A 72,089-nucleotide genomic window follows, 5' to 3' on the forward strand; every position below is an offset into this window, starting at 1 on the left:
TGATCTCAGTCCATTATTGAGTTGCTACACAATTGGGAATACCACATTCTGTATATAGTATTATGTTACCCAGCATAAGAACAATCTCTTCTGTGAGTAGTGGTATTTTATATGGGAATCATATCAGCTACAAATGGTGCATGTAGCAAACAGTGTTAACATTAAAGGAACACTTCAGTATACATTCCAGGAGGCAGGAGTTTGCCTCAATGGGACTAGCTACAGGAGGTCCAGAAAGATGTCTGCTTCTATGATCCTTACTGTATCTAACACATTTCTAGGTCTGGGAACTTACACATATATGATATAGTTGCAGCTATCACATATCACTTATTTTAGCTGCTCCTTTAAAGGGGTTGTCAAGTATTAGAAAAACACAGCTTTTTTTTTGCAAAAATAGCACCGCTCCTGTCCACAGGTTGTGTGTAGTACTGCAATTCAGTCTCATTCGCTTCAATGGTGCTGAACTGCAATACCAGATGCAACCTGCGGACAAGAGTGATGCTGTTTTTGCAAAAAAAGAAGCAGCGTTTTTCTAATACTGAACAAACCCTTTAGGACAATTTTTTTAAAAATAGAACATATCAGTTGTTTTGTGTTTTTTTTTAAGCTAAACATCTTAATCAGTTTTGATATTAAGCAATTTTAAAAGGGAAATCCAAAATGTTAGTTCTTATTGTTTGATAAGGATGGAATTTCCTGCAATGGAAAAACAATAAAAGGTAATTCAACAAACATCACTCAATACCTCTCACCCAGTGACCTGGGAAAAACCTGGACCTTACTATATTAAGATTTTAGTGTCAGCTAGTCATAGTTACTGTATTAATACACCCATTCAAATGACACTTTTAGAGTAGATCAGTGACTGTCAGTTAATAAACTGTTAAAGGAAATTAAGAATGCAAATGTAACTAACTGAAATATTACTATTTTGGTAAATGAAGGCACTCAATTATCGAAAACAGTGTTCAGTGTTCTATATATGCTATGCAGGCATGGAGGGGGGAGAATCGGAATCTTGGGAAATGGAAACTGGATGCGGTTCATGTATTCGGTCATGGATGCCAGGTATGTTCCAGTGGAATTCATTGACTGAGACATACTTACCAATGAATGATATCTCATAACAACTGTTCATAAAAATAAGATGCAATTCTAAATTGCCAACTCATTGGGGAAATGATCATTGGTTTTATCCTTTTTTTGGTGTTAAAAAGTTGCAGATTATTGCGCAAAGAGTGAAAAGCTGCAACATTTTTGTGCAAATCATTTAGACTCTTGCAAGAAAACAACCTGAATGTAATGTGGCATGGCTATAGCTTTTTGCAGTGATCAGTGATTTATCAACTGCGATTTTTTTTAAATTGCCACTAACTTTTAGCAAAACCACTCAAATGTTTCCGCACTTTAATGCCAGCCCAGATCACACTTAGAAACGTGTCTAAAGTAAAGCTACTTTAATATTTGCATATGTGCACCTCTTTGATAAATGTGGGGGAAGTCCGCATGACGCAAGCTCAGGCAAATGGGTAAAAAGAACTTTACAGATAATGAGACATTTCTACACAGCATATTTGTCAGAATCAGCATGTGTTACAAACAGATTTCTTTGGGGAATTGCCACTCTATGGCACACTCTTACCCTCAATATATAGAGTATGCTGTTGATCTAAATTGTACTGTAAGGTATTGTAGATGGTTGTACAGTTCATAGTTTCTGGGTATACAATTTATAGACTTCTTTAGAGACTTGCCACCTCAAAATGTGGCCTTATACATATATAAACATTCTTAAAAAAACATCCAGAAATAATTTGAGCTATTCTTAAAGGGGTACTCCGGCCCTAAGACATCTTATCCCCTATCCAAAGGATAGGGGATAAGATGCCTGACCGTGGGGGGCCCGCCGCTGGGGACCCCCGCAATCTTGCATTTGGCACCCACCTCTTTGAGCTGCACGCCACGCTGCCAGCTCACAAACTGCCGGGTGCCGACCACAGGGCCGGAGTATCGCCACCCCCCAGTCCCGGGTGCCGACCACAGGGCTGTCTACAGGGTCGTCACCCCCGTCCCCGCTATCCAAGTCTATGGGACCTCACACAGACTTGCATAGCGGGGGCGGGGCGTGAAGTCACACAGGGGCGGAGTCGTGACGTCACGATACTCCGACCCTGTGGTTGGCACCCAGCAGTTTGTGAGCTGGCAGCGTGGTGTGCAGCTCAAAGAGGTGGGTGCCGAATGCAAGATTGCAGGGTCCCCAGCGGCGGACCCCCCACGGTCAGGCATCTTATCCCCTATCCTTTGGATAGAGGAAAAGATGTCTTAGGGCCTGGAGTACCCCTTTAATACTTTCTTAATTCAGTGGGTATACGTTCATGTTCCATCAGTGTGAGGCATTAAAACCAAGTGAACCTGATGTATCAGTCTATTATAGTGTAATGGACCACACATCTCTTGCATTCTTTAGTTTGTCTGCACATCTCTTGAGCTCTTCAGCTTCTCCACCATGTGTAGACTAGTGTTTTGGGGCTGTATGTATTTTAGACAGCCAGAATAGCATAGACTGTTGCACTATTATTAAAAGAAAAATGTTATATGTATATATATATATGCTGACTTAATAATTTTTGGTCCATTGTCAAACAGATAAATCATAACTGCTATAGGTCTGGTTATAATAAGCCTTGATACTATACTAAGACAATGCAGGGTTTCAGAATATGTTTCCCTCCTCTATACCCCTAAAGTTTGTCATGAAAGCTGTTGGATGGAATTACTTACCTCCTATAGCCCAAATGATAACATGTTAATTAGAATATATACAAACCATTTTTACCCAATCCCGTGCAGTCCTCCATGCAGGGGCCTACTGGACCACTAATCTGTGATAGGATCTGCTGGGTGCTGCCGCTCCTCATCTGGCTTACCTCTATTTTTCATGTCTCTCTTATGGTCATTCTTGAATTAAAAAATTAGGTCCCACAAGGTGCTTTTGTTGGCCCCACTACTCTACCTAACCCTGACCTCACCCCATCTACCTCACCCCAATGATGGTTAGAATGAACAATCTTTTCTAGTTAAACTTTTATTAAAAAAAACTAAAAACTGCTTTACTATTTTGATTGTTATTGTTTTGGCATGTAATATAAATATGATGTACATACGTGTGTGTGTGTGTATATATATATATATGTGTTTGTGTGTGTGGGTATGTATATATAGCTATGATGGCTATACTGGGTAAATGTGATGCTATGTTGTATACTGATTGTACATATTTGGGTCTGGGGTTGCTGGGATGGGTAGGCGGCAGTCAGACAGGATATGACAGTATGGGCGTAGGCTTAAATAGGAAAGCTTACTACTGATGTGGACCACTGCTGGACATCATTAATAGGAGGGAAAGAGATGATCTAATTAATTATGTGGTACGGACGAGGGAGTGCGGGTGTTCAATAGTTTTTTTTATACCCAAAATAAATCACACTGTACATTTACTATGGAACCTTATGCTATCATTAGCATACATTGGATGTAAATCTTGTGGTCACCCCCCCCCCCCCACACTCAATGTATAAATCTTTGTATACTGCATAACACAGTGTAAACAGAGCCTTATTCACAAACCCCCAAGTAGACAGGGTTTACTAATCTGTTATAACAGCCTATTTAACCCAGACCGTGGACAACGCATGCCTTGCAGCACTGTGCCAATTCCTCTGGCCACTGCCCTATACCCTCTTGGCAATTCTGTTGTTACAGTGAAATATGTTGAGGAGGATATGATCACTGATTTTAGTCGTTATTGAGTTTTGTAGTTTTAGCAGAGAACTGCAGACTCTGCAAGACTGTATGAAAATAGGAGTGTTGTATTCCAATTTACATGGGGTAGACTATTAACAGTATCATATTTTATCACATCATTTTTTTGTGAATTGGGTTTTGTGTTCCTTTTTTTTCTTTTTAGGGTATATTCACACATACAGGATCCTGTGCAGATTAAATGCGCAGGATTTGTAACTGCAGATTAGAAGTTGTGCTCAGTCATTTAGTTTACATTGAAATCTGCAGCAGAAAATCCTGTGCATCAAATCTGCGTACATGTGAATGTACCCTTAATAAGGATACGATAGAAGTCATGTTTTAGGGATGAAATTCAATAGGGCTTTTTTGACTCCAGGCTGGGGCCCAGAAGTTTGTAGTTTCAATACTTCCTCTGGTTGGCCTGTACCCGTGTCCTATCCCCAGCTCTGTATTAAATGTCTACTTTTTATATATTGCTAGGTCTGGGAATGAGACACCAACTGCAGGCATCACTTTACAAGCAGGCGTACACTAACCAATGAACACTTCCCTCATGAGACTAATGGGAGCACTCATTGGTTGTTTCAATACGCAACTCTATCAATGATGGAAGTTCTTATTGGTTGAGGATTCCATCTCTGCCTCACACTGTCTCTGTGCTTTCCACACTGTCATTATGTCATATATCCCACTGCCACATACTGACCACGGCGCTTGCTGGGACCATGTCCCCCACTGCCACACACTATGTCCACCACTGGCACCATGTTCCCACTGCCAATGTGCCCCCACCCACCACCATGTGGCCCACTGCCACAGACAACATTCATGTCCCCCACTGCAACACACTACCCATGTCCCCTGCTAAACTGTTTGTTCGGGTGATAGACAAGGGTTACATAACTGAAGCCAATATACATGTAGAAACCAGTATGTTTATTGAATGTCCTTCTCCTTCCTATATACTCACTGTGAAAAATAGCTCAGTAAGGGGACTGTCGAGAAATTACTGTGGAGAAAAAGGACAGTAAGGCTAGGTTCCAACTAAGTTTTTTTTTCTGGCATTTTTGCCTTTGAGCGGAAATTGCATTTTTGGCCCCTTTGACGCTTATTTTTCTAAATTTGTTGGGTACCAAAAATAAAAAATGGATGCAATAGGGATGGAAAAAATGTATTTAACGAAATTTATATTTTTGATAACAAAATTTTTATCCATTTTTAAACAGGGATCAATTTATGTGGGCGGGCAGGGAACTAAAATTGTAGCCGACAATAATATATATGTAGAAAGGGGCCATTTAAACATAAAAATTATATATTTTTAAAAAATTAATTTTGTTAAACTTTTTATTAGTAATGTATCTTAATAACGTGTTTAATAAAGTGTGTGTGTGTGTTTTTAATTTTTTTCACTTAATTTTTTACATTTTTTAGGCCAAGATTTTCCCGAAAAAACACCAAAGTCTCAACAAGAGATCATTTTGGAAAAACTGCCAAGGAGCCAAAAATAGCTGAAAAACGCCAAATGGATAAAAAAAAACGCCAAACTGAAAAATGCCTAGTGGATATGGCATTTTGCAGTTCCCTATTGACTTGCAGCTAACATCTGGTTACAGCGTTTTTTTCACACAAAAAAAAAACTAGTGGAAACCTAGCCTAAATAAAAAGGACAGACAGTCTACTTACAATCTGTCTCTGTTTTCTTCCTAATTCCCTTACTGACTTTTCCCTCTTTCCCATAGTCCTATTACTAACCACCTCTCTTCTCCACACCCCCCTCACTTACAGCCTCCCTCCTCCACAGTCCGCTTATTTACTGCCTCCCTCCTCCACTGTCCTCTTATTTACTGCCTCCCTCCTCCACTGTCCTCTTATTTACTGCCTTCCTCCTCCACAGTCCTCTTATTTACTGTCTCCCTCCTTCACAGTCCTCTTATTTACTGTCTCCCTCCTCCACAGTCCTCTTATTTACTGCCTCCCTCCTCCACTGTCCTCTTATTTACTGCCTTCCTCCTCCACAGTCCTCTTATTTACTGTCTCCCTCCTTCACAGTCCTCTTATTTACTGCCTCACTCCTCCACTGTCCTCTTATTTACTGTCTCCCTCATCCACAGTCCTCTTATTTACTGCCTCCCTCCTCCACTGTCCTCTTATTTACTGCCTTCCTCCTCCACAGTCCTCTTATTTACTGCCTTCCTCCTCCACAGTCCTCTTATTTACTGCCTCCCTCCTCCACTGTCCTCTTTTTTACTGCCTCCCTCCTCCACTGTCCTCTTATTTACTGCCTTCCTCCTCCACAGTCCTCTTATTTACTGTCTCCCTCCTTCACAGTCCTCTTATTTACTGCCTCCCTCCTCCACAGTCCGCTTATTTACTGCCTCCCTCCTCCACAGTGTTCTTATTTACCGTATCCCTCCTTCACAGTCCTCTTATTTACTGCCTCCCTCCTCCACAGTCCTCTTATTTACTGCCTCCCTCCTTCACAGTGTTCTTATTTACTGCCTCCCTCCTCCACATTCCTCTTATTTACTGCCTCCCACCTCCACAGTCCTCTTATTTACTGTCTCCCTCCTCCACAGTCCTCTTATTTACTGCCTCCCTCCTCCACAGTCCTCTTATATACTGCCTCCCTCCTCCACAGTCCTCTTATTTACTGCCTCCTTCCTCCACAATCCTCTTATTTACTGCCTCCCTCCTCCACAGTCCACTTATTTACTGCCTCCCTCCTCCACAGTCCTCTTATTTACTGCCTCCCTCCTCCACAATCCTCTTATTTACAGCCTCCTTCCTCCACAGTCCTCTTATTTACTGTATCCCTCCTTCACAGTCCTCTTATTTACTGCCTCCCTCCTCCACAGTCCACTTATTTACTGCCTCCCTCCTCCACTGTCCTCTTATTTACTGCCTCCCTCCTCCACAGTGTTCTTATTTACTGCCTCCCTCCTCCACATTCCTCTTATTTACCGGCTCCCTCCTCCACAGTCCTCTTATTTACTGTCTCCCTCCTCCACAGTCCTCTTATTTACTGCCTCCCTCCTCCACAGTCCTCTTATTTACTGCCTCCCTCCTCCACAGTCCTCTTATTTACTGCCTCCCTCCTCCACAATCCTCTTATTTACTGCCTCCCTCCTCCACAGGCCTCTGATTTACTGCCTCCCTCCTCCACAGTCCTCTTATTTACTGCCTCCCTCCTCCACAATCCTCTTATTTACTGCCTCCCTCCTCCACAGGCCTCTGATTTACTGCCTCCCTCCTCCACAGTCCTCTTATTTACTGCCTCCCTCCTCCACAGTCCTCTTATTTACTGCCTCCCTCCTCCACAGTCCTCTTATTTACTGCCTCCCTCCTCCACTGTCCTTACATTCATGCGTGCATATTTTTCTGCTGCTGATTTTCCTACTTTAATGGATAGGAAAATCAGCAGCAGAATATATGCAGCAAAATACACAAATGTGGATGTACCCTTAAGAGTTACTGTTATTTAAAACAACTTTTTACATGTTGCCCAGGCATGATAACCTTAGGACTTATCAGATGGTGGTGTTTGCGGCAGCGTGCTTCACTTCCCAGCTGACCAATCTGACCTTTACTGAATAGACTGTCCTATAGCACATTTTTCCCGGCTGTAACTCTCAATCACAGCAAGTCTCAGGAGTGAGACCCAGTGCGATCGCAACTTTTGACATGTCTTGGCAACATGTCAAAAGTTGTTTTAAAATGACAGTAACACTTTAAATAGAGAGAGTAATTCCCACATGGTATACCAGTGCTGAGTAACGCAGGGGCCTCTTGTGTGAACATTTGCCCGTAGAAAAAAGTTATTTCACATAAGTGTTTTCAGTCATTTTGTATAGCACTATGGGCGACACCTATGATTCCAGGTAATTATCCGAACATGAGACCAGAAGGAAGATAGATAAAGATCTCCATCTCTCAAGGGACAGGAATGTTTTAAGGTCATTCGGTTGGATTAATAAACCATGAAACAGTGTAGATTCTATCAAGGATCTGGCTATTGTTATCAAAGGGAGCACAATGTCCACAATAAAAAGAAAATCTGTGTAAAAAACTTTTGAACTTTGTGGTAGCCCAGTACAGGAGTTGCACCCCTGTACCTTTGCTGCCCTGTTAGGCAGACTCAATGTCATTGACCCCTGGGACCCCACCTGTACACGTGCCCTGAATAGTTAAACAATGTATATATTATTCAATGCAATTTACAATGCAAGTACTGTTGTCATGTGATTGTAACCAGGGAAGGTACCAGTGACCATATGACCTACAGGGTGACCTATGGGACCCCTCCAGAGTCTCCCCCATATAAGCCCTGGGTGGAGCTTCCTCTTTCTCTTTTAGTCTTTGCTGAGCTGCAGTGAGGTCAAGTCTGGAAAGAGTTTCTGGTGTCCTAAGGAGGCCTAAGTCTACCACGCAACCACAAATCCACAAGTCTACTACCCCACAGGTGAAAGTCAAAACCTGGTAAGCTACAAACAGGGTGAAGTCTGTCTAGTCATTCCCAGTCAAGTCAGTCTAAGTCCATCTGTCTCAAGTCAGCGTGGCCCTGCATCAAATTGTCCAAGTCCACTATAAGTCCCAGCAAGCCCTGTGGTCTCTGATGTCACTGATCACCTCTGTCGGCCTAGCCAAGCTGTATAGACTGTTACATCTGTCTATAAAGCAGCTGTTGTTCCATAACTTGGCGTCAGAGTCAATATTTGTCCCCGTGCCTAGCCCAGGATCCAGCGGTAAACCATCAGGTGGTGTAGAGGATAAACCACACCCTGGCATCACAAACACAAGGGGTTAATGCCATCTGCCCCAGGGTAATTCCATCTGCCCTCATCACACCCTTACCATAACTTCCTATCAAATATGTAATCCCAGAGGTGCACAAAGAGCTTTAAGAGATCTAACTTTTTCCAGGATGATGTGGCAATGGGGATTACAGGAGTAGAGTGGTCCCTCAACATACGATGGTAATCCGTTCCAAACGGACCATCGTTTGTTGAAACCATCATATGTTGAGGGATCCGTGCAATGTAAAGTATAGGACAGTGGTCTACAACCTGCGGACCTCCAGATGTTGCAAAACGACAGCACCCAGCATGCCCGGACAGCCAACGGCTGTCCGGGCATGCTGGGAGTTGTAGTTTTGCAACATCTGGAGGTCCGCAGGTTGTAGACCACTGTTAGAGGAAGTTGTACTCACCTGTCCCCGCCGCTCCGGACCGTCACCGCTCGTCACCGCTGCCCTAGATGTCGCCTTCCGTTGCTGTCGCTGTGTCCCCGGGGTGTCCCCGACGCTCCGGCAAGGCCTCTGCTTCCCCGGCATCCTCGCTCTCCGTCGCCGCCATCACGTCACTACGCATGCCGCTCCTATTGGATGACGGGACGGCGTGCGCAGCGATGTGATAACGATGACGGAGAGCGCCGACGATGCAGGGGATCCCGAAGAGGACGCTCCGGAGCCTCGAGGACAGGTAAGTGATCGTCAGCGGACCACACGGGGCACCGTAAACGGCTATCCGGTGGTAGCTGAAGCAGTCTGCGCTGCCGGATAGCCGTTTATGCGATGATCATATGTCGGGGCCATCGCAGGTCGGGGGTCACTGTATATTATTATAACTTTTATATGCACTCTATATTGAAATGCACTCATAGGGGGTCATTTATTAAAGTCCAAATAAGCCCATATTATTGCGAAGTGACTGCTCATAGCATGTGCAGCATTTATGATGGGACTTTCGCCTGCATATATGGTTTTCTGTTTCAGCGAACAAACTTAGTTCAAATTCCGATTCTCTTAAGGATGCCCTCATTTCAGCAATACTGAAAGCTTGTTCTTTTTGTTATGTAAGTTTCCCTAAAGTGTTCGGAATACTAATAAGTTAAGAGCAGATCTGTATTCCCAGAATTAACTGTGGGAGGCAGTAGCTGAATATCGCCTGATATGACGAGAACAGAGCCAGACAGCCATTTGTTCTTCCTCTCTTTTTCCATTGCTGTTGTATCACCTGGGAAAAGCTGTTTTCAGATGACACAGAGGGAGTCTGTTCCTGCTTACTCTGGCATGCAGCACTGTACTGGCACATCAAAGCTGCATGCTACGTGCAATATAACAATGCACCATAAGATTGCTGGAGTGGAAAACACGACAAGACGCTTAGGCCATCATACTTTTGCTGGATCGTAGAGAGCTGCTCAAAGCATGGGAATTTTCAGCCGCTTAAAGATACAGTACGGTTTTTCTGTGTTTGACAGCTAACACAGCTGAGATAATACGAAATACTGTTGTATGATGTTGTATGATGTGCATTTGTATAGTGTGTTATTATCGAGTGCTGTAGCCTTGATGAAGAGTGGACGGACACCACAAGAACTAAAAGAGAAAGTTTGGAACAAAAATATAATCTGTTGTCACGGATCACAGACGCCATGGCTGGTGTTATCAGTTCTTTATCCTTTTAAAGGGGTACTCCACTGGAAAACATTTTTTTATTTCATTCAACTGGTGCCAGAAAGTTAAACAGATTTGTAAATTCCTTCTATTTAAAAATCTTAACACTTCACCGCTGCTGTATGTTCCACAGGAAGTTCTTTTCTTTTTGAATTTCCTTTCTGTCTGACCACAGTGCTCTCTGCTGACACCTCTGTCCATTTTAGGAATTGTCCAGAGTAGGAGCAAATCCCTATATCAAACCTATCCTGCTCCAGACAGTTCCTGACATGGACAGAGGTGTCAACAGAGAGCACTGTGGTCAGACAGAAAGGAAGTTCAAAAAGAAAAGACCTTCTTGTGGAGCATATAGCAGCTGATAAGTACTGGAAGGATTAAGATTTTTAAATAGAAATAAATTACAAATCTGTATAACTTTCTGGCAACAGTAGATGTAAAAAAAAAAAAATATATATATATATATATATATATATATATATATATATATATATATCTATATATATATATATCTATATATATATATCTATATATATATATATATATATATATATATATATATATATATGTATATATATTTTCCAGTGGAGTACCCCTTTAAGAAACAAACATCAGTGACCAGTTATGGAAATCACTCTGATGCCAGTCATTTAACTTCCAAAAATGTACCTGTAAGAAAAACTCTTGATATGTCCTAAGGACATATCAAAGGTTTTTATCAGTTGGGGTCTGAGCGTTCAGACTCCCACTAATCTTTATCCAGCAATATCTAGAGATCAGTGCGGGTCTGAACACTCAGACCTCAACTGATCAAAACTTCTGACATGCCCCTGTGACATGTCAAAAGTTTTATATGATGACAAGGACACTTTGAAAGGTACAGCACCTGCCTGCTTCTGTCAGACTTTAAGGGTATGTTCACATGGATGTTGGTGAATGTCCGTGCAGAATTCCGCATGTATATTCTGCACGGCATTCTGCAGCAGCAGAGTACCATTGATTTCAATGGGATTCTGCTTTAGGGTTCATGCACATCACATTTTTGCTATACAGGTCCCGTATATGGTTTCAAGTTGAAAAACCGTATGGAACTGTATAGAAAACTGTATGCATTGACTTAACATTGTAAACCGTATGTGAAACGCATCATCCGGTTTAGTCCGTTTTGCATTTTATACGGTTTTGTCAGTTTTTTTTTACCCGTACCCAAAACCGTAGTCTACCACTTTTTATGTCCTGGTGAAAAGCTGTATTAAACCGTATATGTTTTTTTTTTTTTTTTATATGGAAGTCAATGGGAATCGTACAGAACTGTATGTGCGTACGGTTCCTTCCGGTTTTCACCATACGATTTTTAACTTTTTTGATTTTCCCAGTTTTTTTTCTTGGAATTCAATCAAACAAGTGAAACTTTATTCAAAATGGAGTGAAAAGTTAAAAACGTATATGTTTTTTTCTTAAAAAACTGATGCAACCGACATAATTTTTCAAACCGTATATGGTATTCAACCGTAAATGGGTTAAAATTTGTACACACGTTTTAATACAGTTTAGTCAGGTTTTGAGGAATCCGTTTTTCATCAAAAACCTGATACGGGAACTGTATTGCAAAAACGTTGTGTTCATGCACCCTTACTGTTCACATAGCAGAATTTTCACGCTAGATGTTTCTGGTGCAGAAATTTGGATACCGGCATCTGCAGAAAGAATAGTCATGTGTTTTCTTTTTGTACCATACACTGAATAATAGAGCAATGCGATAGAAATGGTTCATGTTAGAGCGGGGTCCAGATTTGGTAACAGTAGTTAAAAATCCCCCAGTTATAACATATAAAAGAAATAGGACAATATTACAACAAAAATGTTCCTACAACAAAAAGAAAAAACTAAATTGGTTGTTGGATGTTTCTCCGATAGGTAACTATAAATGCCATAATTGTTCACTGTGCAGTCAAAATTTATCCCCAAAAAACTTTCAATTAGGGGCCCATATCATAAATATCAAACAACTCATTACTTGTGAAAGCTCTTTTGTAGTTTATTGTTTAGTTTATTATTTTGGGAAAACTAAGAGGAAACTCATGAAAGAGCATTTTAGTTCTATATGTACCCAAATAGGAGCCCCTAGGTTTAATAAACATGTAACTGATAACCATAACAGTGTTACTAGAGTTATTACATTTTCCGGCTTGGAAAAAATAGAATACTGACCTAGGGGTGGGGATTGTCACAAGGAATTGTTATGCCGTGAATCAGAGTTGATTCTTTGCTGAATGCCCCGGGCCCTGGGATCGAAACAAACTATGGGGGAGATTTATCAAAACCTTCTCAGAGGAAAAGTTGATGAGTTGCCCATAGTAACCAATCGGATCGCTTCTTTCATTTTTCAGAGGCCTTTTCAAAAATTAAAGAAGCAATCTGATTGGTTGCTATGGGCAACTCAGCAACTTTTCCTCTGGACAGTTTTTGATAAATCTCCCCCTGAATGTTTTCCTCTAAATATAGCCCTGTTTCATGTCATGTTTTTAATATTGAATTATTTCTGGAATATAAGGTGTTAAACAGTTTCTTTCAGGAGCTGTTTTTATGTTAGTAAAGTAACCACTCCCCTCACCTTCACCTTTATATGCACATACCTGTTAGCGCGATTACATCACCAGAGGCCTGATGATGTGCTACTAAGCGTGAAACAGGCACTGGTGTCTGGGTTAGAGTCTCCCGCTATCCCCTGCCCTGCACTGTCCACATCGGGGTGTTGTGATTTTATACCTACCATGTACTTTGTAGACTGAATAAATGAAGATTGATCAGCCGTGGTGAGTGCTCCAGTTGTGTTCCTCTTTCATATGGTCATAGACTATCTTCTGTTATATGTGAAGCACACCACGTTACTTGCACACACCCCCACCATCGATCATAGGTCCTTAGCTGCCTCACTGTAGCATAAGCCAGCCCGGAGCAGCAGATATGGTGCCATGTATGCTCCTGATCTCCTCTATTTCAAGTTTATACTAAAATTTAGGTGGTTTGTTTTTTAAGGATCTATTCACACGTACAGTATTCTGCGCAGATTTGATGCGCAGGATTTTATGCTGCAGATTCTATTGTAAACTAAATGAATGACTACAGCTTCAAATCCTGTGCATCAACTCTGCGCAGAATACTGTAGGTGTGAATAGACCCTAAAAAGAAAATACACAAAGCTTCTGGGAGAATATTCTTTGAACAGATGAGACAAAACTGGAGCTTTTTGGCATCAGCCCTATGTTTGCATTCACAAAAATAAAGCCAACAAAGTAAAGAACACTCTACTACTGTGAGACATGGAGGAGGCTAGGTTCTGTTTTGGGGCTGATCTGGCACAGGGTGTCTTGAATCTGTACAGGGTACAATGAAATCTTAAGACTATCAAGGCATTCTGCAGTGAAATGTGCGGCCCGGCCAGGGCCGGTTTTAGACTTAGCGTGGCCCTGGGCAAAATTAAAAGTGGGGCCCCAAAAGTCGTAATGGTGCACTAACCAGATTTGCACATTTCTGGTCACTTCAAATACCATAAAAAATATCTAAAAAGCAATTAAAAAATCCCATCAAAACAAAAATGGTACGAAAAAAACTACAAATCACAGTGCAAAAAATGACCCTCATACATCCCCATATACAGAAAATAAAAGAGTTATAGGGATCAGAATAGTACAATTTTAAGCATACTTATTTTTGCACAAAAACTACAGTAGTGAAAAAAAAAAAACAATATAAATTGTGTATTGTTGTAACCGTATGCACTTACAAAATAGAGTTAGTGTGTCGTTTTTACCAAAAGGTGCACTGCATAGAAACAGATGTCCCCAACTTTTACAAAATGGCGTTGTAATTTTGAGGTTCTGAACCAGTGCATGGTATGACACGACATGCCTGCTACCCATAACCACTACTAGCAGCCACTGCTTTTTGTGGCCGAGGGCACCACCACCATCGCGCCTGACCCTAAGGGGGTGAGGGTTGTGTGATGGAGTTCCATGCGCCCCAAACAAATTTGCATCCACTCCTCCCCTCAGGTCTCCGGACATTCCAAACCGGCTCTTCGATATACATTGCCTCCGCCTCCCCGCTCTGTATTACTGGCTACTGTGTATGTACTGCTGCAGCCTCTGATCCTCCCACCTGCCTGACTTCCATCATCCTGCCAGTTTTCTCACTCCCACCATCCTCACACTAAGGCCCCTTACACACCGCCATTTCTAGCGATAGAGAACAGCACTTCCCTTCCTCACACTGAAGTTGCTACCCATCGAGAACGGCAGTTAAAGTCTCTTTTTTATTCTTTTTCGGATTAATTTAACGGTTGTTCTTATGACTGGGAGCAACGGGCAACAATGGGTCCCGGCGGCTCCCATTTACTATTATGGGGGCCACCAAGTGCCGTTATTTTTTGATGGGATTAGCGGTAGAAAAAGATGGAACAAGCAGTCATTTTTCTACCGCTATTTCCCCGGGCTCCCCCGGCGGCCGTCACAGTGCAGTGTGAAAGAAACCTAACCGCACTCCCATCAGCCTCCCACTGTCCCCAAACACACAGAGACATCTACACATTTATATCCAATAGTATACCTTTATAGCAATTGCATACTATACTTATACACACACAGATCTTTATTTATTTGGATATACATGAGTATAATCATGTTGATGTAGTAATAATTTAATAAATATTTATATATCATTGTATGCATTTATACAGTGACGCCCCCCCGACCTACGATGGCCCCGACGTACGATCATTTCAACATACGATGGCCTCTCAGAGGCCATCACATGTTGAAGGCAGCATCAACATACGATGCTTTTGTATGTCGGGGCCATCGCATAAACGGCTATCCGGCAGTGCAGACTACTTCAGCTGGCCGTTTACGGTGCCCCGTGTGGTCCGCTGACGATCACTTACCTGTCCTCGGCGCTCCGGACCGTCCTCTTCAGGATCCCCTGCATCGTCGGCGCTCTCCATCGTCGTCATCACGTCGCTGCGCACGCTGTCCCGTCATCCAATAGGAGCGGTGTGCGTAGCAACGTGATGGCGGCGACGGAGAGCGAGGATGCCGAGGAAGCAGAGGCCTTGCCGCTCCGGCACCCCGGGGACACGTCGGGGACACCCCGGGGATGCGGCGACAGCGATGGAAGGCGAAATCCAGGGCAGCGAGCGGTGACGGTCCGGAGCGGCAGGGACACGTGAGTACAACCTCCAATACCAGTGGTCTTCAACCGTGCGGACCTCCAGATGTTGCAAAACTACAACTCCTAGCATGCCAGGACAGCCATTGGCCGTCGGGGCATGCTGGGTGTTGTAGTTTTCCAACATCTGGAGGTCCGCAAGTTGTAGACCACTGTCCTATACTTTACATTGCACGGATCCCTCAACATGCAATGGTTTCAACAAACGATGGTCCACTTGGAATGGATTACCATCGTATGATGAGGGACCACTGTATATGTACACCCATATATATCAGTGTTTCCCAAACATTGTATGAAAAGCTTTTGCAAAACAACAACTCCTTGCATGCCCAGACAGGCTTTTGCTGTCCGACCATGATGGGAGTTGTAGTTTTGCAACAACTAGAGACACTCTCTAAAACACTTGTATGTAACCACTAATGTATGTTTCTGTCTGTCTGTCTGTCTCTCTCTCTCTCTCTCTCTCTCTCTCTCTCTATATATATATATATACCATATCTATCTGTTTCTATCTATCTATCTATCAGTGTTTTCCAAACTGTGTGACGCCTCACGCCAGCTGCTGCAAAACTGTCAGGTCATGCTGGGAGCTGTAGTTTTACAAAAAGCTTGCGACACATTGTTTGATATACACTGAGATATATATCAGTGCAAAATTACAACTCCCAGCATGTCCTGACAGGATATGGATGTCTAGGCATGCTGGAAGTTGTAGTTTTGAAACAGCAGGCAACACACAGTTTGGAAAACACATGAAGAAAAAATACTGTACACCACTACATATCACATACAGAAAAAAAAATATATATACATATACACACACACATGTAGAATCACAAATACACACACACACACACACACATATATATATATATATATATATATATATATATATATATATATATATCATGTGTATATACATGTTGTACACACACAACACACTATAAATGCATGTAAGATAAATAGTTCACATCACACATGTTCACACACTAGATCAGAGTTTCCCAACCAGGGTGCCTCCAGCTGTTGCAAAACTACAACACCCAGCATGCTCAGACAGCCTCTGGCTGTCCGGGCATTTTGGGAGTTGTAGTTTTGCAACAGCTGGAGGCACCCTGGTTGGGAAACACTGCACTAGATATAAATATACCTACTTTTACTGAGAGCTTGCTGGGCAGATACACTGTGGGAATCTACCAGCAGCAGGGGGAGGAGGAGCTGGTGGTGGTGGGGATTTAAAGGAGCCCGGCCTCTCCTTGCCAGCACTACATAAATGGCCTCTGCTTAGAGCTTTTAAGAAGCAGCCAGGCTCACTTCTAAATGGTGCTGGCTGCACTCCCACACTTTCCCCGAACCCCAAACACTGTAGCAGCCCACAGTGGGCCCCCTGGGGGATGGAGGCCCTGGGCAATTGCCTGGTTTACCCTGCCTTAACACCAGCCCTGAGTCCAGCATCAGGAAGATTGGTCTCAGTCGCAGGTCATGAGTCCTCCAACAGGATAATGACCCAAAACACACAGCAAAAAACACCAAAGAATGGCAAAACATTGTACTATTCTGATGTGTCTTCTAGAAGTCCTCATATTAAACATCTATGGAAAGTGCTGAAACCTGCAGTTTGGAGAAGACAGCTTCACACCTGAAACTGCTGGAGTGGGCCAATATACCTGGAGACAACTGGAGACGTCTCATTGAGAGTTACAGAAATCGCTAGACTGCAATAACTGCCTCAAAAGGTTGTAATTAGTGATAGCGAATAGAATCTGATGAATCCAAATTTGTTACGAATTTCAGGAAAAATTCGATTCACAACACATGCGAATATCGCCGCTATTCAATCGCGCAAATCGTTTCATTAAACTCCATTTAGTGTGCTCCAGGCTCCAAGGCATCTAAAATGGTGGATCCATATGTGAGGACATGGGGCAAGGAATTCTGGGAAGGTGGGAACAAGGGTAGGCGGGATGACACTGAATCACATGCAGCATGCAGCCTATCAGCAGCCAGTCACCCCTGTGATGTCACAGCCCTATATAATCGACAGCCATCTTACGGCCAGTCCCTTCAGCCTTTTATTGTAGAGAGATAGAGAGGGACAGAGAGCAGTGTGTGTTGCACAGAAAAGCTTTTTTACAGCAGTGATTCACCTCAAGCCCAAATCCAGCCTAGAAGCACTGATAGGGAAGGGAGTGAGACTGAGAGCGAAAGTGCAATTTTGTGTGTAGTACACAGCGACTGTGTGCTGCAGCACTGGGGTGTACTGCTGGTGTTGTACACAAATGCTGTTTTAAGCGTACTGGAGCGCATTGGCCTCCTCTCATAAGTGCATACCACATACATACATCTAAGGGGTGTACTATTTTGTTCCTGTTAGATACTGTGAAAGTCAAGCCAAAAGTACACACCTGCTGGTGTTGTAGACAAATACTGTTTTAGCGTAGTGGAGTGCATTGTCCTCCCCTCATATACGCACTAAGTATGTCAGGCAGAGAAGTACCAGGACGTGCACAGAGGAGTGGCGGAGGTAAAAATTCATCAGGCAGAGGTCGCAGCAGACTAGGGGCGAGTGGCAGCAGGAGTTGCAGGGAGAGGCCTGAGCTCCCGGTATTAGCTAGCAGTCGTGTCTCGACCCATCTGCCTTCATTGATTGGTTAACACAGTCATCCACTTCATCACAAGTGACATCTGACACCCCCAGTCAACAGTTGGTGGATTCCTCTGACACAACCCTCAGTTGGCATGGCCGGGAGCAGTCCCTGTCCTCCCATTGCCTCTGTCCTATGCTGTTCCCTCCCCCACAGAAGTATCTTATGCTGTGGGGTCAGCTCCACTATTTAGTGAGGACAATCTCCTAGAGGACAGTCAGCAGCTATTGCCCAGCCAATAAGTGGAGGAGACATCCACCGCTTCCTCCACTAGGCGGGCAAGTAGTGATGAGGCTCCTGAAGCAGACACTGTTGAGGAACCTGAGGAGGACATCAGTGACGTGCAGACACTTGTTGATGACGATGAAGCCAATGGCACTTGGGAGTCGGGTGCAGAAGGGGCTTCATCATCATCAGGAGAAGAGGGTTGCAGGTTGCCCGTGAGGCAGCAGCTGAGCCAGCAAGGTGGTAGCATGGCTGCACAGTCAGCATGGTGGCAGAAGTGGAAAGTCTGGAGCCAAACGTGCCCGGGGTAGACCACCTGCTTTGCGGCAGCCTACCTTCCCGGGAGGTGGTGGGACAGGGGTTCCTGTAGTGGGCGGTAGTAGTAGTCAATCAGTGCGGACTGTTGGTGGTTTTTCATCAAACATCTGGAGGATGTTGACCTGGCCACATGCAAGATGTGTCGGCAGAAGGTGAAGCGAGACCAGGGTCCCAATGTTGGCACCACGGCCTTGCATCAACATATGCAGCGTCACCATAAAGCGGCCTGGGAGAACCGTGGCTCCGAAGTGGTGTTCCAGCCTGCTACATCACCCAGTGGCATGCCGCTCCCTGTTTCTCCCAGCCAAGGCTCCACCACCTCAGCTGAAGGGAGCTGTGTGTCATACCCATCTTCTGTCGCTCCAGATGCTCCTGCTCCTCCTAATTCGAGGAATCCATCAGCGAAGCCATGTCCAAAAGATAACAGTATGCACCCACTCCTCCAACGGCACAGAAGCTGAATGTGCTCCTGTCCAAGTTGCTGGTGTTGCAGTCCCTCCCTTTTCAAGCAGTGGAAAGTCCCAAGCCGTCATTTCTTTGCAAAAAAGGCAGTACCAGCTCTGCACGATTTTGTGGAACAGAAGTTGAGCCCCGTCAGTGTGTACCAAAGTGCACGGCAGCAACGATGTGTGGAGCTGTAACTACGGTAAGGGACAATACATGACCTTTACGGCCCACTGGGTGAATGTGGTTCCTGCACAGCCACAACAGCCTCCATGCTCTCAGGCCCTTTGTCCTGTGACAGTGTGTGACTCCGCCTCCTCATCCTCCACTGTGTCCTCAGCCTCCACTGCACAGACAGGTCTTAGTTCCCCTTCAGCAGACAATGTGCAGGGCACGGTGGTGTCACATTGTTCTTCAGTTCTTCACATGGTTGGCCTTGGTTAAACGGAGTCACACAGGGGAGGAACTGATTAAAGTCATTCATCAAGAAATTGAATCATGGCTTACTCCACAAAAACTGGAAATGGGAACCATGGTGACCGACAATGGGAAGAACTTCTTGTCTGCGCTGCGACAAGGAAGCCTGAGACATACGCCCTGCATGGCCCGTGTTCAATCTGGTTGTCAAGCGTTTCCTGTAGTGTTCCCCCATCTGCAAGACATCCTAACAATGAGAAGGGAACTTTGCATACACTTCAGCCACTCGTACACCTCAAAGCACACCTTGAGCTGCAGCGTCAGAACGGCATCCCCCAACATGGCTGATTTGCGACGTTTCCACACGTTGGAATTCCACCCTCCATATGCTGGACCCACTATACGAACAGAGAAAGATCAGAGCACTGGAGACATGGCGCCTACATCTCACAGCCACATGAGCCCTGTGGGGGCTGAACTGGAGGAGGAGGGGGAGGGCCACAGTGGAGCACAGTTTAGGTTTCACAGGATGGGTGTTTTTTCTAGTCATCTGACAGGAGAGGAGGAGCAGAAGCAGCTAGAGGGTTATGAGGAAGGTGAGACAGAGGACCCAGACACACCGTGGCAGTATGCAGTGGAGATGGAGGCAGGGAGTCTCTCAGAGTCACTTGCAAAAATGGCACAATGTATGCTCACTTGCTTGGGTAGTGAGCGCCAAATTGTCACCATTTGGCAACTGGATGACTTCTGGCTCTCCACCTTATTGGACCCTCGCTACCGGCACAAAATGGGGGCCTTTTCTACACCCACTGAGATGGAGGACAAACTCACCTACTACAGAGACATCCTACGTAGTCAGTTGGCCAATGCCTATCTGCGCCATCGTCCATCCTCTCGCAGGTCTGACTCATGGGGCCCTCTGTGCTCACCTTCCACCTCCACGGCTGCTGGGGAGGGTTAGAGTGGCAGGAGCAGTAACAGCTCCATCAGCAGCAGCTTGAGTGTACAGTCACTAATGAGTAGCTTTCTTCGCCCGCACAGTGAAGTAACTCATCAGCAGCAGGTAGACCTGGAACAAGACCTGAACCAGCAGGCAGTGGCATACATTGACATGACCATGCCAACACACCTTAAAGATCTGCTGGACTTCAGGGCAGCCAAACTTGATTTGTGGCCACAACTAGCAGAGTTTGCCCTGGAAAAGCTGTCCTGTCCGGCCGGCCAATAGTGTGCCATCAGAGCGGGTGTTTAGTGTGGCGGGGGCCATAGTAACCCCAAGGAGAACTCATCTGTCCACGAAAAATGTGGAGAGACTGACCTTTGTGAAGATGAATCAGGCATGGATCAGCCTGTGGAATTCCTGTGTGGGCCACCCTTTTTAGAGCGAGTAACACTTGCCAAGAAGGGAATTAATAATGCGAGAGTAGGATCTTACAGGGGAAATTTTTATGCTCACAGGTTACAATGGGCCATACGTTGTTCCCTTCCACCTTTTAGAGGTCTTTGCATCACATCAATATTTGGTGGTGTAGGTGGCACATGGTGTTTTTTGTACACCTTTGCTTTAGTTGATTTGAAATAAAATGTTGGGTCCATATATTGTATTCAAGCATATTATTAAAAGATAAATTTTACGTAATGCATGTCCTCAAGCCTCAGCTACTATTCTGATCCTGCCACCTGCCTGATGCCACACATCTGATGCCAAGTTCTCCTTTTTTCACCCACCTTCTTCACCAGGTACTGGTATTGCCATTCACCGCACCCCTCTGTCACAGGGTCACTTTCAGGACTCCTGATGCTGCTGCTGCCACCTCCAGGCTGTCTGATTCTGCCACCATATGTTCTCCTAGTGCTGATGCCAGCTCCAGGCTGTCTCATTATGCCACCATATGTTCTCCTCATGCTGATGCCAGCTCCAAGCTGTCTCATACTGCCACCTTATGTTCTCCTCATGCTGCTGCCACCTCCAGGCTGTCATTCAGCCACTATATGTTCTCATGCTGCTGCCACGTCCACGCTGTGTCATTCAGCCACTATATTGGCTCCTCATGCTTCCACCACCTCTAGGCTGTGTCATTAAGCCACTATATGCTGCCTCCAACTCCAGGCTGTGTCATTCATCCACTATATGTTCGCCTCATGCTGCTGCAAACTCCAGGCTGTGTCATTCAGCCACTATATGCTGCCGCCAACTCCAGGCTGTGTCATTCAGCCACTAAATGTTCTCCTCATGCTGCCGCAAATTCCGGGCTGTCATTCAGCCACTATATGCTGCCGCCAACTCCATGCTGTGTATTTCAGCCACTATGTGGTCCCCTCATGCTGCTGCAAACTCCAGGCTGTGTCATTCAGCCACTATATGCTACCTCCAATTCAGGCTGTATCATTTAGCCACTATGTGGTCTCCTCATGCTGCCGCCAACTCCAGGCTGTGTCATTCAGCCACTATATGGTCTCCTCATGCATCCGCCACCTGAATGCTGTGTCATTCAGGCACTACATGGTCTCCCTGTACTGATGCCACCTCCAGGCTCTGTCATTGTTCCGCTCAGCGACATTGATTCTAATAGCCATGCCTCTGATCTGCATGTCATACTGAATAAGAGTGTTATTTGACTTACCCAGCACACACCTGATGCCTGTTTCAGCAAGGCAAAGTGTTCTACTCCCCTATTGAGGCTCTCTGTTAACCAGAAATAACCATTTTTAATAGCGATTTGCCTCTAATAAAATTTGGATCAAACCACATTTTTTCGGAAAATTCAGCGAATCGTCCGAATCGAATTTTTCAAAAAAATTTGCTCATCTCTAGTTGTCAGTTTCAAGTTATTTCCGGGAACATTGTTGGTTTTTCTCTTTTTAACGTAAGGCTACCAGCAATTTTATCCATATTTATACATATCTATATTTTAAAAACATGCAGCTACATATCTTACTTACATTGCTGATTTGTTGTGCTCGGTCCCGGTGTTTATTATCAGGTGCTGTTCTAGCTGGTATAATGTTCGCAGAAATATGGACCCGGATGCTTTGCCAAAATTTTCAGTTGACATTCAATGTAAAATCTTTTTAAAGTGGAGTTTTCTTGGTTTAGTGAATTTCCACACTGAGAATACAATTGACACAGATATTAACATAGTACTTCTTTTGTATTTCTTTATTTTTAAATTGTATTAATATTTAAATAAAAAGTTGCCCTTTATTATCGGTGTATAATCATTACATGCTGCAGGATACAACCCAATGATGTGAGGTAAGGTAACAATTGTTGGATAACTGATATAAAATCTAAGGCAGATACATTGGATGCCATATACAACATTGTTTGTCCTGCAGCAGAATAAATCTTTAAACATAAGCTATTTCTTCCTAGAAGAACATGCTTATCTAAACCCATAAGAACACCAAGTACACGATCCACACTTGTTGTTACCTAGGTGGATAGACTTGCTAAGCCAGTCATTGTTTGCTCTTGTACTGGTAGTAAACTCTAGACTAGTATGTCACTCAAGTTTCTACACCTGTAAATAATACTAGTGGTCTATTCCCTGTAACTTCTGCGAGATCAGGATCATTCTGTAACAAAAAACAACCGGTTGCTATCTAAGGACGAGCCGATATCGACCAACCCCCAGCTGATTCCTGTAGCTGAGGTCCGATTTTAAAAATTTGAATCACCCCCTTTTCCCAAATTCCCTATACAAACTTGTAACCATAATAAAAATAAACATATGTGGTATCGCTGTGTGCTTAAATGTCCGAACTATAAAAACATAATGCTAATTAAACTGCAAGTTCAATGACGTACACGTAAAATTATTCCATAGTCCAAAATTTTGATCACTTTGTATACCCTAAAAAAATTGTATAAAAAGTCCCATCAAAACAAACATGGTACCAATAAAAACTTCAGATCACAGTGCAAAAAATGAGCCCCCCATACATCCCTGTATATGGAAAAATAAAAAAGTTATAGGGGTCAGAAGATGACAATTTTACACATACTAATTTTGGTGCACGTAGTTATCATTTTTTTTAATACAGAATCAACAACCAAAAAAATATGCTGACATGGGGGAAATCCATAAAAAATTACTTTTAATAGATATATATTAAAATCCACCAAAATAACATACTAGTGCTCAAAGTAACCAGCACCAAATCATAACAACCAAAATTGCAGTTACCACATCTCAATGTGGATTTACAAAATGTCACACACTATTGCTAATCCATACAAAGAAATCCCAACGTGTTTCTGCCACAATAACGTAGTGTCATCAGGGGAATCAATATGCAATAGATTATGGTGTATTTAGGCTATTATACTCAGCCCTCAAATGACAATAAACTGCATAAATTTAACCCCTTAAGGACTGAGCCCTTTTTCACCTTAAGGACTCGGCCATTTTTTGCAAATCTGACCACTGTCACTTTAAACATTAATAACTCTGGAATGCTTTTAGTTATCAATCTGATTCCGAGATTGTTTTTTCGTGACATATTCTACTTTAACGTAGTGGTAACATTTTTTGGTAACTTGCATCCTTTCTTGGTGAAAAATCCCAAAATTTGATGAAAAATTTGAAAATTTTGCATTTTTCTAACTTTGAAGCTCTCTGCTTGTAAGGAAAATGGATATTCAAAATAATTTTTTTTTTAATTCACATATACAATATGTCTACTTTATATTTGCATCATAAAATTGATGAGTTTTTACTTTTGGAAGACACCAGAGGGCTTCAAAGTTCCACAGCAATTTTCCAATTTTTCACTAAATTTTGAAACTCGCTTTTTTTCAGGGACCAGTTCAGGTTTGAAGTGGATTTGAAGGGTCTTCATATTAGAAATACCCCATAAATGACCCCATTATAAAAACTGCACCCCCGAAAGTATTCAAAATGACATTCAGTAAGCGTTTTAACCCTTTACGGGTTTCACAGGAATAGCAGCAAAGTGAAGGAGAAAATACACAATCTTCATTTTTTACACTCGCATGTTCTTGTAGACCCAATTTTTGAATTTTTGCAAGGGGTAAAAAGGAGAAAATTTTTACTTGTATTTGAAACCCAATTTCTCTCGAGTAAGCACATACCTCATATGTCTATGTTAATTGTTCGGCGGGCGCAGTAGAGGGCTCAGAAGGGAAGGAGCGTCAAATGGTTTTTGGGGGGCATGTCACCTTTAGGAAGCCCCTATGGTGCCAGAACTGCAAAAAACCCCACATGGCATACCATTTTGGAAACTAGGCCCCTCGGGGAACGTAACAAGGGGTAATGTGAACCTTAATACCCCACAGGTGATTCACGACTTTTGCATATGTAAAAAAAAAGAAATTTTTTTTTACCTAAAATGCTTGGTTTCCCTAAAGTTTTACATTTTTAAAAAGGGTAATAGCAGAAAATACCCCCCAAAATTTGAAGCCCAATTTCTCCCGATTCAGAAAACACCCCATATGGGGGTGAAAAGTGCTCTGCTGGCGCACTACAGGTCTCAGAAGAGAAGGAGTCACATTTGGCTTTTTTGAAGGAAATTTTGCTCTGAGGGCATGCCGCATTTAGGAAGCCCCTATGGTGCCAGGACAGCAAAAAAAAAACACATGGCATACCATTTTGGAAACTAGACCCCTCGGGGAACGTAACAAGGGGTAAAGTGAACCTTAATACCCCACAGGGGTTTCACGACTTTTGCATATGTAAAAAAAAATAAAAAAATGTACCTAAAATGCTTGGTTTCCCAAAAAATTTACATTTATACAAAGGGTTAAAGCAGAAAATACCCCCCAAAATTTGAAGCCCAATTTCTCCCGATTCAGAAAACACCCCATATGGGGGTGAAAAGTGCTCTGTTGGCGCACTACAGGTCTCAGAAGAGAAGGAGTCACATTTGGCTTTTTGAAAGCAAATTTTGCTCTGGGGGCATGCCGCATTTAGGAAGCCCCTATGGTGCCAGAACCGCAAAAAAAAAAACACATGGCATACCATTTTGGAAACTAGAGCCCTCGGGGAATGTAACAAGGGGTTAAGTGAACCTTAATACCCCACAGGCGTTTCACGACTATTGCATATGTAAAAAAAATTAAAAAAAATTTACCTAAAATGCTTCTTTTCCCAAAAACTTTACATTTTTAAAAAGGGTAAAAGCAGAAAATACCCCCCAAAATTTGAAGCCCAATTTCTTGCGAGTACGGCGATACCCCATATGTGACCCTTAACTGTTGCCTTGAAATACGACAGGGCTCCAAAGTGAGAGCGCCATGCGCATTTGAGGCCTAAATTAGGGATCGCATAGGGGTGGACATAGGGGTATTCTACGCCAGTGATTCCCAAACAGGGTGCCTCCAGCTGTTGCAAAACTCCCAGCATGCCTGGACAGTCAACGGCTGTCCGACAATACTGGGAGTTGTTGTTTTGCAACAGCTGGAGGCTCCGTTTTGGAAACCGTGGCGTACCAGACGTTTTTCATTTTTATTGGGGAGGGGAGGGGGGCTGTGTAGGGGTATGTGTATATGTAGTGTTTTTTTACTTTTTATTTTATTTTTTGTGGTAGTGTAGTGTAGTGTTTTTAGGGTACAGTCGCACGGGCGGGGGTTCACAGTAGTTTCTCGCTGGCAGTTTGAGCTGTTGCAGAAAATTTGCTGCAGCTCAAACTTGCAGCCCGATACTTACTGTAATCCTCCGCCCATGTGAGTGTACCCTGTACGTTCACATTGGGGGGGACATCCAGCTGTTGCATAACTACAACTCCCAGCATGCGCTGACAGACTGTACATGCTGAGAGTTTTAGTTTTGCAACAGCTGTAGGCACACTGGTTATGTATCACGGAGTTTGTGACCTTACTCAGTGTTTCAAAACCAGTGTGCCTCCAGCTGTTGCAAAACTACAACTCCCAGCATGTACGGTGCATGGTGTAAGGTGACTGCTGGGAGTTGTAGTTTGCATACAAAAAATATGGAGAAAAACTGTTCCAGGTTAAACCCCCCCAAAGGACGAGGGGGCACTCCCTCCGTCTGGAGAAAAAAAAGTTTAGTCTCAAGGGGCGACACGCCTTCTTTACCGTGAGGACTGTGAATTTATGGAACGGTCTACCTCAGGAACTGGTCACAGCAGGAACAATTAACAGCTTTAAAACAGGATTAGATACATTCCTGGAACAAAATAAGATTAATGCTTATGAAGAAATATAAAATCTCATCCCTTCCCCAATATCGCGCCACACCCCTACCCCTTAATTCCCTGGTTGAACTTGATGGACATATGTCTTTTTTCGACCGTACTAACTATGTAACTATGTAACTATGTAACAGCTGGAGGCACACCGGTCGTGAAACACTGAGTTAGGTAAAAAAAAACTCTAAGTTTCACAACCAGTGTGCCTTCACCTGTTGCAAAACTACAACTCTCAGCAGTCACCGACAGCCAACGGGCATGCTGAGAGTTGTAGTTATGCAACCAGCAGATGCACCACTACAACTCCCAGCATGCACTTTAGCTGTTTGTGCAAGCTGGGAGTTGTAGTTATACAACAGCTGAAGGTACACTTTTCCATAGAAAAAATGTGCCTCCAGCTGTTGCAAAACCATAAGTCCCAGCATGCCCATAAGGGAATGCTGGGAGTTGTGGTGGTCTGCCTACTGCTGTTGCATAACTACAGCTCCCAGCATGCCCTTTTTGCATGCTGGGAGCTGTTGCTAAGCAACAGCAGGAGGCTGTAACTCACCTCCTGCTGCTGCTCCATCACAGGCTGTCCCTCGTCGTCTCCGTCGCTCCTGGGGCCCCGATCCCAACAGGGGCGCCGGGGATCGGGGTCCCCAGCACCGGGGGTCGTCTTCCCGCACCCGCTCACGTCCTCCGGAAGAGGGGCGGAGCGGGTGCGGGAGTGACGCCCGCAGCAGGCGCCCTGATTGGTCGGCCGGTAATTCGGCCGACGAATCAGGGCGATCGTGAGGTGGCACCAGTGCCACCTCACCCCTGCAGGCTCTGGCTGTTCGGGGCCGTCAGAGACGGCCCCGAACAGCCAGTAATTCCGGGTCACCGGGTCACTGGAGACCCGATTGACCCGGAATCGCCGCAGATCGCTGGACTGAATTGTCCAGCGATCTGCGGCGATCGCCGACATGGGGGGGCATAATGACCCCCCTGGGCGATATGCCAGGATGCCTGCTGAACGATTTCAGCAGGCATCCGGCTCCGGTCCCCAACCGGCTAGCGGTGGGGGCCGGAATTCCCACGGGCGTATGGATACGCCCTGCGTCCTTAAGGACTCGGGATGCAGGGCGTATCCATACGCCCTGCGTCCTTAAGAGGTTAATAATAAAAACTGGTAAGCGGAGAGCAATGGTTATTTAAAGGAGGGAGACACCCAATACATAGTGTTCAACCCATTAAATAGAAAAAGGCATTTTTGCAGGACATGATGAGTACAGTCCTCAGAGCCACCTGAAAAGCAAACATGGAAAAACCACAAAAAAGAGACAGGTTCAGTATATGCTCCTCCATGTTGGTAAGTACTGATGTGATGCAGCTGTATACAGGCATCTATAATATCACTCACATGCCCCAATCTATTCCAGAGTACCTAGAAGGAAACATATAGTCTAAGTAAGTATGGAGTGATTATCGGTACCTGTGAAGCAAAACGGTGCTAAATGCACAGGCTATGTACGCAGACTCCCGCTGCCTTGCTTCCGGTTTCGGTTCTCCGTGTCTGCGCTCTAACCTGCAGTGGCGGGGAGCCATCTATCTATGAAATTTTTTAAGTAATAAGATAAAATAAAACCTGTATAAATTAGGTATCTGCAGCAGTGCTGATATTGAAATGGCTGATCTGATCACCCGCGGCACGGATGTGGGGATAAGACCAGTTAAGATGGTGGCTGGAGGTCCCCTCACCTGCCTCTGCCACTCTCCTGGGGTCTTCTGCTCTGATCTGCCTTCCAGCAGACCTGAGCAAAAGATCGCTGATAATACTGATCAGTGCTATGCCTTTGCATAGCACTGAACAGTATTAGCAATCTGATTATTGTTATACATAGTCACCTATGGGGACATAACGAGTTAAAAATAAAAGTAAAAGAAGAAGAAAATAAAAATAAAAAAATTAGAAAAATCCCCTCCCCCAATGAAAATTTAAATCACCCTTTTTCCCCATTTTACTCCAAAAAGCGTAAAAAAATTATAAATATTGAACATTTTTGGTATTGGTGCATGCGTAAATGTCCGATCTATCAAAATATAATTGTCACGATGCCGGCTGGCAGGAGGTGGATCCTCTGTGCCAGAGAGGGATTGGCGTGGACCGTGCTAGTGGACCGGTTCTAAGTCACTACTGGTTTTCACCAGAGCCCGCCGCAAAGCGGGATGGACTTGCTGCGGCGGTAGTGACAAGGTCGTATCCACTAGCAACGGCTCAACCTCTCTGGCTGCTGAAGATAGGCGCGGTACAAGGGAGTAGACAGAAGCAAGGTCGGACGTAGCAGAAGGTCGGGGGCAGGCGGCAAGGTTCGTAGTCAGGGTGGATAGCAGAAGTACTGGTACACAGGCTTAGGACACACAAAACGCTTTCACTGGCACAAGGCAACAAGATCCGGCAAGGGAGTGCATGGGAGGAGGTCAGATAAAGGCAGGGAGCAGATGGAAGCCAATTAAGCTAATTGGGCCAGGCACCAATCATTGGTGCACTGGCCCTTTAAGTCTCAGGGAGCTGGCGCGCGTGCGCCCTAGAGAGCGGAGCCGCGCGCGCCAGCACATGACAGCAGGGGACGGGAACGGGTAAGTGACCTGGGATGCGATTCGCGAGCGGGCGCGTCCCGCTGTGCGAATCGCATCCCCGACGGCCATGACAGTGCAGCGCTCCCGGTCAGCGGGACCGACCGGGGCGCTGCGGAGAGAGAGACGCCGTACGCGCTCCGGGGAGGAGCGGGGACCCGGAGCGCTAGGCGTAACAGTACCCCCCCCCTTAGGTCTCCCCTTCTCTTTGTCCGGTAACTGCCTCCCCTGGGATGAGGACACCGGGAAAGGATGGAGGGATTTCTCAACGGCAGGCAGTACCGCAGGAGTGGGAATGGGGAGGGAGGGCAGAGGGCGAGGCCTGGCACGGGGCAGTGTGACACCAGGACGAGGGCCATGAGGAGGCACCGAGGCTTGCCTGACTGGACTGGGAGGGGGGGAGAGGCACTTCTTAAGGCGGGCAGAGTCCATAACGACCTTAGGGAGACCGGATACAGGAGGAACCACAGGGTCACGGCAGGGAGTACTGGTAACCGGTTTAAGGCAGTCCTTGAAGCAAGAGGTACCCCAGCTCTTGATCTCCCCTGTGGACCAATCCAGGGTTGGGGAATGGTGTTGAAGCCAGGGTAGTCCAAGGAGAATTTCAGAAGTGCAATTGGAGAGGACCAAAAACTCAATTTTCTCATGATGAGGTCCGATGCACATTAGGAGGGGCTTCGTGCGGAAACGCACGGTGCAATCCAACCTGGCTCCGTTGACCGCGGAAATGTGGAGTGGCTTGACAAGACGGGTCACCGGGATGCGGAATTTATTCACCAAGGACTCCCGAATAAAATTCCCAGAGGCACCAGAGTCCAGGCAGGCCACGGCTGAGAGGGAAGAGCTGGCTGAAGAAGAAATCCGTACAGGCACCGTGAGACGTGGAGAAGCCGACTTAGCATCAAGAGACGCCACACCCACGAGAGCTGGGTGCGAGCGTGCGTTTCCCAGACGTGGAGGACGGATGGGGCAATCCACCAAAAAATGTTCGGTACTGGCACAGTACAGACAAAGATTCTCTTCCTTACGGCGATTCCTCTCTTCCAGGGTCAGGCGAGACCGATCCACTTGCATGGCCTCCTCGGCGGGAGGCCTAGGCGCAGATTGCAATGGAGACGGTGGGAGAGGTGTCCAGAGATCTAAGTCTTTTTCCTGGCGGAGCTCTTGATGCCTCTCAGAAAAACGCATGTCAATGCGAGTGGCTAGATGAATGAGTTCATGCAGGTTGGTAGGAGTATCTCGTGCGGCCAGAACATCTTTAATGTTGCTGGATAGGCCTTTTTTAAAGGTCGCGCAGAGAGCTTCATTATTCCAGGATAGTTCTGAAGCAAGAGTACGGAATTGTATGGCGTACTCGCCAACGGAAGAATTACCCTGGACCAGGTTCAGCAGGGCAGTCTCAGCAGAAGAGGCTCGGGCAGGTTCCTCAAAGACACTTCGAATTTCCGAGAAGAAGGAGTGTACAGAGGTAGTGACGGGGTCATTGCGGTCCCAGAGCGGTGTGGCCCATGACAGGGCTTTTCCAGACAGAAGGCTGACTATGAAAGCCACCTTAGACCTTTCAGAAGGAAACTGGTCCGACATCATCTCCAAGTGCAGGGAACATTGCGAAAGAAAGCCACGGCAAAACTTAGAGTCCCCATTAAATTTGTCCGGCAAGGACAGGCGGAGGCTAGGAGTGGCCACTCGCTGCGGAAGAGGTGCAGGAGCTGGCGGAGGAGATGGTTGCTGCTGCTGTAGCTGAGACTGAATCTGCTGTAGCTGCGACTGGAGTTGCTGAGTCATGGTGGTCAAGTACGACAGCTGGTGATCTTGTTGGGCAATCTGTCGGGCTTGCTGGGCGACCAGTGTGGGGAGGTCGGCGACAACAGGCAGAGGAACTTCAGCGGGATTCATGGCCGGATCTACTGTCACGATGCCGGCTGGCAGGAGGTGGATCCTCTGTGCCAGAGAGGGATTGGCGTGGACCGTGCTAGTGGACCGGTTCTAAGTCACTACTGGTTTTCACCAGAGCCCGCCGCAAAGCGGGATGGACTTGCTGCGGCGGTAGTGACCAGGTCGTATCCACTAGCAACGGCTCAACCTCTCTGGCTGCTGAAGATAGGCGCGGTACAAGGGAGTAGACAGAAGCAAGGTCGGACGTAGCAGAAGGTCGGGGGCAGGCGGCAAGGTTCGTAGTCAGGGTGGATAGCAGAAGTACTGGTACACAGGCTTAGGACACACAAAACGCTTTCACTGGCACAAGGCAACAAGATCCGGCAAGGGAGTGCATGGGAGGAGGTCAGATAAAGGCAGGGAGCAGATGGAAGCCAATTAAGCTAATTGGGCCAGGCACCAATCATTGGTGCACTGGCCCTTTAAGTCTCAGGGAGCTGGCGCGCGCGCGCCCTAGAGAGCGGAGCCGCGCGCGCCAGCACATGACAGCAGGGGACGGGAACGGGTAAGTGACCTGGGATGCGATTCGCGAGCGGGCGCGTCCCGCTGTGCGAATCGCATCCCCGACGGCCATGACAGTGCAGCGCTCCCGGTCAGCGGGACCGACCGGGGCGCTGCGGAGAGAGAGACGCCGTACGCGCTCCGGGGAGGAGCGGGGACCCGGAGCGCTAGGCGTAACAATAATGTTAATGACCCCATACAGTGAATGGCATAAACTTAAAAAAAAAAAAGTCTAAAATTGCTGCTTTTTGGTAACATAGTAACATAATTCATAAGGTTGAAAAAAGACCAAAGTCCATGAAGTTCAACCCATATCCCTAATGAGTCCCTACTGAGTTGATCCAGAGGAAGGCAAAAAACCCTCATACTAGAGGTAAAAATTCCTTCCCGACTCTAAATATGGCATCAGAATAAATCCCTGGATCAACGTTCTGTCCCTATAAATTTAGTATACGTAACCAGTGATGTTATTACTCTTCAAAAATGCATCCAGACCCCTTTTGAACTCTTTTACAGAGTTCACCATGACCAACTCCTCTGGCAGAGAGTTCCACAGTCTCACTGCTCTTACAGTAAAGAACCCCCTTCTGTGCTGGTGTAGAAACCTTCTTTCCGCCAGACGTAGAGGATGCCCCCTTGTCATGGATACAGTCCTGGGTAAAAATAGATCATGGGAGAGATCTCTGTACTGTCCCCTGATATATTTATACATAGTTATTATGTCTCCCCTAAGCCTTCTTTTTTCTAAACTAAATAACCCCAATTCTGATAATCTTTCTGATTACTGTAGTCCTCCCATTCCCCGTATTACCCTGGTTGCCCGTCTTTGAACCCTCTCCAGCTCCACTATATCTTTCTTGTACACTGGTGCCCAGTACTGTACACAGTATTCTATGTGTGGTCTGACTAGTGATTTGTTCAGCGGTAGAATTTTTTCCTTGTTGTGGGCATCTATGCACCCCATGATTTTATTTGCCTTGGCAGCAGCTGCCCGACACTGGTAACTACAGCTAAATTTACTGTTAACTAAGACTCCTAAGTCCTTTTCCACATCAATCGTCCCAAGTGTTCTCCCATTTAATACATAATCCCAGCACGGATTTTTCCTCCCCATGTGCATTATATTACATTTATCAGTGTCACTTCCCAGCCCAGACCTCCAACCTATCCAGATCCATTTGTAACAGTGCACTGTCCTCTATAGTGTTTACCGCTTTACAGAGATTAGTATCATCTGCAAAGATTTCTACTTTACTATTCAACCCCTCTACAAGGTCATTAATGAATATATTAAATAGAATAGGACCCAAGACAGACCTCTGTGGTACCCCACTAGTAACAGTCACTCAATCAGAATAAGTACTATTAATAACCACCCTTTGTTTCCTATCACTGAGCCAGTAACTTAACCACTTACACACATTCTCCCCAGCCCGATCCTTCTCATTTTATGCACCAATCTTTTGTGTGGAACCGTATCAAATGCTTTGGAAAAATCCAGATATACGACATCCAGCGATTCCCCCTGGTCCTGTCTGGAGCTCACGACCTCATAAAAGCTGATCAGGTTAGTTGGAGAGGACCGATCCCTCATAAAGCCATGCTGATATGGAGTCATACATTTATTTTTATCAAGATTCTCCAAAATAGCATCCTTTATAAAACCCTCAAACAATTTACATACAATGGAGGTTAAACTAACAGGTCTATAATTCCCAGGGTCACCTTTTGACCCCTTTTTAAATATTGGCATTACATTTGTCATGCGCCAGTCCTGGGGAACAGTCCCTGTTACTATAGAGTCCCTGAATATTAAAAATAGGGGTTTGTCTATTACAATACTTAAAGGGGTACTCCGCCCCTAGACATCTTATCCCCAATCCAAAGGATAGGGGATAAGATGTCAGATCACCGGGGTCCCGCTGCTGGGGACACCGGGGATCGCTACTGCAGCACCCCGCTATCCTTACTGCGCAGAGTGAGATTGCTCTGCATGTAATGTCGGGCAATACAGGGGCCGGAGCATTGTTACGTCACGGCCCGCCCCGTCAATACAAGTTTATGGGAGGGGGCGTGGCGGTCATCACGCCCCCTGCCATAGACTTGCATTAAGGGGACGGGCTGTGATGTCATGAGGGGCGGACGTCACGCTGCTCCGGCCCCTGTATCGCCCGTCATTACGCACAGAGCGAACTCGCTCTGTGCAGTAATGATGGCGGGGTGCCGCAGCGGCGATCCCCCGGGTCCCCAGCAGCGGGACCGCGGCGATCTAACATCTTATCCCCTATCCTTTGGATAGGGGATAAGATACCAGGGGCAGAGTACCCCTTTAATTCCTTTAGAACACGGGGGTGAATGCCATCTGGACCTGGCGATTTGTCTATTTAGATTTTTTTGTAGGCAGTACTGTACTTATTCCTGGGTTAGACAGGTGAATGTGATGGTCACATCAAATTTACAAAATTTTTTATTACACATCCCCATATACGGAAAAATAAAAAAGTTATAGGTGGTAAAAATAGGGCGAATTTAAACATACTGATTTTGAAATAAAAGTTTGAGATTTTTTAAAAGCAGTACAATAATAGAAGTATATAATCATGGGTATCCTTTTAATCATATTGACCCACGGAATAAAGTGAACATGTCATTTTTACCGTAAAGATTACAGCATAAAATTTAAACCCTCCAAAATTTGCTAAATCGCGGTTTTCATTTAAATTTCCTCACACAAATAATAATTTTTTGGGTTTGCCGTACATTTTATGGTAAAATGAGAGGTGTAATTACAAAGTAGAATTGGTTGGGCAAAAACCAAGCCCTCATATGGGTCTGTGGATTGCAATATAAAAGAGTTATGGATTTTGGAAGGGGAAGAGGAAAAAACGAAAACGCTAAAATAAAGTTTGCCTGGTTCTTAAGGCCAAAAGGGGCTGTGTCCTTAAGGGGTTAATATTAATCAACAACAAAAAATTGTGTCAATGACGTAGTCCACTGAATCGCTGATGCGATCTGGGGTCTTATGGAGTTTTGGTAAAAAGTACCAGTTAGCAATTCTATGTTAAGAGGGTAAAAGTTTTTCAGCTACTCCTTTTTTTTAGATAGCACTTCTTTTTCAGTATACTTTTTCAACAAGGATTGTAGCTTCTGAGACAATTTATCCATTGGGTTCATCTGATGGCTTGCAATATTTTTTCTTTCAGTGCTAAGCTGCCGATGTGCTTCCTGCATACAAGTCAGTAATCTTTGTTCATTTAAACTATATTGCTCTCTCTTTTTTAAAGGGGTACTCCACTGGAAAACTTTTTTTTTTTTTTAAATCAACTGGTGCCAGAAAGTTAAATAGATTTGTAAATGACTTCTATTTAAAAATCTTAACCGTTCCAGTACTTATCAGCTGCTGTATGTTCCAGAGGAAGTTCTTTTCTTTTTGAATTTCCTTTCTGTCTGACCACAGTGCTCTCTGATGACACCTCTGTCCATTTTTGAAAAGAACTTCCTCTGTAGTATACAGCAGCTGATAAGTACTGGAAGGATTGAGACTTTTTAATAGAAGTAAATTACAAATCTGTTTGAATTTCTGGCACCATTTGATAAAAAAATTAAATAAAAATGTTTTCCAGTGGAGTTCCCCTTTAACCCCTTAACGACGCAGGACGTATATTTACGTCCTGCGCCGGCTCCCGCGATATGAAGCGGGATCGCGCCGCGATCCGGCATCATATCGCGTGGGTCCCGGCGCTAATCAACGGCCGGGACCCGCGGCTAATACCACACATCGCCGATCGCGGCGATGTGCGGTATTAACCCTTTAGAAGCGGCGGTCAAAGCTGACCGCCGCTTCTAAAGTGAAACTGAAAGTATCCCGGCTGCTCAGTCGGGCTGTTCGGGACCGCCGCGGTGAAATCGCGGCGTCCCGAACAGCTGATCGGACAACCGGAGGGCTCTTACCTGCCTCCTCGGTGTCCGATCGACGAATGACTGCTCCGTGCCTGAGATCCAGGCAGGAGCAGTCAAGCGCCGATAATGCTGATCACAGGCGTGTTAATGCACGCCAGTGATCAGCATAGGAGATCAGTGTGTGCAGTGTTATAGGTCCCTATGGGACCTATAACACTGCAAAAAAAAAGTAAAAAAAAAGTGTTAATAAAGGTCATTTAACCCCTTCCCTAATAAAAGTTTGAATCACCCCCCTTTTCCCATAAATAAAATAAAACAGTGTAAAAAAAAATAAAAATAAACATATGTGGTATCGCCGCGTGCGTAAATGTCCGAACTATAAAAATATATCATTAATTAAGCCGTACGGTTAATGGCGTACGCGCAAAAAAATTCCAAAGTCCAAAAAAGAGTATTTTGGTAACTTTTTATAACATTAAAAAATGAATAAAAAGTGATCAAAAAGTCATATCAAAACAAAAATCATACCGTTAAAAACTTCAGATCACGGCGCAAAAAATGAGTCCTCATACCGCCCCGTACGTAGAAAAATAAAAAAGTTATAGGGGTCAGAAGATGACATTTTTAAACGTAAAAATTTTCCTGCATGTAGTTATGATTTTTTCCAGAAGTGCGACAAAATCAAACCTATATAAGTAGGGTATCATTTTAACCGTATGGACCTACAGAATAATGATAAGGTGTAATTTTTACCGAAATATGCACTGCGTAGAAACGGAAGCCCCCAAAAGTTACAAAATGGCGTTTTTTTTTCGATTTTGTCGCACAATGATTTTTTTTTTCCGTTTCGCCGTGCATTTTTGGGTAAAATGACTAATGTCACTGCAAAGTAGAATTGGCGACGCAAAAAATAAGCCATAATATGGATTTTTAGGTGGAAAATTGAAAGGGTTATGATTTTTAAAAGGTAAGGAGGAAAAAACGAAAGTGCAAAAATGGAAAAACCCTGAGTCCTTAAGGGGTTAAACTTTCTAAAACTGATTTTTCTTCTCGGGTAAGATTTGGTAAATCTGTAGAGTGGCAAAAATTTTTAGATACAGTTTGATATTTTACAAGACATCATGAATTATTTATAAGTTGTACACTATTCATATAACTTCCCTCTGGCTAAGGGGCTCAGTTGCAACTGCGGGCTAAGGGGCTCAGTTGCAACTGTGACTCTGCTTTTGGTCCTGTTCAGACATTGTTTATGTCTGAACAGGTTCTGTGTTAATTCTCCCTGTGATGGGAAGAGTTATCCCTTCAGCACTGAGAGGATATATAAGGCCTCTTCAGGTGCTGCTCTCAGCTGGTAATAATATCTTACTCTGGCCATGTCTTGTTTTATGTTGCACCTTAGCTATGTCTGTCTGCTCACATATCCTGAGTTTTAACCATGGTTATCTGTCCTGTTTTAATATACTGTATATATTTTAGCCTGTTTTGTTTTAGTACATTTGTCGGGTTTTAGTATTTTGTATGTTCGTTCTGCATTTTCCTTGATATATCTTAGTCCGTGTTCACACTGTGCATTTGTCAGTCCTGTTTTGACCGCTAATCCGTCTATCTAGGAGTGAGTGAGTCTTGTGCCTGTACCCATGTTTGCTTGTGTTAGCATTTCTGTTTCCTCCTAGGCCAGTATCCTGATCACTCAGTGGAGAGTTCCAGCTGGCTAGGAGTCTATTTGGCTTTGCTCTTGATGTCCCTCCATGTTTGGAGTGGGATGTCTTGTGTGTTCATTGTTCTGTGTCCAGTGCAGACAGTGCCCTTGATTTCCTTACCCGTTTTATGTTAGTATTTATATCCTGCCTGGTTTATCTGTTTGTTGGTTATTGTATTCCCATTATGTTCTTAACTTGTTCCCCCGACTTTGTACAGTGCTGTTTGTTTTGTTGACTTTGTCGCCTATGCACTTTAGCGCAAGGAAGGGACTGGCTCCAAGTTGTCATTCACTGCTAGGGTGTCTAGGCAAGTAGGCAGGATGAGATGTCTTAGGGACAGCTTAGGGCTCACTTCCCCCCCCCCCCCCCCATTTGTGACAACCACAACCTAGTAGCATTGCCGTGTTTCCATTGTTAAAGGGTTTATTTTTTGCCTATATAATGCACATTCACCATCACTAGTCCTACAGCACCATTTATTTCATTCCAGCACAGCTGCATTTATGCATTTTATTTCTATAATTTGGTCACATGATCACCAGTATGACCCACAGAAAATTACATGGCTGAATGTGTGAAAAGGAAGTCAGTTCTGGGTCAGCTGTCTTCCTGTGGTGTCCAGGATCACATCATCTCCTATAAAATTGCTCCTGCTAGCTCACAAACCCTCCCCAGCTATATCTGTATGCAGCTACTCTCTCTATAGGATCAGGTAGTATAGCTGATATACTCCTCTCCTGAGGCTGTGTTCACACATTATTTTGCTTGCTGTTTTTCGGGGAGATTTTTGCCATGATTTTCCCAAAATTGCAACAAAAAAAGTTCTTATTCACTTTAATTGTGCAAATCACAGTAAATATGTATTAGTTTTACAGCGGTTTTGGAACAAATCACAGCAAAAACAGACTTAATGCATTATGAACCTGTAGAAAATGCAGTTAATATTCATTCAATGTGAACACAGCCTAAAAACTTCAAATCTTCATAACATTAACCCACTCGTGAGTAAAATGGGTTCACCTGGCTAAACTCCAGCACCAGCAGCCTGATTAGATGACCAGGTGCAGTGATCAAATGCTGCACCCTCAGCCATAGGATTCATGGGAAATTTAGGCATCATTACAGAACCATTAGAGTGATATATTTACAACCAATATGGAGCCTAACTCGTGTCTGCCACATTAGCCAAAGCAGGTAAGCATGAGCCATAAAAAATAAAAAAATTTAGAGTTCTTCTTTAAGGTGGCTTTATTGGGACAATAAAGAGATAGTCAGCAAATATTTTACCTCATTTGCTTAAGGTTATTCATACAAATACCAGGGCAGTAGCTTTATTTTTATTTTTTTGTACTTATAATTTTTACCATACAAAAAAAAATTATAACTCTTCACCATAACATTAATTCCAGAAAACCTACTACATACCTTAATAGTATTTTACCATTCCTTAATTAGTGTACTTCCTGATTATTTTTTTTACCCCTTCCCCTTTACAATTTTTGCCCGGGAGCTACACCCTCTCCAAAACCTCAATTCACACTGTTTCTTTATTCTTTCTTCTCCTTCCATCTACAATTACACTCACTTAACTCACTTCACTCATTAATTCCATTAAATCATTAGTCATTAGCTAAAGAAGAGGGCAAATGAGGGGCAGGGAAAAATGGGAGACAGAAGAGGAAAGAAAAAAAAAAGAACTTTATTCCACTCCACATATTCATAAACACCTTTTTATATCCTTCATTATTCTTAATATTTTGCTATTACGTCAACCCCACTTGCCAGGCCCAGACTGTGCCTATTAGGGTTCCAGTCTTTGACTAACTACCCCCTGGCCATCTACAGGTGGTATTTAACCCATCCAAGACTGCCAAGGATGCGACGAATTTTGTCCTTCTTCCATTAATTTTATATTTTATTCTTTTATAGCCTTTTGTATCTCTATCCAGTAATCCTTTACCTTATGGTTCATCACTCAACCACTCAATCACACGGACAAATGAACTAACTAACTAACTAAATAAATAAATCAAAACAAAAAAAAAACAAAAAACAATGAAGTAGCTTATGCAGACAAAGAACTACTCACGAACGTGTTCTCTGTAATGTCCTTAAAGGACATCTGTAGTGTAAAATAACATACCCTATCTGAAGCATTCTGCTGGAAGGGGCCGTGTCCATCCCCAGCCTAACACGGTGGCTGAAACCCCCCCAATGTATTCAATGAAGATACATGGAGGGGGCGTTTCAGCCGCCGCTTCATGTGGGGACGAAACGCTCCCTTCTGGCAGAATACCGGGGCCCCATACAGGAGATATCGCCTGGACCCCCCGCAATCTATAACTTATCCCTTTAGGAGATAAGTTATTTTACACTACAGATGTCCTTTAATTTGCGTTTTTATTTTCTTCATTCATCACGTACTTTACATGATTTCTCATAGTTTTCACACAAGATGTTTTCCATACCTCGGGCAGATGGAGAGAGACACGAGAACAAACCTGCCACACTACGTTTCAGGGGCACGCCCTCCTAATCATGCACACTTTATATTGCATATAGCAAACAGTAAATGTACAAACTTTTCTTTTTTTTTTTTTTACTGGTGAAAGAAAGTTAAACAGTTAAACTTCTATTAAAAAATGTTGAATCCTTCCAGTACTTATCAGCTATTGCATACTACAGAGGAAGTTCTTTTCTTTTTGAATTTCTTTTCTGACCACGGTGCTTTCTGCTGACACCTCTGTCCATATCAGGAACTGTCCAGAGCAGGATAGATTTGTTATGAGGATTTGCTCCTACTCTGGACAGTTCCTAAAATGGACAGAGGTGTCCGCATAGAGCACTGTGGTCAGACAGAAAGGAAATTCAAAAAGAAAAGAGCTTAAGTGCTGATAAGTACTGGAAGGATTAAGATTTTTTAATAGAAGTAATTAACAAATCTGTTTAACTTTCTGGCACCAGTTGATCTAAAAAAAATGTTTTTTAGCGGAGTACCCCTTTAAAAGGGTATTTCAGTATTTTATTTATTTATTTTTTCCAATTCAAAGTATCAATACAGAATGTCAACAGAGTAGCATAGGAACAAGACATACAGGGGAAGAGATCAAGTAAAGTCAAGTTCCATATCATCAACAAGAAACAGTAAAGCAGTACAAATTAAAGACAGATATGACTCTAAGATCCTTGCACTGTCGGTCTCTGCGCAGGGGCGCAGTTATACTGCCATGAGGCATATAGTGTTCAAAGGGGGTTAAGTCCCAGAAGGAGTGACATATCACAGTAATTGTACCTTGATAGCTAAGCAAAACACGGTAGACAGTCGTAACAAAGGATGCTCCGGGAGGTGCCCATAAAGAACCTTGTATCTAAGCCGACACATAAGGGCAGCATAAAATCGGGATGAGAAAAGCCTAAAGAGAGGGGGAGGAAGAAAAGGGATAGAGAAAGAAAGTGAAAGAGGGGAAGGAGAAGGAAAAGACAGGAAAAAGAGATGAAAAGAAGAGTAGGAATAGAAAAATATGACGAAGTCAAGTCCGTTGGGTCACATGGATTGAGGCATCTTACCTGTGAGTGGGATCCACTCCCGGCCCCCACGACTCGCAGTAAAGGTTGGGGAATTTAGGAAGGCAGTCCATGGACTCCACGTCACAGTTGGTGTCTAGTATCGGCAGTCAGTTCCTCCATCTTGTGGATATGGGAAACTTCCTGTAGCCACAAGCAAATGGTTGGAGGAGTGGGTTATTTCCACAGTCGTGGGATGACTGTTCTCGCTGCTATTAGCAGGAAAATTAGGAGGCAGGAGGAGTTTGTTTTATTTTTTTATTCGACTATGCTTCAATGGATGGAGCGACCGTTGGGTGGGAGAAAGATAATTTTGCAACAGCTATAGGCACCCTGGTTAGAAAACACTGGTCTTTTGAATGGAATGCAGTTCATTTGGGTTTCAATGGGTGGGGTGGCTGATGTGTGGGAGGGAGGAAAGTGACCTCACACTTACAAACAAGGAACTATGTGTAGTTTGAAAGAAAAAACTCCAACAGGAAATACCTAGTTAACAAAAAGATAGCCATAGCGTTATAGTAATCTCAAAACATAGCCATTTAGCATTTAGCCTAAGCATGTCCATTACTGTCTGTCAGGTACGTACTAAAATCACCTTATGGTGGATAACGCCTTAGACATTACGGTATTTGTAAAATTTCTTGATATGTCATGCAGATGTGTCAATATTTTTTCCCATTAGGGCTGTAAGTGATGAGACACCCACCAATCCCTAGATATAGCTGAGGGAAGCAGTAAAACAAAATATTCTATAACTTCAGTGCTAATATATATCTGTGCTGGTGTAAATTTCACATGTTTGCATTTCATTTGCAGCGCTACATGTGCCTGTGCCTCTATTTTATTCTGTTTGGAGGTGATGACTTTTTTATTTTGTATTATCCCCAGTATTCTTACAACATCTATATGTGCATATGCTTGTCTTTACAAATCTAGGAAAATGGCAATATTGCCAAATCTGACATTTTTCTCTTTGTAAGAATAATGTAAATGTGAACTATACGACCCAAAGGTATTGCAGAAGCGACAACTGAGATATCATTTATGAGTCATAGGGGTTTAAATTTATTTAGGCAGTTACATATGAATATGAGTAACACCTAAAATGGATAAACTTTGTTGAAATGTATTTATGTGTCATGCAAGTATATAGTGCAATGTGAGAGAAATATGGAAGGAAGGTAGCTCAAACCACAAGAAAAAGTTGATATAAATGTGCCAGATGAGTACTAGTGTATAACGTTGCATACTCTATGCAACCTGTAGAGCAAATATACAATAAAAAAAGGGGAAACACTTTCCTCAAATCTGGTCTTTCATAAGCTCACTAATAGGAGCATAAGCAATATTATGATAACGAATGTTCACAGTCAGATATACAAAAATTGAAAGATGCAATTTAGATGAGAAAAAGGTATTATGTATTATAAAAATATAAATATATATGGCATTATCTGCAGGGCCCTTGCAGAAATGTTGATAGAGTGGGGCAAAAAAGTGTTTAGTCAGCCACCAATTGTGCAAGTTCTCCCACTTAAAAAGATGAGAGAGGCCTGTCATTTTCATCATAGGTATACCTCAACTATAAGAGACATAATATTTTTTTTTTCTCCATAAAATCACATTGTCTGATTTTTTAAGAATGTATTTCCAAATGATGGTGTAAAATAAGTATTTCGTCAATAACAAAAGTTCATCTCAATATTTTGTTATATACCCTTTGTTGGCAATGACAGAGGTCAAGCATTTTCTGTAAGTCTTCACAAGGTTTTCACACTGTTATTTTGGCCCATTCCTCCATGCAGATCTCCTCTAGAGCAGTGATGTTTTGGGGCTGTCACTGGGCAACACGGACTTTCAACTCCCTCCAAAGGTTTTCTATGGGGTTGAGATCTGGAGACTGGCTAGGCCACTCCAGGACCTTGAAATGCTTCTTACGAAGCCACTCCTTCTTTGCCCGGGTGGTGTGTTTGGGATCATTGTCTTGTTGAAAGACCCAGCTAAGTTTTATCTTCAATGCCCTTGCTGATGGAAGGAGGTTTTCACTCAAAATCTCACGATACATGGCCCAATTCATTCTTTCCTTTACATGGATCAGTTGTCCTGGTCCCTTAGCAGAAAGAACAGCCCCAAAGCATGATGTTTACAACCCCAGGCTGCACAGTAGGTATGGTGTTCTTTTGATACAACTCAGCATTCTTTCTCCTCCAAACACGACGAGTTGAGTTCTTACCAAAAAGTTCTACTTTGGTTTAATCTCACCATATGACATTTGCCCAATCCTCTTCTGGATCATCCAAATGCTCTCTAGCAAACTTCAGACAGGCCCGGACATGTACTGGCTTAAGCAGGGGACACGTCTGGCACTGCATGATTTATATCCCTGGCGGCGTAGTATGTTACTGATGGTAGTCGTTGTTACTTTGGTCCCAGCTCTCTGCAGGACATTCACTAGGTCCCACCGTGTGGTTCTGGGATTTTTGCTCACCGTGCTTGTGATCATTTTGACACCACGGGGTGAGATCTTGCGTGGAGCCCCAGATCGAGGGAGATTATCAGTGGTTTTGTATATCTTCCATTTTCTGATAATTGCTCCCACAGTTGATTTCTTCATACCAAGCTGCTTGCCTATTGCAGATTCTGTCTTCCCAGCCTGGTACAGGTCCACAATTTTGTTTCTGGTGTCCTTTGACAGCTCTTTGGCCATAGTGGAGTTTGGAGTGTGACTGTTTGAGGTTGAGGACAGGAGTCTTTTATACTGATAACAAGTTCAAACAGGTGCCATTAATACAGGTAACAAGTGGAGGACAGAGGAGACTCTTAACCCCTTAAGGACTGAGCCCTTTTTCACCTTAAGGAAGCAGCCCTTTTTTGCAATTCTGACCACTTTCACTTTATGCATTAATAACTCTGGGATGCTTTTACCGATTATTCTGATTCCGAGACTGTTTTTTCGTGACATATTCTACTTTAACACAGTGGTAAATTTTCGTTGTTACTTGCATCCTTTCTTGGTGAGAAATCCTCAAATTTCATGAGAATTTAGAAATGTAGCATTTTTCTAACTTTCTTTTTCTTACAAACTCTCTTCTTGTAAGGAAAATGGATATTCCAAATAAATTATATTGATTCACATATACAATATGTCTAATTTATATTTGCATCATAAAGTTGACATGTTTTTACTTTTGGAAGACATCAGAGGGCTTCAAAGTTCAGCAGCAATCTTCCAATTTTTCACAAAATGTTCAAAATCGAAATTTTTCAGGGACCAGTTCAGTTTTGAAGTGGATTTGAGGGGTCTTCATATTAGAAATATCCCATAAATGACCCCATTATAAAAACAGCATCCCCCAAAGTATTCAAAATGACATTCCGAAAGTGTGTTAATCTTAAATCTTCATTTTTTACATTCTCATGTTCTTGTAGACCCAGTTTTTGAAATTTTACAAGGGGTAAAAGGAGAAAAAGCCCCCCAAAATGTGTAACCCAATTTCTCTCGAGTAAGGAAATATCTCATAGGTGGATATCAAGTGCTCTGTGGGTGCACTACAAGGCTCAGAAGGGAAGGAGCGACAATGGGATTTTGGAGAGTAAGTTTTTCTGAAATTGTTTTTGGGGGGCATGTCACATTTAGGAAGCCTCTATGGTGCCAGAACAGCAAAAAAAAAAAAAAAAAAAAAAACAACATGGTATGCTATTTTGGAAACTACACCCCTCAAGGAACATAACAAGGGGTCCAGTGAGCCTTAACACCGCACAGGTGTTTGACGACTTTTCGTTAAAGTCGGTTGTGTAAATTAAATTTATTTTTTCACTAAAATGATGGTTTTCCCTCAAATTTTACATTTTTGCAAGGGGTTATTGGAGAAAATGCCACCCAAAATTTGAAACCCCATCTCTTCTGAGTATGGAAATACCCCATGTGTGGTGGAAGTCAAGTGCACTGCTGGAGCACTACAATGCTCAGAAGAGAAGTCACATTTGGCTTTTGGAAAGCAAATTTAGCTGAAATGGTTTTTGGGGGGCATGTCGCATTTAGGAAGCCCCTATGGTGCCAGAACAGGAAAAAAAAAACACATGGCATACTATTTTGGAAACTACATCCCTCAAGAAACGTAACAAGCGGTACAATGAGCCTTAACACCCCACAGGTGTTTGACAAATTTCCGCTGAAGTTGGACAGGAAAATGAAAAATTAGATTTTTTTTCACAAAAATGCTGGTGTTACCCCAAATTTTTCATTTTCACAAGGGGTAATTGGAAAAAAAGCCTCCCAAAATGTGTAACCCCAATTCTTCCGAGTATGGAAATACCCCATATGTGGATGTAAAGTACTCTGCGGGTGAACTACAATGCTCAGAAGAGAAGAAGCGCCATTGAGCGTTTGGTGAGAGAATTTGGTTGGAATAGAAGTCAGGGGCCATGTGCATTTACAAAGCCCCCCGTGGTGCCAAAAGAGTGGCCCTTCCCCACTTGTGAACCTATTTGGGAAACTACACCCCTCACAGAATTTAATAAGTGGTGCAGTGAGTATTTACACCCCACTGGCGTTTGAAAGATCTTTGGAACAGTGGGCTGTGCAAATGAAGACATTTTTTTTTCATTTTCACGGACCACTGTTCCAAAAATCTGTCAGACACCTGTGGGGTGTAAATGCTCACTGTACCCCTAATTACATTACGTGAGCGGTGTCCATTGTTCTGGCACTATGAGGGCTTTGTAAACACACGGCTTTCAATTTTCACTTCCTCTCTCCAAAATAAAATCCCAATGGCACTCCTCTTCTGAGCATTGTAGTTCACCAGCAGAGCAATTTACATCCACATATGGGGTATGTTCTTACTCAGAAGAAATGGGGCCACAAATTTTGGGGGGCTTTTTTCCTATTCTCCCTTGTGAAAATGAAAAATGTAGGGTAACATCAGCATTTTAGTGAAAACATGTTTTTTTTTCATTTTCACATCCAACTTTAACGAAAATTTGTCAAACACCTTAGGGGTGTTAAGGCTCACTATACCCCTTGTTACATTCCGTGAGTGGTGTAGTATCCAAAATGTGGTCACATCTGGGTATTTATTGTTTTGTGTTTGTGTCAGGACCGCTGTAAAATCAGCAACCTCTGTTAAAATCACCAATTTAGACCTTAAATGTACATAGTGCGCTCTCACTCCTGAGCATTGTTGTGCGTCCGCAGAACATTTTATGCCCACATATGGGGTATTTCAGGGTATTCAGGAGAAATTGCGTTACAAATTTTTGGGGTCTTTTTTTTCCTTTTACTGCTTAAGAAAATTAAAAGTATGGGGCAACACCAGCATGTTAGTATAAAAATTTGTTAAAAAACATGCTGGTGTAGACCCCAACTTTACCTTTTCATAAGGGGTAAAAGGAGAAAAATTTGTAACGCCATTTCTCCCGAGTACGGAGATACCCCATATGTGTCCCTAAACTGTTTCCTTGAAATACGACAGGGCTCCAAAGCGAGAGAGCGCCATGAGCATTTGAGGCCTAAATTGTGGATTTTAATCCACCACAAAAAAATCCCACGGCAGTGTTTCCCAAACAGGGTGTCTCCAGCTGTTGCAAAACTCCCAGCATGCCTGGACAGTCAATGGCTGTCCGGCAATACTGGGAGTTGTTGTTTTCCAACAGCTGGAGGCTCTGTTTTGGAAACTGTTTTGGCTGAAAATTTGCCGCATCTCAAACGTTCAGCAGAAAACTTGCTGTAAACCCACCCATGTGAATGGGGGGGCAAACCTCCAGCTGTTGCAAAACTATCAATCACGTGATCGTGAGGCGGGACCCGTGCCACCTCACTCCTGCTGGGTAAGGGTGAATTGGGCTGTCTCGGACAGCCCCATTCACTCTTTTTTCCCAGGTCACCGGTTTACCAGAGACCCGATTGACCCGGAATAGTGGCAAATCGCTGGTCTGAATTGACCGGCGATTTGCCGTGATCACCGACATGGGGGGCGGGGGTCTCAGGACCCCCTGGGCGATATGCCGGGATGGCTGCTGATAGATATCAGCAGTCTTCCTCTTCCAATCACCGCGTCCGGACATGCGGTGATACAGGAAAGCTGCTCCGTAAATGTATGGTGCTGTGCGCTAGGTACTTCTTAGCAGCGCCGTACATTTACGGCGTTCGTCCGTAAGGGGTTAAAGAAGAAGTTACAGGTCTGTGAGAGCCAGAAATCTTGCTTGTTTGTAGGTGACCAAAAACTTATTTTCCACCATAATTTGAAAATAATTTCTTTAAAAATCAGACAATGTGATTTTATAGATTTTGTTTCCTCATTATGTCTCTCATAGTTGAGGTATACCTATGATGAAAATTACAGGCCTCTCTCGTCTTTTTAAGTGGGAGAACTTGCATATTTGGTAGCTGACTAAATACTTTATTCCCCACTGTATGTAAGGATAAAATACAATAAAATCTTTATGTAAAAGTACGTATTATGCAATCTATATTGTTCAACCTCTATAGAGAAATAGAGTGCAGGCAATGTGCACACATTGCATGCGATAAGCAATGTAAAGTGTCCGTAGCATACAAGTCTAGTTGGTCTATAACAGTGGAGAGCTTATTGTCCGTGTAGTAGCTACTATGTAACTATAGAAATACTTGTAGTCCATGCAGTCGCTAGATAACTAGTTGTATTAGTTCAGGACAGTTTGTCTCACCCATCCTGGTGTGGTCCCGTGGAGCTCTCTCTACTTACCTGCTGTGGCTTCCAGCCTGGATGCCTAGTCGCTTCCTGGGTTTAGCGAGTCGTCAGCACCGGCGAGCCAGGGAGGGAAAGGTCTGCTGGCCAGCATGTCGATAAAATTCTTTGTGCGCTGTGCGCACCAGGAGTCGAGAAAGTTGAAGCGCGCCTAGCCCTCTCTCATCTTATACAGCATTCTATAACAGCCGCATACTGAAGTAAAGATACAGCTACAATCAACTTTATCCACTCCTGGTGCTCACAGCATACAAAGCAATTTACCGACACGCCAGCCAGCAGACCTTTCCCTCCCCTGGCTCGCTGGCGCTGATGACTCGCTAAATCCAGGAAGCGACTAGGCGTCCAGGCTGGAAGCCACAGCGGGTAAGTAGAGAGAGCTCTGTGGGACCACGCCAGGATGGGTGAGACAAACAGTCCTGATTTATTACAACTAGTTATCTAGCGACTGCATGGACTACAAGTATTTCTATAGTTAAATAGCAGCTACTACACGGACAATAAGCTCTCCACTGTTATATACCAACTAGACTTGTATGCTACGGACACTTTACATTGCTTATCGCATGCAATGTGTGCACATTGCCTGCACACTATATATGGGTAGATTAATCAAAACCTGTCCAGACGAAAAGTTGTCCAGTTGCCCAAAGCAACCAATCAGCTCAGTTCTTTCATTTTTAACAAGGCCTCTGCAAAATGAAAGAAGCAATCTGATTGGTTGCTATGGGTAACTGGGCAATGTTTCCTTTGCACAGGTTTTGATAAATCTCCCTATATTTCTCTATAGAGGCTGAAAAATATAGATTGCATAATATGTACTTTTACATAAAGATTTTATTGTATTTTATCCTTATATATCTATCTGCATTTCTGCAAGGGAACTGCAGATAATGCATATATATTTGTGGTGTCCCGGTACCGTACGTTGTACAGTACCTTGTGTGCTAAGTCCCCAAAGTCAGAGTTCCTGTGTACCAGTAGGATCCTCCTGGTGGGATAACCCCTTGTCACCTCTTCTTTCTTTAATTTTATGTGTTTCATGTATATAATTGGTACATAATATAGATATGTATAGTACTTCCAGGACCTTAGGTCACGTGACTACTAAGCCTACAGTTAGGTTAAATTTAAGGTCCTTCTAGGTCATGTGAGTGGGTCACATGATGTACCACAATGCTTTGTGAAAGGACTGACAGTTGGTGGGAACCAATGAGCTATGAGCTGGCCCCTTGCCATATAAGGGCGCTTTTACCCAATAATCGCTCTCTTGGGTTCTGGACTAGCAGAGAGAGAGAAGCTCCCTACAGACAAATCTAGGCCTGAAGCCTGCAAACTTCAGCCGAATTCAAAACGTGAGTTCAACTAAACTCAATCCTAAATCTACGTGACTGCTGAACCTAAAACCAAACCCTAAAATCAGTGGAACAGCGTAAAGCAAGCCTCAGAGCTTATTTCCCTACAAGGTCCCAACCAACTGTAAGGAACCTAAAGTCCGGTCCTCTGTAAAGACTGTTTCTCCTGTTAACCTGCATAAAAGTTGCAGTAAAGTTATTTCCAGTTTACTAAACCTCCGGTTGTGGACAATCCTTTATTCCTCCCTATTTTTCCTGGGACGGGTGGTGGTTGGATATATATATATATATATATATATATATATATATACAGAGGAAGAACCCGCACCCTGGCGTCAAGACAGTTAAGGGTTAATCCAAACCCTTTCATCACTGCACAGCTACACCCTACCTACCCTACATCCCCAAAAGCTCACTACATATTTATATTTTTATAATAAATAATACCTTTTTCTTATCTAAATTGCATCTTTTAATTTTTGTATATCCGACTGTGAACATGCTCCTAATAGTGAGCTTATGAAAGACCAGATTTGTCCCCTCTCTTTTTATTGTATATAGTGCAATGTGCAGACATCCAACTGTGGAATCAATACTTGAAATAAGAGGATCACATTTTCCAGAGCCAAAACTCCCTGCCTACTTGCTTATTTATTTGATGGCAAGTCAGCAGGCCATGGTGGCCAATGATGTGATGATAGATGTAACAACTGCTTAAGTCTGGTGATTTTTTTTAGTCCAAACGGACAAATGGAAACTTTGGATAATTAGTACTAACATTTTACAGTATTTACATAGATCAATACTTCTACTGCCAAGAGACTAAATCTGGGCCAAATAGTATAATACAGTACAATGTCCACAAAGTGTTTCATAGTGCCCAGAAAAGTAGTTTAAACAGTTACAAGATAAATGTTGACATAAAGTCCAAAGAGTTTGCATGAAGCAACCTAATAAATTGCACATATTGTTCAAAGAGAGTCATGAACTGCCCAGGTAAACTTCTCCCATACATATTCCCTACATAGTACTATACAGTCACAGATAAACCTATATACATTTAAAGGGACATTGAAATTCTGCACTTAACCCAGTATAGCATTGCTGTAGCACTGCTGTGCACAATGGAGGCAGGAAGTCAGCTTGGCGAGCACCCCTGCCTCCTCAATATGCATCGCTATGCCTGCCCACCTAATGAATATTCTAATTTCTCTAGTGGTATGAGAGTGAAGACATTTTAATATTCATATCAAGGGTGGGTAAAGCAATGCATATTGAGGAGGCAGGGGAGTTTGGCAAGCTGGCTTCCTGCCTCCATTGTGCACAGCAGCGCTATAGCACTGCCGCTACTGGGAGGGATAACTTTTCATCTGGTGAACAGAATTATGTAAGTAACCCGTCTTTTAATGCTGATCACCCGCACTATAGCCCAGTGTTTTGGGTTTAGTGCAGATGAAAAGGATGTCAGTTTCCTTTGGGAATGTGTCATCAAAAAAAGAACCTATTGTTTAAATCAGGTTTTTACATTAACCATCTTTAAAAAAAAAAATGTTTGGAGATGTTTTTTTCATAGCTTTCAATATTTATATCTATTTATATTTTTATAATAATCCTGAAATCTCGCAGCTCCCAAAAACTAGTGACATAATAGTTACATGGACAATGTATGTCAATAGTGCTGAGCCTATTCCATACTCTTCAGAACTCAGCAGTAATAGTCTCTTGGATGTACCCTGCATCTGCATTGCTTTTTAACAATAAACAAGCAAGAATTTAAGGTATTTCATCTTGGACTACAGGCTGTTTTCATTTTTGTGCATGAGATATTTCTTTACTTTTAGAAATACTCTGTGTAATCTTCACTCCTGCTTTTTCTGATCACTGTTCTGCTTTTCTAGGCTAACATTTTAATTATATATATATATATATATATATATATATATATATATATATACACATTCTATTTCATTATGTGAACATAGAACATTTATAAAAAGCATTGTTTTTAGAACCCCCCCCCCCCCTTCCCCTTTTCAACTGTAAACAGGAGACACAATCAATATTTGTCAGCCAGTGTTTTATGCCTTTCTAGGTCAGAGTTAAGCATTACAGACATTGGCACAGAGTACAAAAAAGGAAAAAAAAAAAAAGATTTAGAGACTGATGCAAAAAAGCATAAAAATCCCATAAAATAAACTGTGCCAAAACTGATCAGGTGATTTACTTTAGCAGGTAGAGGGTCACAATAATGTTGTAATCACCAGAAGAAATGGAGTGTCTTGAGTAATGTATTTGTCCATATATTTCTATATATAAAAAAAAATTTTTTTTAAAGGAAAATAATAAATATGTTGTCACAAACCTATTTATGGGCCGTGCAGCTAATTTTTTTATTTTTATTTTTTAGAATGTAACTGAACTGCAGTACCAGGCAAAGCCTGTGGATAAATGTGGCGCTGTTTCTGGAAAATTGGAAGATCATTTTTCTAACCACAGTTGCAAATAAGAAAGCAGGGAATGCTATATGGAGACCAAAGGTATAAGTGTCACTTGAACCTTTGTACCTGAGGGGGAGAAAAAACCTCTCTGTGCCATATATAGAAACAAATACATGCTGCATGACAGGTTACAGATATTGTATTTGGTCCCAGAATGTTTAAATGGGCACTCTCATTAAAAAAAATGTTTGCTACTGCACTCTGCACTCCTTATGGTAAATCAAAAATCTTTCTAATGGACTTTGTTTCAAATAAAAATGATGTTTTCTATGTTTTATTTGTGTTTAAAAAAGTTCCCACTAGGTGTCTCCCTACTTGTCCAGAGCACATTTCCCCCATCTCTTGCACAGACTTTGGACTCCTGGCCTGGCAGGGTAACGCCTCTTCCCAGTCTGTGAATCTGACTGAGACTAAGCAGAAAATACAGTGCAATATCAAGGTAGAAAACAAACAAAAAAAAATTATAAAAATAAAGGCAGGGGGTGGTTTATCATGGTGGGGGCAGTGAACTGGGAGGGTTATAAAATGTAACAAAATCATGAGAGGTACTCTTTAAGTCATGTCGTCATGAGTAAGGGACAGGGCTGGTGCAAGGATTTTTGCCACTCTAGGCGAAAATTAATATTGCCGCCCCCTTTACCTTGTCCATTGTGACACGCCCCACCTTACTACTAGGGTGACACACTGTAAGAACCCCCCTCCCCTCCCGCTGTCAGGATGCTGGACAAACCTGACCTGGGTGATCGCTCCTGTGTGCAGAGAGGAGGAGGACAGCACTCCTATGACAGGCTGTAGGTACGGGGTACGGGGGGTAGTGCTGGCTGTGAATTGGTGGTTCAGAGGCTGTCTGTCTAAATTTCTTGTTGCAGGCATAGCAGCCTCCCCCCTCAAGAGGGCACCCTAGCCGGCTGCCTATTTTGCCTATAGGTAGAGCCGGCCCTGGTGAGAGAAGTGCTTTGAATATCTCCTGTCTTAGTCATATGTTCCATCCAAAATAGGAGAACTTAGTTGCCTAATACTCACAACTTCTGTGTCCCTACTGAAATTCCATATGCCTCAGATTTTAAATGGAGGGATACACAAGCTACATCTCATATAAATGTCATTACCACTTTTAGTATTGGTAGCAGAAGAAAAAGGCAGAGATGGCGCTAATATAGGGAAGTTAATCCAGGTTTATTAGGCTGGATATAGTTATAGCAATAGGTAAATTGCTCACCAGTAAGTGTTGTGCAGGCAGGCACAAAACTTAGAAGCGCATGTAGGATAATTCAGTGCCGGGAGGCAGCCGGCCGCCAGTCCCACTGTGCCAGCGTTGAAGAAGCAGAAAGTTCAGCTGGTATTGGGATTACCTGGCAAGGTTTCCATGTACCAAGGGAAAAAACGGATTCTACGCTGAGAGGCGCACATCGAAGTTAGTTTGAACAGATAACATCTTTATTTGGTCATAAACAGGTAGTCCAGACACGGACAATGCATTTCAGAGGTACATCCTTCTTCAGGTAATTTTCGAAAAGGACCTGAAGAAGAAGGATCTACCTTTGAAATGCGTTGTCTGTGTCTGAACTACCTGTTTATGACCAAATAAAGACATTATCTGTTCAAACTACCTTCGGTGTGCGCCTCTCACCCTAAAATCAGTTTTTTCCCTTTGTACATGGGAACCTCTCCAGGTTATCCCAATGCCAGCTGAACTTTCTATTACCTCTTTTAGGTATTGCATCACCCTTTAGATGTTGGATGCCATTTATCCAAGACATCTTAAATTGGTATTCCAAATTAAAACATTTATTTTCTAGCCACAGGATAGGGGATAAGTGTCAAAATGCTGGGGGTCCAACTGCTGTACGGGGCCATCTCTGGTAGTTATGTGGATAATGAATAGACTCGAAGCGTTCATGACTTGCAGGTCCATTTCAAGGTAAGTCTGCAAGAGCAAGATACCTGCATCTTTTGGTAAATGCCGGCTCATGTTTACAGAGCTAATGTAAAGCGCACTTGTCATTCAGCCCAGCACGGCTACCTGCACGTGGTCTTGGCTGAAGTGGACCTAATGCAAAATTGTGAGACTTTTGAAATAGTCACGCATCATAAATCAGTGTATAAACTGTGTGCCTTGGATACCATGGGCAAACCAGAACCACAAATGTCCACTGGATTCGCCAGTGCAGAAAGCCATGATAAATGCTGTGAAATATAGGCCGATTAGGGCTTAGATAAATGACCCCCACTATGTTCTGCATTCTTCATTGTGTCTTCCCTAAAATTTTACATATAACTGTAGTGAGCTAGTATTTATGTATCTGCTTTATTGTAGGATTGACAGAAGTCAGCAAAAAAATGTTGTGTGTTACATGGGAATTGTGGCAGAATTTGCTCGCCAGGCAAAACAAGTTAGATTTTAGTGGCCCATTTTTGTGTGCTGAACAATGCACACTTCTGTGTGAATCCAGGGTTCTGTAGCCACACCAGGCCCCTACAGGGAATTAGTCTGATAACTTGACAGTATGACAGAAATCCATTCATGTCACATGGAAAAGGATGTCAGTGTCACGATGCCGGCTGGCAGGAGGTGGATCCTCTGTGCCAGAGAGGGATTGGCGTGGACCGTGCTAGTGGACCGGTTCTAAGTCACTACTGGTTTTCACCAGAGCCCGCCGCAAAGCGGGATGGTCTTGCTGCGGCGGTAGTGACCAGGTCGTATCCACTAGCAACGGCTCAACCTCTCTGACTGCTGAAGATAGGCGCGGTACAAGGGAGTAGACAGAAGCAAGGTCGGACGTAGCAGAAGGTCGGGGCAGGCAGCAAGGATCGTAGTCAGGGGCAACGGCAGGAGGTCTGGAACACAGGCTAGGAACACACAAGGAAACGCTTTCACTGGCACAATGGCAACAAGATCCGGCGAGGGAGTGCAGGGGAAGTGAGGTATACATAGGGAGTGCACAGGTGAACACACTAATTAGAACCACTTGCGCCAATCAGCGGCGCAGTGGCCCTTTAAATCGCAGAGACCCGGCGCGCGCGCGCCCTAGGGAGCGGGGCCGCGCGCGCCGGGACAGGACCGACGGAGAGCGAGTCAGGTACGGGAGCCGGGGTGCGCATCGCGAGCGGGCGCCACCCGCATCGCGAATCGCATCCCGGCTGGAGGAGGTATCGCAGCGCACCGGGTCAGTGGATCTGACCAGAGCGCTGCAGTAGCGAGAGTGTAGCGAGCGCTCCGGGGAGGAGCGGGGACCCGGAGCGCTCGGCGTAACAGTACCCCCCCCCTTGGGTCTCCTCCTCTTCTTAGAGCCTGAGAACCTGAGGAGCAGACTTTTGTCTAGGATATTGTCCTCAGGTTCCCAGGATCTCTCTTCAGGACCACAACCCTCCCAATCGACCAAAAAAAAAGTTTTCCCTCTGACCTTCTTGGAGGCCAGTATCTCCTTTACGGAGAAGATGTCCGAGGAGCCGGAAACAGGAGTGGGAGAAACAAGTTTGGGAGAGAAACGGTTGATGATGAGTGGTTTAAGAAGAGAAACTTGAAAGGCATTAGGAATACGAAGAGAAGGAGGAATAAGAAGTTTGTAAGAGACAGGATTAATCTGGCACAAAATTTTGAAAGGACCAAGATAGCGTGGTCCCAATTTGTAGCTAGGGACACGGAAGCGGACATATTTAGCGGAGAGCCATACCTTGTCTCCAGGAGAAAAAATGGGGGGAGCTCTTCTTTTCTTATCAGCAAACTTCTTCATGCGTGATGAAGCCTGTAAGAGAGAATTTTGGGTCTCTTTCCATATGGTGGAAAGATCACGAGATATTTCATCCACAGCGGTCAAACCAGAGGGCAAGGGAGTAGGGAGGGGGGGAAGAGGGTGACGGCCGTACACCACGAAAAATGGGGATTTGGAGGAAGATTCAGAGACTCTGAAGTTATACGAGAATTCGGCCCATGGTAGAAGATCTGCCCAGTCATCCTGGCGGGAGGAAACAAAATGCCGTAAATAATCACCCAGGACCTGGTTAATTCTTTCTACTTGCCCATTGGATTGAGGATGATAGGCAGAAGAAAAGTTTAATTTAATCTTGAGTTGTTTACAGAGAGCCCTCCAGAATTTTGACACGAATTGAACGCCTCTGTCCGAGACGATCTGCGTGGGCAACCCGTGAAGACGAAAAATGTGTACAAAAAATTGTTTTGCCAACTGAGGCGCTGAAGGAAGACCAGGAAGAGGGATGAAATGTGCCATCTTGGAGAATCGATCAACGACCACCCAAACAACAGTGTTGCCACGGGATGGGGGTAAGTCTGTAATAAAGTCCATACCAATCAGAGACCAAGGCTGTTCGGGGACAGGCAGAGGATGAAGAAGACCAGCGGGCTTCTGGCGAGGAGTCTTATCCCGGGCACAGACAGTGCAGGCTCGCACAAAATCCACAACATCCGTCTCCAGAGTCGGCCACCAATAGAAACGAGAGATGAGTTGCACGGATTTCTTGATGCCCGCATGACCTGCGAGATGGGAGGAGTGACCCCATTTGAGGATTCCGAGGCGTTGGCGTGGAGAGACGAAGGTCTTCCCTGGAGGAGTTTGCCTGATGGAGGCTGGAGAAGTGGAGATCAGGCAGTCAGGAGGAATGATGTGTTGCGGAGAGAGCTCTACTTCCGAGGCATCCGAGGAACGAGAGAGAGCATCGGCCCTAATGTTCTTATCGGCAGGCCGAAAGTGAATTTCAAAATTAAATCGGGCAAAGAACAGAGACCACCTGGCCTGGCGAGGATTCAGCCGTTGGGCAGACTGGAGATAGGAGAGGTTCTTGTGATCGGTGTAAATAATAACTGGAAATCTTGATCCCTCCAGCAGATGCCTCCATTCCTCAAGTGCTAATTTAATGGCTAGTAGCTCTCGATCCCCGATGGAGTAGTTCCTCTCCGCCGGAGAAAAGGTCCTAGAAAAAAAACCACAAGTAACAGCATGCCCGGAAGAATTTTTTTGTAGAAGGACCGCTCCAGCTCCTACTGAGGAGGCATCAACCTCCAATAGGAAGGGTTTAGATGGGTCAGGTCTGGAGAGCACGGGAGCCGAAGAAAAGGCAGACTTGAGCTGTTTAAAGGCGTCTTCCGCTTGAGGAGGCCATGACTTAGGATTGGCATTCTTTTTGGTTAAAGCCACGATAGGAGCCACAATGGTAGAAAAATGTGGAATAAATTGTCTGTAATATTGGCGAACCCCAAAAAACGTTGGATAGCACGGAGTGCGGAGGGGCGTGGCCAATCTAAGACGGCAGAGAGTTTGTCTGGATCCATTTGTAGTCCCTGGCCAGAGACCAAGTATCCTAGGAAAGGAAGAGATTGACATTCAAACAGACATTTCTCCATTTTGGCATAAAGTTGATTGTCACGAAGTCTCTGAAGAACCATGCGGACATGCTGGCGGTGTTCTTCTAGGTTGGCAGAAAAAATCAGGATATCGTCCAGATACACAACAACACAGGAATATAAGAGATCACGAAAAATTTCATTAACAAAGTCTTGGAAGACGGCAGGGGCGTTGCACAGGCCAAAGGGCATGACCAGATACTCAAAGTGTCCATCTCTAGTGTTAAATGCCGTTTTCCATTCATCCCCCTCTATGATGCGGATGAGATTATAAGCACCTCTTAAGTCCAGTTTGGTAAAGATGTGGGCACCTTGGAGGCGATCAAAGAGTTCAGAGATGAGAGGTAGGGGGTAGCGGTTCTTTACCGTGATTTTATTAAGACCGCGGTAGTCAATGCAAGGACGTAGGGAGCCATCTTTTTTGGACACAAAGAAAAATCCGGCTCCGGCAGGAGAGGAGGATTTGCGGATAAAGCCCTTTTTGAAATTTTCCTGGATGTACTCAGACATAGCAAGAGTCTCTGGGGCAGAGAGAGGATAAATTCTGCACCGGGGTGGAGTAGTGCCCGGGAGGAGGTCAATAGGACAATCATAAGGCCTGTGAGGAGGTAGAGTCTCAGCTTGTTTTTTGCAAAAAACATCCGCAAAGTCCATATAGGCCTTAGGGAGACCGGTTACAGGGGGAACCACAGGGTCACGGCAAGGAGAACTGGGAACCGGTTTAAGGCAGTCCTTGAAACAAGAGGAACCCCAACTCTTGATCTCCCCAGTGGACCAATCCAGGGTTGGGGAATGGTGTTGAAGCCAGGGTAGTCCGAGGAGAATTTCGGAAGTGCAATTGGGGAGGACCAAAAACTCAATTTTCTCGTGATGAGGTCCGATGCACATTAGGAGGGGCTCCGTGCGGAAACGTATGGTACAGTCCAATCTTTCATTGTTAACACAATTGATGTAGAGGGGTCTGGCGAGACTGGTCACCGGGATGTTGAACCTGTTGATGAGAGAGGCCAAAATAAAATTTCCTGCAGATCCGGAATCCAAGAAGGCCTTAGTAGAGAAGGAGAAGGTAGAGGCAGATATCCGCACAGGCACAGTAAGACGTGGAGAAGCAGAGTTGACATCAAGGACTGTCTCACCTTTGTGCGGAGTCAGCGTACGTCTTTCCAGGCGGGGAGGACGGATAGGACAATCCTTCAGGAAGTGTTCGGTACCGGCACAGTACAGGCAGAGATTCTCCATGCGGCGTCGTGACCTCTCTTGAGGTGTCAGGCGAGAATGGTCGACCTGCATAGCCTCCACGGCGGGAGGCACAGGAACGGATTGCAGGGGACCAGAGGAGAGAGGAGCCGGGGAGAAAAAACGCCTCGTGCGAACAAAGTCCATATCCTGGCGGAGCTCCTGACGCCTCTCGGAAAAACGCATGTCAATGCGAGTGGCTAGATGAATGAGTTCATGTAGGTTAGCAGGGATTTCTCGTGCGACCAGAACATCTTTAATGTTGCTGGATAGGCCTTTTTTAAAGGTCGCGCAGAGGGCCTCATTATTCCAGGATAGTTCAGAAGCAAGAGTACGGAATTGTACGGCGTACTCGCCAACGGAAGAATTACCCTGGACCAGGTTCAACAGGGCAGTCTCAGCAGAAGAGGCTCGGGCAGGTTCCTCAAAGACACTTCGAATTTCCGAGAAGAAGGAGTGTACAGAGGCAGTGACGGGGTCATTGCGGTCCCAGAGCGGTGTGGCCCATGACAGAGCTTTTCCAGACAGAAGGCTGACTACGAAAGCCACCTTAGACCTTTCAGTAGGAAACTGGTCCGACATCATCTCCAAGTGCAGGGAACATTGAGAAAGAAAGCCACGGCAAAATTTAGAGTCCCCATCAAATTTATCCGGCAAGGATAGTCGTAGGCCTGAAGCGGCCACTCGCTGCGGAGGAGGTGCAGGAGCTGGCGGAGGAGATGATTGCTGAAGCTGTGGTAGTAGCTGCTGTAGCATCACGGTCAGTTGAGACAGCTGGTGGCCTTGTTGCGCTATCTGTTGTGACTGCTGGGCGACCACCGTGGTGAGGTCGGCGACAACTGGCAGAGGGACTTCAGCGGGATCCATGGCCGGATCTACTGTCACGATGCCGGCTGGCAGGAGGTGGATCCTCTGTGCCAGAGAGGGATTGGCGTGGACCGTGCTAGTGGACCGGTTCTAAGTCACTACTGGTTTTCACCAGAGCCCGCCGCAAAGCGGGATGGTCTTGCTGCGGCGGTAGTGACCAGGTCGTATCCACTAGCAACGGCTCAACCTCTCTGACTGCTGAAGATAGGCGCGGTACAAGGGAGTAGACAGAAGCAAGGTCGGACGTAGCAGAAGGTCGGGGCAGGCAGCAAGGATCGTAGTCAGGGGCAACGGCAGGAGGTCTGGAACACAGGCTAGGAACACACAAGGAAACGCTTTCACTGGCACAATGGCAACAAGATCCGGCGAGGGAGTGCAGGGGAAGTGAGGTATACATAGGGAGTGCACAGGTGAACACACTAATTAGAACCACTTGCGCCAATCAGCGGCGCAGTGGCCCTTTAAATCGCAGAGACCCGGCGCGCGCGCGCCCTAGGGAGCGGGGCCGCGCGCGCCGGGACAGGACCGACGGAGAGCGAGTCAGGTACGGGAGCCGGGGTGCGCATCGCGAGCGGGCGCCACCCGCATCGCGAATCGCATCCCGGCTGGAGGCGGTATCGCAGCGCACCGGGTCAGTGGATCTGACCGGAGCGCTGCAGTAGCGAGAGTGTAGCGAGCGCTCCGGGGAGGAGCGGGGACCCGGAGCGCTCGGCGTAACAGTCAGGATATGAACATAACAGAGCACATACACATTTAGCATACAAGTAAAAGGAAGCTCGGAAAATGCAACATGTTTGAAAGGAACTGCTGGGAGATGTACTAGAAAGATACAAGTATGTTCCTGTTTACAGACCATTCTGGCTCATACAATAACAGGTCATATCAAAATAATAATAATCTGTTTTAAACTCTGTTCTGATCTTTCCCTGATTATTCCCTGATGACTTCCTCAATGGAAACCTCCCACATATAAGCATACAGTGACATACATAGTCCATTGTATAACATTGTATACTACATAGAGCATATTTGTTTTACTGTATCACTGTGTGTGGCGTTGGCTCAAGAACAGCAACTATCCTGCTCGTGACTACCAAGCTTTGTGGTATCCACGGGGTGTTAGCAAGAATACCTGATCACTTTGTGATGCCAGGGCACCGTTATTCTATACACAGTCCGAGGTTGGAGGCAGCTTCTCCTGGGCCAGACATGGGGAGTAAATAAAGACACCAATGCCAGGTTACGGATAACTGTCTTTACTGAGCTGGTGCAGATGGTAATACACAAACAGCTGGCCTTGGTGTGAGAGTGCAGCGTAACCCCTTGGGAGCCCTATTGCCTTGCTGAGACATGTGGGGCTTTCACCGGACAGATTTATACTGAATGGCCTGGTTGCTAGGGTCCAGTCAAGGTACTGAAAAATACTCAGCAGAGGCATGAATTTCCTCGTTGCGAGCAACACTTGCAGGATGACCAGTTGAGAGATGAGATTTGAAGTAGGCCTCTCCTCAGAGCACACGACACACAGCACACCTAAGCTAAGCTGTTGCTCAGGAACCTTGTTAGAACTAGACTGAACAATGTCTAGTACTAGGCTGACTAACTCCTCCCCTGCACCTCACTATATAGGGAGACTTTTAGGGTCTCATTGGCCGACAGGGTCACATGGGGTTCACTGCAGGGTCTCAAGGGTAGGACCCTTAAAGGCAAAGCAACATGGAACACATATATACATATAACGATAATGAAATAAATTTAAGAAAATATATTACTCTGCTAATATAGTACATACATATGTGGTGCCGGGGTGGAAGGATGTAATGGAGGTGTTGCGGTGGTAGTGTAGGGTATTGGTATTAATCCTATGTTGCCGTGACTCCAGGATGCGGTTTACTTAGAGTAATGGTCCTCCTGCCAACCGTCCCATAAACGGTAGGGAAAAATAAAGGCATGTCCACAGCAGATGTTGATGAAAACCGGAATAAACTTTACTGCATATTTTATGCAAATGCAGGTAACAAAACAGTCTTTGTATAGAGGACCATAGTTCAGGTTCCTCACAGGTTTGCTGGGACTTCTGAGTGCAATGAGTTTTGATTTGCTAGCCACTGTGCTAATGAATTTATGATAATTGAATTGCAGTAGTCACACAGGATTTTAGTAGTTTTGAGCTGGATAACTCACGGTTTAGTGGCTATGGAAGATAAGGCTTCAGGCCTAGCTTGAATTGATGATTTGTGCTGAGATTAGTGCTGCTTGCTAGTCCAGCAGGAAGAATTTAGTGGCAGCAGCCCTTTATATATTAAGGGGGTGGGACAAAGCTCATTGGATAGCCAAACCTGTCAGTCCTGACCCATGGAACTCTGGGTATATCACATGACCCAACCATAGCATAACATCAATTAAAGGCACGTGACCTCTAAGGTCCTATACAGAGGTATCCTAGATTAATTACATATATAAATATATACATTAAATATTACAATATTAAGAGGTGACTAGGAACTAGCCCTTCAGGAGAGACCATTAGCATGGAGTGACTCTGGCTGAGGGTACTCCAGACAAAGGGACAGGACCAAGTCCTGTACCGGGACACCAAACGTAATTAATCCAATAACAGAACTTTAGTGGGCCCAACACCATGTGCTACCAAGCTGCCCAAGACAGTCCAAAACCACGGGACAGCTTCTGGTGCTGGGATACCACATGTGTGAGTCCATCCAGCACACCACTTTAGTGGTATACAAAATGTGACTTTTCTGCTGTTAGAACACTACAACTCCCAGCAGCTGTAGGCTTTCAGGGCATGCTGGTAGTTGATAAGGTAATCACTAGTCTTCTCGCTAAGTGTATTTAATTAAGTACTTAAGTACTTTCCTAGCCTACCTACCTGAAAAAAACTACCAGTGATGTGCCTGCCCATTTTCGTCCTGATAACAGAGCAATTTACCCACTGTCCAACTTCACCTATCTAGTAAGGCAAAGGGCACACTGGCTTATAAAACAAATAGCTAATTTGTTCTTTCACCTAAGGACTATCTGTTCCCTAATCTTTATATAATTCTGTCCTTAGCAGTCCGATTCCATCATCTTAGCCAAGTTAACCTCTTAAGGACTTAGGGCGTACCTGTACGCCCTAAGCCCGGTCCCGGTGTGAAAAACGGGGTCATGCTGTGAACCCGCATCACACCGGGTCGGTCCCGGCTGCTAACGATAGCCGGGACCCTGGGCTAACAGCGTGCGGCACCGATCGTTGTGCCGCATGCTGTTAACTCTTCAGACGCGGCGATCAAAGTTGACTGCCGCGTCTGAAAATGAAAGTAAATAGTTCCCGGCAGCTCAGTCGGGCTGATCGGGACATCGCAATAAAATCGCGATGTTCCGATCAGCTGGGACGCAGGCGGAGTTCTCCTTAACTCTCTCCGTGGCGTCCGATCGGGGATTGATTGCTTCAAGCCTGAGCTACAGGCTTGAGCAATCGAGCCCCTATCTGACTGATCCCTGCAAAGCTATGGCTTTGCAGGCATCAGCATAGGAGATCAGTGTGTGCGGTGCTATAGGTCCCTATGGGAGCTATAACACTGCAAAAAAAAAGTGAAAAAAAAAAGTTAACAAAAGGTCATTTAACCCCTTCCCTATTAAAATTTTGAATAGGGAAGAAAAAATAAATAAAATAAACATATGTGATATCGCCGCGTGTGAAAATGTTCGAACTATAAAAATATATTGTTAATTAAATTGCATGGTCAATGGCGTGCGCGCAAAAAAATTGTGTATTTTTGGTCACTTTTTATATCATAAAAAAATGAATAAAAAGCGATCAAAAAGTCCGATCAATACAAAAATGGTACCAATAAAAACTTCAGAACACGGCGCAAAAAATGAGTCCTCATACCAGCCCATATGTGGAAAAATTAAAAAGTTATAGGGGTTAGAAGATGAGAATTTTTAACATGTAAATTTTTCTGCATGTAGTTATGATTTTTTTCCGAAGTACGACAATATCCAACTTTTATAAGTAGGGTATCATTTTAACCGTATGGACCTACAGAATAAAGATAAGGTGTTATTTTTTCCAAAAAATGCACTGCGTAAAAAACGGAAGCCCCCAAAAGTTACAAAATGAAATTTTTTCTTCAATTTTGTCGCACAATGATTTTTGTTTCCGTTTCACCGTGGATTTTTTGTTAAACTGACTAATGTCACTGCAAAGTAGAATTGGTGGTGCAAAAAATAAGCCATCATATGAATTTTTAGGTGCAAAATTTAAAGCGTTATGATTTTTAGAAGGTGATGAGGAAAAAATTAGTCCCTAAGGGGTTAAAATTCCTTTGGCCAAACCGGGATGATAAAACTCCACTAGAACACCCTATATTGTACAGCATGGCAATGTCACGATTTTTTATCTGATTTTCATTCAGATTCTTTAGAAAGCATAAACATTTTACTAGTTTATTTATATAAACTCGACAATAAATCTAGCTTGTAAATCCTGATCTGTCAACTGAGGCATTTAAGATGTCTTTATGTCAGCAATGCCAGCAATTGCTAGTTTACATGACTTTTAACAAACTTGTTTTTGAGTCATTGGTGTCACGATGCCGGCTGGCAGGTAGTGGACCCTCTGTGCCAGAGAGGGATTGGCGTGGACCGTGCTAGTGGACCGGTTCTAAGCCACTACTGGTATTCACCAGAGCCCGCCGCAAAGCGGGATGGTCTTGCTGCGGCGGTAGTGACCAGGTCGTATCCACTAGCAACGGCTCACCTCTCTGGCTGCTGAAGATAGGCGCGGTACAAGGGAGTAGGCAGAAGCAAGGTCGGACGTAGCAGAAGGTCGGGGCAGGCAGCAAGGATCGTAGTCAGGGGCAACGGCAGAAGGTCTGGAAACACTGGCAAGGGACACACAAGGAACGCTTTCACTGGCACTAAGGCAACAAGATCCGGCAAGGGAGTGCAAGGGAAGTGAGGTAATATAGGGAAGTGCACAGGTGATAACCCTAATTGGAACCACTGCGCCAATCAGCGGCGCAGTGGCCCTTTAAATCGCAGAGACCCGGCGCGCGCGCGCCCTAGGGAGCGGGGCCGCGCGCGCCGGGACAGAACAGACGGGGAGCGAGTCAGGTAGGGGAGCCGGGGTGCGCATCGCGAGCGGGCGCTACCCGCATCGCGAATCGCATCCCGGCTGGCAGCAGGATCGCAGCGCCCCGGGTCAGAGGACGTGACCGGAGCGCTGCAGCGGAGGGGGAGAAGCGAGCGCTCCGGGGAGGAGCGGGAACCCGGAGCGCTCGGCGTAACAGTACCCCCCCCCTTGGGTCTCCCCCTCTTCTTGGAGCCTGAGAACCTGAGGAGCAGACTTTTGTCAAGGATGTTGTCCTCAGGTTCCCAGGATCTCTCTTCAGGACCACAACCCTCCCAGTCTACTAAAAAAAAATTTTTCCCTCTGACCTTTTTGGCAGCCAAAATCTCCTTGACCGAGAAGACGTCCGAGGAGCCGGAAACAGGAGTGGGAGGAACAGATTTGGGAGAAAAACGGTTGAGGATGAGTGGTTTGAGAAGAGAGACGTGAAAGGCATTAGGGATACGAAGAGAAGGAGGAAGAAGAAGTTTATAAGAGACAGGATTAATTTGACACAAAATTTTGAAAGGACCAAGATAGCGTGGTCCCAACTTGTAGCTAGGGACACGGAAGCGGACATATTTAGCGGAGAGCCATACCTTGTCTCCAGGGGAAAAAACGGGGGGAGCTCTTCTTTTCTTATCCGCGAATCTCTTCATGCGTGAAGAAGTCTGTAAGAGAGAATTTTGGGTCTCTCTCCATATAATGGAAAGGTCACGAGAAATTTCATCCACAGCGGGCAGACCAGAGGGCAAGGGGGTAGGGAGGGGGGGAAGAGGGTGACGGCCGTACACCACGAAAAATGGGGATTTGGAGGAAGATTCAGAGACCCTGAAGTTATACGAGAATTCGGCCCATGGAAGGAGATCTGCCCAGTCATCCTGGCGGGAGGAAACAAAATGTCGCAAATAATCACCCAGGATCTGGTTAATTCTTTCTACTTGTCCATTGGACTGGGGATGATATGCAGAGGAAAAATTTAATTTAATCTTGAGTTGTTTACAGAGAGCTCTCCAGAATTTAGACACGAATTGGACCCCTCTATCCGAGACAATCTGCGTAGGCAACCCGTGAAGACGAAAAATGTGTACAAAAAATTGTTTAGCCAACTGAGGCGCAGAAGGAAGACCAGGAAGAGGGATGAAATGTGCCATTTTGGAGAATCGATCAACGACCACCCAAATAACGGTGTTGCCACGGGAAGGGGGTAAATCAGTAATAAAATCCATACCAATCAGAGACCAAGGCTGTTCGGGGACAGGCAGAGGATGAAGAAAACCAGCGGGCTTCTGGCGAGGAGTCTTATCCCGGGCACAGATAGTGCAGGCTCGCACAAAGTCCCCGACATCCGTCTCCAGAGTCGGCCACCAATAGAAGCGGGAGATGAGTTGCACAGATTTCTTGATGCCCGCATGACCTGCGAGATGGGAGGAGTGACCCCATTTGAGGATTCCGAGGCGTTGGCGTGGAGAAACAAAGGTCTTTCCTGGAGGAGTCTGCCTGATGGAGGCAGGAGAAGTGGAGATCAGGCAGTCAGGTGGAATGATGTGTTGCGGAGGGAGATCAACTTCTGAGGCATCCGAGGAACGAGAGAGAGCATCGGCCCTAATGTTCTTATCGGCAGGACGAAAGTGAATCTCAAAATTAAATCGGGCAAAGAACAGAGACCACCGGGCCTGGCGAGGATTCAGCCGTTGGGCCGACTGGAGGTAGGAGAGGTTCTTGTGGTCGGTGTAGATAATGACAGGAAATCTTGATCCCTCCAGCAGATGCCTCCATTCCTCAAGTGCTAATTTAATGGCTAGAAGCTCTCGATCCCCGATGGAGTAGTTCCTCTCCGCTGGAGAGAAGGTCCTAGAGAAAAAACCACAAGTGACAGCATGCCCGGAAGAATTTTTTTGTAGAAGAACAGCTCCAGCTCCTACTGAGGAGGCATCAACCTCCAATAGGAAGGGTTTGGAAGGGTCAGGTCTGGAGAGCACGGGAGCCGAAGAAAAGGCAGACTTGAGTCGTTTAAAGGAGTCCTCTGCTTGAGGAGGCCAAGACTTGGGATCAGCATTTTTCTTGGTTAAAGCCACGATAGGAGCCACAATGGTAGAAAAATGTGGAATAAATTGCCTGTAATAATTGGCGAACCCCAAAAAGCGTTGGATAGCACGGAGTCCGGAGGGGCGTGGCCAATTTAAGACGGCAGAGAGTTTGTCTGGATCCATCTGTAGTCCCTGGCCAGAGACCAAATATCCTAGAAAAGGAAGAGATTGGCATTCAAACAGACATTTCTCAATTTTGGCATAGAGTTGGTTGTCACGAAGTCTCTGAAGAACCATACGGACATGCTGGCGGTGTTCTTCTAGATTGGCAGAAAAAATTAGGATATCGTCCAGATATACCACAACACAGGAGTATAACAGATCACGAAAAATTTCATTGACAAAGTCTTGGAAGACGGCAGGGGCATTGCACAGTCCAAAGGGCATGACCAGATACTCAAAGTGTCCATCTCTGGTGTTAAATGCCGTTTTCCACTCGTCCCCCTCTCTGATGCGGATGAGGTTATAGGCGCCTCTTAAGTCCAATTTAGTGAAGATGTGGGCACCTTGGAGGCGATCAAAGAGTTCAGAGATGAGGGGTAAGGGGTAGCGGTTCTTAACCGTGATTTTATTAAGACCGCGGTAGTCAATGCAAGGACGTAGGGAGCCATCTTTTTTGGACACAAAGAAAAATCCGGCTCCGGCAGGAGAGGAGGATTTACGGATAAAGCCCTTTTTTAGATTCTCCTGGACGTATTCGGACATGGCAAGAGTCTCTGGGGCAGAGAGAGGATAAATTCTGCCCCGGGGTGGAGTAGTACCCGGGAGGAGGTCGATAGGGCAATCATAAGGCCTGTGAGGAGGTAGAGTCTCAGCTTGTTTTTTGCAGAAAACATCCGCGAAGTCCATATAGGCCTTAGGGAGACCGGTTACTGGAGGAACCACAGAGTTACGGCAAGGGTTATTGGGAACCGGTTTTAGACAGTTCTTGGAACAAGAGGACCCCCAACTCTTGATCTCCCCAGTGGACCAATCCAGGGTTGGGGAATGAAGTTGAAGCCAGGGAAGTCCAAGGAGAATCTCCGAGGTGCAATTGGGGAGGACCAAAAGTTCAATCCTCTCATGATGAGATCCGATGCTCATAAGAAGGGGCTCCGTGCGGAAACGTATGGCACAGTCCAATCTTTCATTATTTACACAATTGATGTAGAGGGGTCTGGCGAGACTGGTCACTGGGATGTTGAACCTGTTGACGAGAGAGGCCAAAATAAAATTTCCTGCAGATCCAGAGTCCAAGAAGGCCACTGTAGAGAAGGAGAAGGCAGAGGCAGACATCCGCACAGGCACAGTAAGACGTGGAGAAGCAGAGTAGACATCAAGGACTGTCTCACCTTTGTGCGGAGTCAGCGTACGTCTTTCCAGGCGGGGAGGACGGATAGGACAATCCCTCAGGAAGTGTTCGGTACTAGCACAGTACAGGCAGAGGTTCTCCATACGGCGTCGTGTCCTCTCTTGAGGTGTCAGGCGAGACCGGTCGACCTGCATAGCCTCCACGGCGGGAGGCACAGGAACAGATTGCAGGGTACCAGAGGAGAGAGGAGCCGAGGAGACGAAACGCCTCGTGCGAACAGAGTCCATATCTTGACGGAGTTCCTGACGCCTTTCAGAAAAACGCATGTCAATGCGAGTGGCTAGGTGAATAAGTTCATGTAGATTAGCAGGAATTTCTCGTGCGGCCAGAACATCTTTAATGTTGCTGGATAGGCCTTTTTTGAAGGTCGCGCAGAGGGCCTCATTATTCCAGGACAATTCTGAAGCAAGTGTACGGAATTGTACGGCATACTCGCCAACGGAAGAATTACCCTGGACCAGGTTCAACAGGGCAGTCTCAGCAGAAGAGGCTCGGGCAGGTTCCTCAAAGACACTTCGGATTTCCGAGAAGAAGGAGTGTACAGAGGCAGTGACGGGGTCATTGCGGTCCCAGAGCGGTGTGGCCCATGACAGGGCTTTTCCGGACAGAAGACTGACTACGAAAGCCACCTTAGACCTTTCAGTGGGAAACAGGTCCGACATCATCTCCAGATGCAGGGAACATTGGGAAAGGAAGCCACGGCAAAACTTAGAGTCCCCATCAAATTTATCCGGCAAGGATAAGCGTATCCCAGGGGCGGCCACTCGCTGCGGAGGAGGTGCAGGAGCTGGCGGAGGAGATGACTGCTGAAGCTGTGGTAGCAACTGTTGTAGCATAACGGTCAGTTGAGACAGCTGTTGGCCTTGTTGCGCAATCTGTTGTGACTGCTGGGCGACCACCGTGGTGAGGTCAGCGACAACTGGCAGAGGAACTTCAGCGGGATCCATGGCCGGATCTACTGTCACGATGCCGGCTGGCAGGTAGTGGACCCTCTGTGCCAGAGAGGGATTGGCGTGGACCGTGCTAGTGGACCGGTTCTAAGCCACTACTGGTATTCACCAGAGCCCGCCGCAAAGCGGGATGGTCTTGCTGCGGCGGTAGTGACCAGGTCGTATCCACTAGCAACGGCTCACCTCTCTGGCTGCTGAAGATAGGCGCGGTACAAGGGAGTAGGCAGAAGCAAGGTCGGACGTAGCAGAAGGTCGGGGCAGGCAGCAAGGATCGTAGTCAGGGGCAACGGCAGAAGGTCTGGAAACACTGGCAAGGGACACACAAGGAACGCTTTCACTGGCACTAAGGCAACAAGATCCGGCAAGGGAGTGCAAGGGAAGTGAGGTAATATAGGGAAGTGCACAGGTGATAACCCTAATTGGAACCACTGCGCCAATCAGCGGCGCAGTGGCCCTTTAAATCGCAGAGACCCGGCGCGCGCGCGCCCTAGGGAGCGGGGCCGCGCGCGCCGGGACAGAACAGACGGGGAGCGAGTCAGGTAGGGGAGCCGGGGTGCGCATCGCGAGCGGGCGCTACCCGCATCGCGAATCGCATCCCGGCTGGCAGCAGGATCGCAGCGCCCCGGGTCAGAGGACGTGACCGGAGCGCTGCAGCGGAGGGGGAGAAGCGAGCGCTCCGGGGAGGAGCGGGAACCCGGAGCGCTCGGCGTAACAATTGGAAGTTAGAAAGTGTTCTAATGTCTTATACCTTTTATATGGTCTTTTGGCACTGAATGTCACTCGCTGCTAACAGAAGGCTGACTGCTGGATGGTGACAGCCATTTGCAGCCATCAACCAATGCGCTCCGGAGGAGAAGATGGCTGCGTGGGACATCAGGTGAGCATCATTTTTTTTCTTTAACCTGGGAAGGGGGGAAGGGGTAAAACTCTGCTGCCTGCACCTACTGGGTGGGAGGGGACTCTAACTCTGCTGTCTGCACCTACTGGGGGGGGGCTCTCTAACTCTGCTGCCTGCACCTACTGGGGGGGGGGGAATCTAACTCTTCTGGGGGGAGGGGGTCTCTAACCCTGCTGTCTACACTTACTGGGGGGGCTCTAACTCTGCTGCTTACACCTGCTGGGGGACTCTAACTCTGCTGCCTACACCTACTGGGGGGGGGGGGGGGACTCTAATGCTGCTGTCTACACTTACTGGCGGGACTCTTACTCTGCTGCCTACACCTACTGGGGAGGACTCTAACTCTGCTGCCTACACCTACTGGGGGAGGGGGACTCTAACTCTACTGCCTGCACCTACTGGGGGGAGACTCAAACTCTGCTGCCTGCACCTACGGGGGGGGGGGGGGGGGGGGGGGACTCTAACTCTGCTGCCTACACCTACTGTGTATAATGTCTTGTACCTTTTATATGGTCTCTTGGCACTGAATGTCACTGGCTGCTTACAGAAAGCTGACTGCTGGATGGTGACAGCCATTTGCAGCTATTAACCAATGTATATTACAAATATACATATAATGGTCTTATGTACATTATATTAAAAGTTTTTATTAACAACAGGTATCATTTAATTATTCCTTTTTTGTACAGTCACTTAGAACAGGGTTGATCATATTTGGCTAGGATTCAATATTATGAGTAAAAGTTGTTGTCTCATTAAGACATCCCTTTATACCAGGCATCACAGAGGGGTCGTCATGCTCAAGGCCACCATATTAGAGAACCAATAACAGAAAATCACACTCTGACAGACTGGGCCCAGCCATGTTTTTATGTGGTTGACTATCTGAGTTATTGCTGCAGATTAAAAGTGTCTTGCAGTCCACAGCGGTTTGTCAGGTATTTCAGAATGCAGACTTATTACAGCCTTTCTGATCTGTAAATAACATAGCTGTAGAATTTTTGCCTAAAAGAACTGGTGCCTATTGATGTTTTTTAGTCCTAACAGACCATTACTTGCATTCTTTAGAGACAGTTATATGTCCCAGAAACCATCAGCTTTAGATATACTTGAATGACCAGTTATGGCACCAAAAAAAGTCACTAAGATCATATTTCTTAAAAATTGCTACTTTGACACAGAATCCAGACTTTTTGACCATGCTTGTGTGTTTTTGTTCTTACAATTGCTGCTGCAGGATATACATAGTTGGATTAATAAACAGGTGTTAGGCTTGTGCCTGTTATGGGCAGCGCACCGGCCAGAATGAATGGCCGTGAGCTCTCCCTCTCTGCTGTCTCCTGTGGCTACGGGACTCGTGGTGCGGGACACGCCTGCACGCGTGTCCAGGGTGTTGCCATGGGTAACGCTCCAGCCATTCTGTCCGGCCGTGAACGCACCCCTATTATCTGTTTCGGTGGCTCCAGAACTCGCTATGTGGGATGCACCCGCATGCGAGCCCCGGGCCTCTCCTCACCTCCCTCTGGTCCCGGCCCATCTCCTGCTCTTGACGACAAAGAAAGGAGAAGACCCAAAGGATTCAGAATCCTTATGGTTGTAGGAAAATTCGGCCCAGGGTAGCAGATCGGCCCAGTCGTCTTGGCGAGCGGAAGGAATCAAACAGTCAGGAGGAATAATATGCCTAGGCGTGGAGTTCAAACCAATGAAGTCTGAGGACCTGGAGAGAGCATCTGCTCTGATGTTTTTGTCTGCTGGACGGAAGTGGATGAAAAAGTTGAACCTAGAAAAGCACAGTGACCACCTTGCCTGTTGGGGGTTCAAATGCTGAGCAGACTGAAGATGTAGCAGATTCTTATGGTCAGAGAAGATGCTGACTGGATGAGAAGAACCTTCCAATAAATGTCGCCATTCCTCCAAAGCTAGCTTGACAGCGAGGAGTTCATGATCTCCAATGGAGTAATTCCTCGCAGCAGGAGAGAATGTCTTGGAGAAGAACTGCACCCGCTCCAATAGATGAAGCATCAACCTCCAAAGCAAAGGGCCTCTCCGGATCAGGTCTTGTAAACACGAGAGAAGAGGGAAATGCAGATTTTAAATGGGAGAAGGCCTCTTCAGCTTTTTGAGGCCAAGAATTAGGATTAGAAGCCTTTTAGGTGAGAGACACAATTGGAGAAACCAAGGATGAAAAATGTGGGATAAATTGACGATAATAGTTAGCGAATCCCAGAAAGTGTTGAATAGCATGTAGGCCCGAAGGACGAGGCCAATTCAACACTGCAGACAATTTATCAGCGTTGAATAGCATGTAGGCATGAAGGACAAAGCCAATTCAACACTGCAGACAATTTATCTGGATCCATCTACGGGCCCCGATGAGAGACAATGTAACCAAAAAAACGGAAGACTAGACTTCTCAAACAGACATTTCTCCAGTTTGGTGTAGAGATGATTCTTCCGTAGTCGCTGAAGAAACAGACAAACATGAGTACGATGCTCCTCTAAGTTGGAAGAGAAGATCAGGATGTCATCTAGGTATACGACAACACAGGTGTAGAGAAGATCATGGAAGATATCATTGACAAACTCCTGAAAAATGGCTGGAGCATTGCAAAGACCAAAAGGCATTACGAGATACTCAAAATGTTCGTCACAAATATTGAAGGCCGTTTTCCATTCATCTCCTTTGCGAATACAAATGAGGTTATACATTCCACGTAAGTGCAACTTAGAG

Source organism: Hyla sarda, chromosome 2, assembly GCF_029499605.1.
Source record: "Hyla sarda isolate aHylSar1 chromosome 2, aHylSar1.hap1, whole genome shotgun sequence".
Taxonomy (NCBI): domain Eukaryota; kingdom Metazoa; phylum Chordata; class Amphibia; order Anura; family Hylidae; genus Hyla; species Hyla sarda.